This window comes from Medicago truncatula, chromosome 2 (assembly GCF_003473485.1).
Source record: "Medicago truncatula cultivar Jemalong A17 chromosome 2, MtrunA17r5.0-ANR, whole genome shotgun sequence".
NCBI lineage: Eukaryota > Viridiplantae > Streptophyta > Magnoliopsida > Fabales > Fabaceae > Medicago > Medicago truncatula.
In genome coordinates, this window is record NC_053043.1 from 40786919 (window position 1) to 40859007 (window position 72089).

General features: G+C 35.3%; 3 protein-coding genes and 1 pseudogene across 4 annotated transcripts; 1 reads left to right on the forward strand and 3 right to left on the reverse strand.

The window, feature by feature from the left end:
* Positions 1-14486: 14486 nt before the first annotated feature.
* Positions 14487-28999, forward strand: LOC112419442 (uncharacterized). Its single transcript, XM_039831108.1, has 7 exons — positions 14487-17938; positions 18226-18589; positions 18659-18998; positions 19191-19609; positions 19700-20925; positions 21022-21381; positions 28717-28999. Exons 1-7 carry the CDS (start codon positions 14487-14489, stop codon positions 28997-28999), a joined length of 6444 nt encoding a protein of 2147 aa, XP_039687042.1.
* Positions 28286-32588, reverse strand: LOC11415613 (elongation factor 1-alpha-like; annotated as a pseudogene).
* Positions 32589-38100: 5512 nt separating this feature from the next.
* On the reverse strand, positions 38101-39298 carry LOC112419443 (probable BOI-related E3 ubiquitin-protein ligase 3). The gene is made up of 2 exons (XM_024777131.2): positions 38899-39298; positions 38101-38664 (listed from the first exon to the last, which is right to left on the reverse strand). The coding sequence occupies exons 1-2, from the start codon at positions 39154-39156 to the stop codon at positions 38152-38154; spliced, it is 771 nt and encodes a 256-aa protein (XP_024632899.1). The 5' UTR covers positions 39157-39298; the 3' UTR covers positions 38101-38151.
* A 6475-nt stretch (positions 39299-45773) lies between these two features.
* Positions 45774-52414, reverse strand: LOC11407930 (autophagy-related protein 18f). Of its 2 annotated transcripts, none has more exons than XR_003009432.2 (8): positions 51462-52412; positions 49738-50202; positions 49026-49445; positions 48377-48610; positions 47442-48269; positions 47178-47344; positions 46572-46990; positions 45774-46048 (listed from the first exon to the last, which is right to left on the reverse strand). XR_003009432.2 is itself a non-coding variant. In XM_003596574.4 (8 exons), exons 1-7 carry the CDS (start codon positions 51684-51686, stop codon positions 46624-46626), a joined length of 2706 nt encoding a protein of 901 aa, XP_003596622.1. In that variant the 5' UTR covers positions 51687-52414; the 3' UTR covers positions 45850-46048; positions 46622-46623. The 2 variants fall into 2 exon arrangements, 1 of the variants encoding a protein (XP_003596622.1); XM_003596574.4 differs by having other exon boundaries at positions 45850-46048; positions 46622-46990; positions 51462-52414.
* Between the last annotated feature and the right edge of the window lie 19675 nt (positions 52415-72089).

Sequence of the window (72089 nt, forward strand, 5' to 3'; positions counted from 1 at the left end):
TCATTTTCTTAGCAACATTTTCTCTTTATTTTCTTAATCAAATTCTCAATCAAACTTAATTCAACTTCAACCATTTCTTTTCAAAAATCAATCAACCTCACTCATTTCTTTTATCTCATGCCTTGAGGCCTCTTTCTCTTCTTAAAACCCATTTTCAAAAAATCTTAAAATCAACCTAACCCACCAAAGAAATTCTTGAGTGGAACTACGTCGGTTTTGATCCCTTCCCAAAAGGGTACGTAGGCAGAGGACTCGTCCTTCCAAATCAAATAAAAATAACCAAAAACATACTTCTTCTCCCTCCATTCTTTCACTTAGATTTTAGGTAATAATTTTTCAAGTAAGCCAAGTGAATTTAGCACAAGATAATTTAGGTAAGCGGTTCCTTCGGAGTACCGAAGTCGTTTAGGGTGCTTAACACCTTCCCTATTCGAAACCAACCCCCGAATCCAAAGTCTCGAAAAGGGTTTTTACTCATTTTTTCCCTTCCCAAGAATAAAAATCGAGAGTTCAAAGATCGACGATTCAAATCAATTAATGGTTTGACATCCGAAAATCGCGAGCACAGAAATGGCGACTTCACTGGGGATAATAGATCCTACGCGGGTTAAACCCACCTTACTTTCTTTATTTTGTGCTTTATTACTTGTTTATACTTTGTAAATATTTGCTTACATGTTTACCTTATTACGTGAGGGGTGAGAAAATAAGCTCTACACCCGAGCTCGAGGGAAATATAAGATAGGAGTGGTAAACTCATAGTGACATACCGAGAGTATACTCGTGTCTTGACACATGTGAGATAACCACACTTAGCGGAGGAGCTTGATGTGATATATGTCGGCGTGTGTTTTCACGTTTAGACTTTATTACTCTTAAGTTTCCATTGAAGCTAAGGACCTTTAGTAACCCTTAACCCATCTTGGCCTTTTAGGATGTAGTGCGGTGGCTAACTGAGTGTTTTCTCGGAATTAGTCGACACGCGATACTACACTCAAATGAGACTTTCCTACGAACGTTGTTGGACCGGGTGTTTTCTCGGTATCCGATAATATTCGGAAGTGGTCAATGACTTTGGGAACCTCGGTAGAACCCTTGTTACAAGTGCAATTTAAACCATAGTCCTTACCAAATGGCGTTGTTACCCTTGACTCCAACATTGTGGAACTTACCCTCACCATGTATTCTATGTACTTGAGCATTATCATACATACATGCATTCATTCATAAACATATTTTCTCATCCATTGAAATATTGAAGGACTTATATAGGTTTTTTTATAAACATCATAGGCTATGGAGGTTGTTGGAAGGAGGACCCACGGGTATAAATTCAAGGCACCGGATACCGAGAGTTTAGAGGGTTTGAGGGGTTTGACGAAGATGTTGAAAAATCCGGGTCATTTTCAGGAGCGGTATGGTAATTTACTCGACATTCTCAAGACAAAAGTGGATGTAATGCTTCTCAATACTTTGGTCCAGTTCTATGATCCGATTTACCATGGCTTCACATTCCCAGACTTTCAGCTCTTCCCAACTCTAGAGGAGTATTCCCATTGGGTTGGTTTACCGGTGCTCGATGAAGTACCCCTTCATGCCTTTGGGCCCATTCCTAAAATCCCTACCATCGCAAAAGCCCTTCACCTTGAAGTAGCCGACATAAAAGACAAGTTCACAACCAAAGACGGTCTCCCATGCTTACCTTACAACTTCCTTCACCAAAAGGCCACCACTTGTTTCGAGAAATCCAAAACCGATGATTTTGAGTCTATCCTTGCCCTGCTTATCTATGGCATAGTCCTCTTCCCGAAAGTTGACAAGTTTGTTGACATGAATGCCATACGGATCTTCTTAACCCAAAACCCGGTTCCTTTTTTACTCGCTGACACGTATGTTGCTATTCATGATCGCACTAGTCATGGAAAGGGGACCATCGTCTGTTGTACACCTTTACTCCACCGCTGGATTACTTCACACTTACCCCGTCCTAGTATTAGACCAGAACCTATCCCTTGGTCCCAAAAGCTCATGACTTGGACCCCAAAGGACATAATCTGGTTCAACCCATCTTGTGACCCAGAGTTTATTATTGACAGTTGTGGTGACTTCAACAATGTACCTCTTCTTGGTACACAGGGAGGAATTAGCTACAGCCCAATTCTTGCGAGACGACAGTTTGGGTACTATATGGAGATGAAGCCTGTGTACCTCATCCTAGATAGGGATTTCTTCCTCTACAAAAAAGATGATGCAAATCAAAGAGTGCAGTTCGAGAAAGCTTGGTATTCCATTGTCAAGAAAGATAAGAATCAGTTAGGAAAGAGATCGGTTATCGCCCATGAAGTTTATGTCCAATGGGTTATTGATCGAGCCAATAAATTGAAGATGCCATACCCACGACAAAGGATTGCAACATCAACCGTCCCAGCTATACCTTTACCTTTACCTCCCGAATCCTTAGAAGGGTATCAAAAGCAGTTGGATATCGAAAGGCGTGAGAAGTCCATATGGGAAATGAAGTACCGCAAGAAGGATCAGGAGTATGAGGCTGTGATGGCCCTACTAGAGCAAGAAGCCTATGATAGCCACAAGAAAGATGTGATAATCGCCCAGCTGAAAAAGAGTATCAAGGAGAAAGATGCCGCGCTTGATCAAATTCCCGGGCGGAAGAAGAAACGTATGGATCTCTTTGATGGGCCGCATTCTGATTTTGAGGAGTAGCTCGGTTCAGAGGCTTGAGAGTCTTTCAGTTTGTTTTTGATGTTTTTGTGTAGTTACGGAGTCTATCCCTTGGTTCACTTTGTTGAAAGGGAATTATCTGTTGGAACAAAATGTGTTTCACAATGAACCTTATTAAGTTTTGATGATAACAAGGTATTAAAAATTGTCAATTGGTTATTACTAATAATTGTTCAAGTGTACAGGACCAAAGGCTACTCAAGTTATTTCAATAGGTCTTGGAAGAACAATGGAAAGAAAAAGAAATTCTGAGCATCTGAAGAAAACTGCTCCTGAAGCTAAACTGCTCCTGAAGAGATGACGTCATCAGAAGCAGAAAGTCATCAGAAGCAATATTTTCATCAGAAGCAAAAGTTTTCATCAGAAGCAATATTTTCACCAGAAGCTACATTTGATCCTTTAATCAAACTGAAGATTCAAAGTTGCTGATTCTCAATTCAGTCTTATCAAAGAAGAACGAAGAACTGAAAGGGAGGTATCAACGGATATATGGATAACACTGAGCACTTGTCTCTCATTAATAGAGTTGACAAAGTACAAGTGTACAACCACTACCTCCACTACTCTGTTTTCTGTCTACGCTACAAGACAAAACAACAGCCATGCCTGCAGAATTTGTACAACTCAAGATGGGAATGAATTTGAAGTTTATTCTTCAAAGGACTACACCCAAATCAGGCAAAGGATCACTGGTGGATAATCAAAGGATTTCAAACGACTCTTTAGACGTGCTGATTATCTCAACGTCTCTTTCACGCCTCTATATAAAGGAGTGAAGACTTGAAGATTAAGTAGAGATATACATAAGTTCAAAAGCGCCAAAACTCTGTCAATTTGATTCTACAAAGCACACTGAATTTCTGCACTGATTTGATACATCTTAGAAATTCAAAGTCTAGAGTCTTTTCTGTATTGTATTGTGAACACCACTGATTGTATATCAAGTGTTCAATTCAAACTCAATTCTCTGTATTTTTGTTTGATTAGAAGTCTCTCGCCTGCGTGCTTGAGCATTAGAAGTCTCTTGCTTAGTGCTTGAGCATTGGAAGACTCTTGCTTGTGTGCTTGAGCATAGTTTTGTGAAGTCTCATACTTAGAAAGTATTGAGCAGTTGTAATCTTTGTGATTATAGTGAAATCTCCTTGGAAGTGCAAGGGGGACTGGACTACTTCCGTGTTGTGGAAGGAACCAGGATAACTGCTTGTGTCTTTATCTTTCTTTTCTCTGCTCTGTTCTTTTCCGCTGCAATCTGACTCTGATCATTTCATCAGAAGCAATCAAACTGCTTCTGAAGTTTTATCAGAAGAAGTATTTTTTAAGAGAAAAAGAAAACACAATTCAACCCCCCCCCTTCTTGTGTTTTTCACCTTCATTATCTTGTTTTATTTTGAAAGTTTATCCCTTGGCTTTGTTGTTAGAAAGGGAATTATCTTGTTTTACTTTGAAAGTTTATCTCTTGGCTTTGTTGTTAGAAAGGGAATTATCTTGTAATCAACTTTGTCTAAATGAGCATGAAACCTCTAAGAAGAGTAAATCCATTGCTTTACCATCTAAAGGAAAGACCTCAAAATCTTCCAAAGCCTACAAAGCCAGTGAATCTGAAGAAGAATCACCTGATGGAGATTCTGATGAAGATCAATCTGTAAAGATGGCTATGCTGTCCAACAAGCTTGAGTATCTGGCAAGGAAGCATAAGAAATTTTTGAGCAAGAAAGGTAGCTACAAGAACTTCAAGAAAGAAGATCAGAAGGGATGCTTCAATTGTAAGAAGCCTGGTCATTTCATTGCTGATTGCCCTGATCTTCAGAAGGAGAAGTTTAAAGGCAAATCCAAGAAATCAAGCTTCAACTCCAGTAAATTCAGAAAGCAAATCAAAAAGAGTTTGATGGCAACCTGGGAAGATTTGGATAGTGAATCTGGTTCTGATAAAGAAGAAGCTGATGATGATGCTAAGGCAGCCGTTGGGTTGGTAGCAACAGTATCATCAGAAGCAGTATCAGAAGCTGAATCAGATTCAGAAGATGAAAATGAGGTATATTCCAAAATCCCTAGACAAGAACTTGTTGATTCTCTAAAAGAACTTTTATCACTGTTTGAACACAGAACCAATGAGTTGACAGATTTAAAAGAAAAATATGTTGATTTGATGAAACAACAAAAGTCAACTCTATTGGAACTGAAAGCTTCTGAAGAAGAACTCAAAGGGTTTAACCTCATATCAGCAACATATGAAGATAGACTCAAGAGTCTTTGTCAGAAGCTACAAGAAAAATGTGATAAAGGTTCAGGCAATAAACATGAGATTGCCTTGGATGATTTTATTATGGCTGGAATAGACAGAAGCAAAGTTGCTTCTATGATCTACAGCACATACAAGAACAAAGGCAAAGGGATTGGATATTCTGAGGAGAAATCCAAAGAATACAGTCTCAAGAGCTACTGTGATTGTATCAAGGATGGATTGAAATCCACCTTTGTGCCTGAAGGTACAAATGCTAAAACTGCTGTTCAGTCAAAACCTGAAGCTTCAGGTTCACAGGCTGAGATCACATCAAAGCCAGAGAATCTTAAGATCAAGGTAATGACAAAATCTGATCCTAAGAGTCAAAAGATTAAAATTCTGAAAAGATCAGAACCTGTTCATCAGAATCTGATTAAACCAGAATCTAAAATTCCAAAACAAAAGGATCAGAAGAACAAAGCAGCTACTGCTTCTGAGAAAACAATACCAAAAGGTGTCAAACCTAAAGTATTGAATGATCAGAAGCCACTCAGCATTCACCCTAAGGTACAAGGGAGGAAAAGTAAAACCTCCAAAGCTAACCCAAAAGGACCCATGAAGATATGGGTACCTAAATCTGAATTGGCCAAAAATGCAGGTGTGCTTAAGGGCAAGAGAGAAACAAAGGTCATGGTACCTAGACAGCGGATGTTCAAGGCACATGACTGGAGAGAAAGCTTTGTTCCTTACCCTTACAATGAAAGATGGAGGAGAAGTGAAGTTTGGTGGCAACCAAACTGGAAAGATCATTGGTACAGGTACTATTGGTAATTCCTCCATCTCAATTAATAATGTGTGGCTAGTAGATGGTCTGAAGCATAACCTATTGAGCATAAGTCAATTTTGTGACAATGGGTATGATGTAACATTCAGTAAGACCAACTGCACACTAGTTAACAAGGATGACAAATCCATTACATTCAAGGGAAAGAGAGTTGAGAATGTCTATAAAATAAATTTCTCTGATCTGGCTGATCAGAAGGTAGTTTGCCTTCTGTCAATGAATGATAAAAAATGGGTATGGCATAAAAGGTTGGGACATGCTAATTGGAGATTAATTTCTAAAATTAGCAAGTTACAACTGGTCAAAGGATTGCCTAACATTGATTATCATTCAGATGCACTTTGTGGTGCATGTCAGAAAGGGAAAATTGTGAAAAGTTCGTTCAAATCTAAAGACATTATATCAACCTCCAGACCCTTAGAATTACTCCATATTGATCTTTTTGGTCCAGTTAACACTGCATCCTTATATGGAAGTAAATATGGATTAGTCATTGTTGATGATTACAGCAGATGGACTTGGGTAAAATTCATTAAAAGTAAAGACTATGCATGTGAAGTGTTTAGCAGCTTCTGCACTCAAATACAATCTGAAAAAGAATTGAAAATTTTGAAAGTCAGAAGTGATCATGGTGGAGAATTTGAAAATGAGCCATTTGAACTTTTTTGTGAAAAACATGGGATTCTCCATGAGTTTTCTTCTCCTAGAACTCCACAACAAAATGGGGTTGTAGAGAGAAAGAACAGAACCTTACAAGAAATGGCCAGAACCATGATCCATGAAAACAACTTAGCTAAACATTTTTGGGCAGAAGCAGTCAATACTTCATGTTATATTCAAAATAGGATCTATATCAGACCTATGTTGGAGAAAACAGCATATGAACTCTTTAAAGGAAGAAGACCCAATATCTCTTACTTTCATCAGTTTGGATGTACTTGTTACATCTTAAACACTAAAGACTATCTGAAGAAATTTGATGCCAAGGCTCAAAGAGGAATCTTTTTAGGTTACTCTGAAAGGTCAAAGGCATACAGAGTGTATAATTCAGAAACACAATGTGTTGAAGAATCTATGCATGTAAAATTTGATGATAGAGAGCCTGGAAGTAAAACTTCAGAGCAAAGTGAAAGTAATGCAGGTACAACTGATTCTGAAGATGCATCAGAATCTGATCAACCTTCTGATTCTGAAAAGTATACAGAAGTTGAATCTAGTCCAGAAGCTGAAATCACTCCAGAAGCTGAGTCTAATTCAGAAGCAGAACCTAGCCCAAAAGCACAGAATGAAATTGCTTCTGAGGACTTTCAAGATAACACTCAGCAGGTTATTCAACCTAAATTCAAGCACAAATCTTCACATCCTGAGGAGCTAATCATTGGAAGCAAAGAAAGTCCTAGAAGAACAAGATCACATTTTAGACAAGAAGAGTCATTGATAGGACTGCTTTCAATAATTGAGCCTAAAACTGTTGAAGAAGCTCTCTCAGATGATGGATGGATATTAGCTATGCAAGAAGAGCTAAATCAATTCCAAAGGAATGACGTGTGGGATCTGGTACCCAAACCTTTTCAGAAGAACATTATTGGAACAAAATGGGTATTCAGAAACAAGCTGAATGAACAAGGAGAAGTAACCAGAAACAAAGCCAGACTTGTTGCTCAAGGCTACAGTCAACAAGAAGGCATTGATTACACTGAAACATTTGCTCCAGTTGCAAGATTGGAAGCAATCAGGTTACTTCTATCCTACGCAATTAATCATGGCATAATATTATATCAAATGGATGTCAAAAGTGCCTTTCTTAATGGAGTCATTGAAGAAGAAGTGTATGTTAAACAACCTCCTGGGTTTGAGGATCTTAAGCATCCTGACCATGTTTATAAACTTAAGAAATCACTATATGGCTTGAAACAAGCTCCCAGAGCTTGGTATGATAGACTAAGTAATTTCTTAATTAAAAATGATTTTGAAAGAGGACAAGTTGACACAACACTCTTCAGAAAGACTCTTAAGAAAGATATTTTGATTGTGCAAATATATGTTGATGATATAATATTTGGTTCTACTAATGCATCTCTTTGCAAAGAATTTTCTAAGTTAATGCAGGATGAATTTGAAATGAGTATGATGGGAGAATTGAAATTCTTTCTGGGAATTCAAATCAACCAAAGTAAAGAAGGAGTATATGTTCATCAAACAAAATATACAAAGGAGCTTCTGAAGAAGTTCAAGCTAGAAGACTGTAAAATGATGAACACTCCAATGCATCCAACCTGCACCTTAAGCAAAGAAGATACTGGAACAGTAGTAGACCAGAAGCTTTACAGAGGTATGATTGGTTCTCTGTTATACCTCACTGCATCTAGACCTGATATTTTATTCAGTGTATGCTTGTGTGCAAGATTTCAATCAGATCCTAGAGAATCTCATTTAACTGCAGTTAAGAGAATCTTCAGGTATCTGAAAGGAACAACTAATCTTGGACTCCTGTATAGGAAATCCCTAGATTATAAGTTGATTGGATTCTGTGATGCTGATTATGCTGGTGATAGGATTGAAAGAAAATCAACCAGTGGAAATTGTCAATTCCTGGGAGAGAATCTGATATCCTGGGCAAGCAAAAGACAAGCAACTATTGCTATGTCTACAGCAGAAGCAGAGTACATTTCAGCTGCAAGTTGTTGCACACAACTACTTTGGATGAAACATCAGTTGGAAGACTATCAGATCAATGCTAACAGTATTCCCATTTATTGTGATAATACTGCTGCTATTTGTTTGTCAAAGAATCCAATTCTACATTCAAGAGCCAAGCATATTGAAATCAAACACCATTTTATCAGAGACTATGTTCAAAAAGGAATTTTAGATATACAATTCATTGATACTGAACATCAATGGGCTGACATATTTACAAAACCTTTGTCTGTTGAAAGATTTGATTTTATTAAGAAAAATTTGAACATGCATTTTGTGTCTGATTGAAAAATTGCTTGCCTCTGAATAAGAAGTTTGGTTCTGAAGTTTATTCAGAAGCATTTTGGTTCATCAGAAGCTCTTAACTGAGGTTCTGAGGAAAATGTGCTTCTGAAGATGACGTCAGCACTAAAACTTCAGAAGTGTTATTCTTTGCTTCTGAATAGCTTGGCTAGTGGGAACGTTGGCAGTTACTTTATGTAACAGCTGTCCCATTACCCAAAAGGTAGTTTTCTGAAGAGTCTCTGACGTGGTCTATTTGTATTGGAGTATAACAAAAAGGGCAATGATGTTTTTATTCGCTTTTTGACGTACTTACACGCGCCCCCAATTTGTCATTAATGCTGTGTTTGTTTGTCCCCTCTGAATTACAAACGTTTTAATAAAAACACTAAGTCATTTCACACACTTCTCACTTCACAACAAACACTTTCTATTTTTCTTCTCAACCCTCTGCGAACGTAAGCGCATTCTCTCATCCTCTCAAAAACTCTTTAGAACCCTAAAACCACTTCATATCAATGGCTTCTTCAAGTTCTGCAACTGGTTCATCATCAAACAAACAACAAGGAGAAGCTCCTGCATATGAGATAAAGGGAAGAACCATGTCAATCGAAGAATGGGAATTAATTATTCAAGCGGAAAATCCAGTGGATTTCGCTTCTCTAACTCACCATGGATGCGACTTGGTAAGATTCTACAAAAAGCAGAAGCTGATGAGTTACTTCAGTCTTCTCAACGGTCCTACTTATGAAGTGCTTGTCAGACAATTCTGGGTAAGAGCTTCAGTGTTTGACAAAGTTGCTGCTAAACAGGAAGAAGCTCAGATGATTCTGGTTGATCCTACTTTGGAGGGAAAAACCAGAGAAGAAATGGGTCTACTCGCCTTCACTGGGACTGAGATTAGATCAAACGTCATGGGGATTCCTGTAACAATCAATGAGCATGTGATTGCTCAAGCCATGAGAAGGGATGCTTCTGGGACATACGATGGAGAAGAAATTCCTAACCCCAGAACCAGCCCATGGAAGGAGATAGTAAACAACACTATCTATGGATCAAAGGATGCTAAGCCTTACAGCACCTTAAGCATGGAAAAGAAAATGCTGCTGAAGATCCAAAATGAAAACATTTTTTCCCAAAGGTGGAGGAAATGATCAACCTTCACTTGGTCACAAAGTCTTTCTGCATCACACCATCTCTCAGGAAACAACAATGAACGTTCCCAAGTATATGTTTAAATACATGATCAAGGAACTCAAGAAGAGCCAGATGGAGAACAGGAAGTTTGTTCCCTATGGAAGGCTGCTCTCCATCATCTTTCAAGAAGGAGGACTCCTAAGTGCCCTGAAAGATGTGGGTATTTATGATAATCAGAAGCTGGGAGCAGTCACAGGGAAAATAATCAATGGGGCAACCTTAGTCAAGATGAGGCTGATTTCAACATGCAGCAAACTAGATACAGATATGCATGAATCTGATGTCATATCTGATCTAGTCACTCATCACATCCCTATCTGCAAGAAAGATCCCCTGGATGTGCAGAGGGCCTACATCTTGGACTACTACAAGAGCTACAACAAGAAAATTAGCCTGAAAGATATTCCAGAAGAAATGTATGGTGGTGATCTGCCTGTGGCCAAAGGCAGAAAATCTAAAAAGAAGCAGATCACCAAGGAAGAATACCTTGCTGAAGATGCTACTGAGGTGGGTGCTCAGAAGCATAAGAAAGCTAAGAAGGAAAAATCTGCTATGTCCACCATTCTTGAGGAAGTGGAGGATTTGGATGATGTCCCTCTTATCAGAAAAAGGACAAGGAGTACTTAAGAAACAGCAGAACAGCCTGCTTCTGAACAAACTGGTTCTGAACAAGCTGCTTCTGATCAAGCTGCTTCTGAAAAGCCTCCAAGTCCCAAAAATAAAAGAGAAGCTGCTCTTCAGACCATCAAAAGGAAGAGGTCTAATTTTACAAGAAATCTGAAGACAGCTGAAGGAAGAAGGGAACAAATGATGGAAGAACTGGAAGAGAACTGGGATGAAGACTCAAGCCCTAAGAAAGCAAAAAGGACTGCAACTTCTGAGCCCATAGTCATGCCCAGCTTCGAAATGACTGAAGAAATGAAGCAGTATACTAGGGAGGTTGCTGCATCCAAGATAGCAGAGAAGAAAAGGATGAAGATTTTGTATGAAGAAGAAAGGGATGAACGTCTCAAGGCTGCAGGGTATGTGCCTACTCCTGACATTGCTGCTTTATCATCAGAGTTAGAAACTGTTAAGTATGGAGCAACTCTGCTTTCTCAAGCCTTGAAGAATAAGCAAGCTTCAGGAGCAACTTCATCAGAACAAGCTTCAGAAGCTCCAGAAGCAGTTCATCCAGAAGCTCAGTCTTCAGGTAATCCATCTAATGCTCCAACTAATACTCAGATTCCATCTCTACCCTCTTCACCCTCTTCATCATCAACAGAATCAGATGACCAACCCCTTAGCCAACACATAGACAAGCTTCTAAAAACCAAACCTACCAAACTAACAGATTTAGGAACACTTGACTGGGAGCAAACTCAAATAGAATTTTCTAAGAATAGAATTAAACTTTGTGAGAAATTCAATTTGCCTCCTACTCATCCTCTCTATCCAGATAATCCTGAACCTGTTAGTGTACAACAACCTCAACCAAACCCAGAACCTACAACAAACTCACCACATAACTCAACCACACAAAAAGCCTCTGAAGTAGCTTCAGATGCAACTACTTCAGAAACCCCCAACACCAAGAATCCTCAACCCTTCACAACTTAGAAAAACATCTAGGTGGTGAAATGCAACCAACACCCACTAAGGCCTCTAAGACAGTTCCTGAAAAGACTGTTTTGGAAACCCAAACAGAAACCCAAACCATCCCTGAGCAAACTGTTCAGGAGCAAACTGCCTCTGAACAAGTTGCTTCTGACCAAACAGCTCCTGACCATCAAACAACAGAACAACAACAACCAGACTCACCCACTATAATAGACTTAACCTCTGACCAACCAACCACATCAAATACAACTCAAACTGAACCTTCACCCATCCCTGACCATATCCTAGAGTCTGAGTATATAGAGGAACAGCTGATCAGACTTAGTGATGAGATTCAGGCACTGATTCTTCGCAGAACAGTTCCTGCACCTCCTATTCACTATTATGATCAGTGGATAGATCTTCAGAAGAGCTTTGATGAGTTGCTGGATCAACTCAGAACCAAATGTGTGTCATCTCACTCTGCAATGCTGAAGAAGCTTTTGGATGATATGCATGAAGCAGCTAAGGACAAAGAGCTGAATTATGTACCTCTTCTGGACATCACTCCTTTCTATCCTGAAGAAGAGTATATCACAAGAGCTGCAAGGATTCATGCTGGGCATGTAAGAAGAATGAGGGAAAAGGATGAGCTACTTAAAAAGAAAGATGAACAGATCAAGTATCTCTTAGAACAGCTGTATAAGCAAGCCCAACCTTAGTTGCACACCCAACTCTAGCTTGTTTTTACTTTTGTTCTGTGTAGTCTTATCTTTGTACCTTAACCTTCATTTATAAATATTATCATTGTTTCTGAAATATTATGTTCTATTTTTTTTAACTCTAATGATATTTATTGTTTTTAATGTCATATGCTCTGATACTTCTTGCTCTAATACTTATTATGTTTTTATTTGGTTATATGCTCTGCTACTCTGTCTTTTGTTCTTATTCTTTTTTGTTGATGACAAAAGGGGGAGTAAATGTATAGTATTTTTAAGGCACTGAGCCCTGCTATAACCACTTCTAAATTTCTTTTAAATACTTCTGATTTGATTTTATAAGTATTTTATTGAAATTTAATTAATAAGAATAGAACTTAGGGGGAGCTTACAAACCTCACCTTAAAGAACTATTAGACTCAGGGGGAGCTTACAAACCTCTGTCCCAGAAGTCAACTTATTAATTAGATCAACGACAATTGAACATTTTAAATACTATTGTTTGTCATCATCAAAAAGGGGGAGATTGTTGGAACAAAATGTGTTTCACAATGAACCTTATTAAGTTTTGATGATAACAAGGTATTAAAAATTGTCAATTGGTTATTACTAATAATTGTTCAAGTGTACAGGACCAAAGGCTACTCAAGTTATTTCAATAGGTCTTGGAAGAACAATGGAAAGAAAAAGAAATTCTGAGCATCTGAAGAAAACTGCTCCTGAAGCTAAACTGCTCCTGAAGAGATGACGTCATCAGAAGCAGAAAGTCATCAGAAGCAATATTTTCATCAGAAGCAAAAGTTTTCATCAGAAGCAATATTTTCACCAGAAGCTACATTTGATCCTTTAATCAAACTGAAGATTCAAAGTTGCTGATTCTCAATTCAGTCTTATCAAAGAAGAACGAAGAACTGAAAGGGAGGTATCAACGGATATATGGATAACACTGAGCACTTGTCTCTCATTAATAGAGTTGACAAAGTACAAGTGTACAACCACTACCTCCACTACTCTGTTTTCTGTCTACGCTACAAGACAAAACAACAGCCATGCCTGCAGAATTTGTACAACTCAAGATGGGAATGAATTTGAAGTTTATTCTTCAAAGGACTACACCCAAATCAGGCAAAGGATCACTGGTGGATAATCAAAGGATTTCAAACGACTCTTTAGACGTGCTGATTATCTCAACGTCTCTTTCACGCCTCTATATAAAGGAGTGAAGACTTGAAGATTAAGTAGAGATATACATAAGTTCAAAAGCGCCAAAACTCTGTCAATTTGATTCTACAAAGCACACTGAATTTCTGCACTGATTTGATACATCTTAGAAATTCAAAGTCTAGAGTCTTTTCTGTATTGTATTGTGAACACCACTGATTGTATATCAAGTGTTCAATTCAAACTCAATTCTCTGTATTTTTGTTTGATTAGAAGTCTCTCGCCTGCGTGCTTGAGCATTAGAAGTCTCTTGCTTAGTGCTTGAGCATTGGAAGACTCTTGCTTGTGTGCTTGAGCATAGTTTTGTGAAGTCTCATACTTAGAAAGTATTGAGCAGTTGTAATCTTTGTGATTATAGTGAAATCTCCTTGGAAGTGCAAGGGGGACTGGACTACTTCCGTGTTGTGGAAGGAACCAGGATAACTGCTTGTGTCTTTATCTTTCTTTTCTCTGCTCTGTTCTTTTCCGCTGCAATCTGACTCTGATCATTTCATCAGAAGCAATCAAACTGCTTCTGAAGTTTTATCAGAAGAAGTATTTTTTAAGAGAAAAAGAAAACACAATTCAACCCCCCCCTTCTTGTGTTTTTCACCTTCATTATCTTGTTTTATTTTGAAAGTTTATCCCTTGGCTTTGTTGTTAGAAAGGGAATTATCTTGTTTTACTTTGAAAGTTTATCTCTTGGCTTTGTTGTTAGAAAGGGAATTATCTTGTAATCAACTTTGTTTTTTTTATGATTTGTTTAGGTTGGTATGTTTACAAAACTGCTTCTATAGGTCCTTCAATAAAAATAAAAAAAATATATATAAAAATTGCATATTTTGGCATATAGCATATCATGCATCATATTGCATTCATAAAAAAGTATCAAAATCCAAGTCTCATACTCTCCTCATTTCTGCCTCAGAAAAGCAAAGTGGCCCGGCGTATTCAGTACAAACCCACTCGCATTCACAACACTCGAGCTCATATCAAGAAAAGGATGTTAGCGGCAGAACAGGAAAACGCTCAGCTCAGAGAGGAACTGGTTAACCTCAAGGGAGAGATGGAAAGAATGGCACTTATGATGGAAACTATGATGGCTGAGAGAGAGCAAGCAGCAATCTCCAATTCAACTCCTGTTGTGGTCGTCACAGCTGCACCTGAGGGTCCCCCGCAACCATCTCCGACTACTACTACAACTATCGGTCTCACCCAGCCTCTGATGACTGATTTTTCTTCTGGTAATATGGCAACTATGGGCAACTCAGGCTTCCGTCCTCTTGGCCCCCAGGGTCCCTTTGCTACTCCTCAGTATTCCATGCCTTCAGGCTACCCTTGGGGCATGCCGATTGCAACTAACGGGGGTTTTGGTCCAGGTGCTACTGAAATGCCATTCACACAGGGTCAACAGACTTCAGCACATTTCCAGATGAGTCAACCGATTCCGCAAGCTACCATGACTCAAGCAGGTCCTACTGTGCATGTGGGGCCACAACATGAAGAGCAGATTTATCACTCCGACAGTATAATGGGGGATGATAAAGCAATCGATTGGGAAGAAAGGTTCGGTGCTCTAGAGAAGAAGATGAGTAATATGCGGGGAAAGGAAACAGTCGTCCAAAGCATATATGACCTTTGCTTGGTACCAGATGTAAACATACCTCCAAAGTTCAAGATGCCTGTATTTGAGAAGTATCAAGGGGACACATGTCCACAAAATCATCTAACTATGTATATTAGCAAGATGATAGCTTACAAGAATAATGTTCCCTTACTCATTCACTGCTTCCAGGATAGTTTGACTGGTCCGGCACATACCTGGTTCATGGGATTGAAAGGAGTCACTACTTTTGAACAGTTGGCTGAGGCCTTCATGCAACAGTACAAATATAATACCTATCTGGCGCCAAGTTGCAAAGAGTTGCAGTCCTTAACCCAGAAAGATAAAGAATCGTTCAAAGAATACGCACAACGCTTCATTCAAAAAGCTGCTCAGATTCGTCCTCCCTTGGATGAGAGGGAACTTTCAGAATTGTTCTATGAAACCCTGAGCCCTTGTTATTCAGAAAAGATGATTGTCTGTGCATCACGGAAGTTCACTGATTTGGTGGAAACAGGAATGCGTATCGAGGAGTGGGCTCGTAAGGGAGCAGCTGTTTCGGGAGGTTCTTCAGGTGGTTCTTCAGGGGTTTCGTCCAATGGTAATAAGAAATTTGGGAATGGTTACCCAAAGAGGAATGCTCAAGAGGTTAGCATGGTGGCTCATGGAGGACCTCAGCCCGTGTACCCTAATCACCCCTTTGTTGCCAACATCACCCCACAAATGACCGCGCCCCAGAACCCAAACTATCAATCACCCAGACCTCAAGGACCCGCACCATACTACCCCCCATTATACCAACCACTATACAACCTACAACAATTCCCTCAACAACCATATTTCCCCCAACAACCATACCAACAAAGACCACAGCAACAACCCCGTCCTCAGGTTCCTCACAATCAGCAGAATCAAAGGCAACAATTTGACCCCTTGCCAATGACCTATGGAGCATTGCTCCCTTCTTTACTTGCACAGAATCTAGTCCAAACAATACCACCTCCTCGCATTCCAGACCCTCTCCCACGCTGGTACCGTCCGGACCTTCATTGTATTTACCATCAAGGGGCACCAGGCCAAGATGTGGAGCGTTGCTTTGCTCTTAAGAAAGAGGTTCAGAAACTGATAAATAGTAAAGAGTTAACCTTCACCGACCCTGATGCTGTGGCTCAGAACAATCCTCTGTCTACTCATGGGCCTGCTGTTAATATGATTCAAGACGATCAGGAAGAGGCTCGCATTCTCTCTGTAGGTGATATCAAGACTCCTCTGGTACCGATACATGTGAAAATGTGTAGAGCAACTCTCTTCAACCACAATCATGAAGCTTGTGACATATGTTTGATGGATCCTCGTGGATGTGTACAAGTCCAGAATGATGTGCAGGGTCCCCTAAATAGAAGGGAACTTGTGGTTACAAGGGAACCCGAGAGCAAGGACGTCTGTGTTGTCACTCCGGTATTCAGAGCCAGGAGGCCGCTGGTGATAAACCCTAACAGTACAAAGCCCGTTGGTACTCCCTTGGTAATCTGTGTGCCTAGGCCCACGCCTACTACTGCTCAGAAAGCTGTACCCTACAAGTATGAAGGCACGATTCTAGAGCCCGGAAGTGAGACAACTTCACCTGTTGCTGTGGATAATATCGCAGAGAATAGCCGGATTTTGAGGAGTGGCCGCATCCTTCCTACGGTGGGTCCGAAGAGTGTTAGTGTTCCGGTCGATGAACCAGTAAAAGAGCGAAACGCCGGTAAAGGTAAAGCTGGGGAGCAGGCCAAAGAGTTTGACTTTGAGGATGCCGATGAAGTCTTGAAGCTGATCAAGAAGAGTGAATACAGGGTGGTGGACCAGCTGTTACAAACTCCTGCGAAGATTTCCATCATGGCCCTGTTATCAAGTTCTGGTGCTCATCGGGATGCCCTGAGGAAAGTACTAGACCAGGCATTTGTGGATTATGATGTAACTCTGGGTCAATTCGAAAGCATTGTGGGGAATGTGACCGCGTGTAACAGTCTGACTTTCAGTGATGAGGATCTCCCAGCGGAGGGGAATAAGCATAATCAAGCGTTACTCATCTCTGTACTTTGCAGAACAGACTCGTTATCCAACGTCCTGATAGATACCGGCTCTGCACTTAATGTGATGCCCAAGTCAACTCTCGACCAATTGGCGTACTTCGAGGCTCCTTTGAGACTTAGCAAGGTGACGGTAAGGGCCTTCGATGGAACTAGGAGATCGGTGTATGGTGAGGTAGATTTGCCAATTTCGGTCGGCCCACATGAATTTCAGGTTACTTTCCAAGTCATGGAAATCCAGGCTTCTTTCAACTGTTTGCTCGGCAGACCATGGATTCATGACGCTGGGGCTGTGACATCTACTCTCCATCAGAAATTGAAGTTTGTAAGTCGTGGAAAGTTGATCACTGTGAGTGGCGAATCGGCCTTTTTAATCAGCAATTTGTCTGCTTTCTCTGTCATCGGTGGTAGTGGTTCAGACGGGCCATCATTCCAAGGGTTCTCTGCCGAAGAAAGTGTCGGTAAGATTGAGACTTGTATGGCTTCGTTGAAGGATGCCCGGAGAGTAATTCAGGAAGGCAAAACCGAAGGCTGGGGTCAGCTAGTGGAGTTTCCAGAAAACAAGCGTAAGGAGGGAATTGGTTTCCTTAACAGTAAGCCTGGGATGTTCGACCCTACCAGAGGTTCTTTCCACAGTGCTGGTTTCATTCATGATTCGCCAGAAACCAATGCAATTTTAGATGATGCACCTGGAGGAGTGACACCGGTCTTTGTGACGCCTGGAGGAGCTTGCTGCAACTGGATTGCTGTTGACATTCCTTCTGTGACACCCCGCTCTAAGTAATGTGTTTGTCTTGTCTTTTGTTGTTTTTTGTTTTTAAGAAAACTCCTTTCGTTCTGCCCAAGGCGAAAGTGAAATCATGTAGGGCTTTGTTTTGCTTCTAGTACTTTTATTACAAATAAAAATCGTCGTTTCTATCACGGCTTTTATTACTTTTTATTTTTTGTTGCTTTTTCTGGAAAAAATGGTAATACAAAAATTCAAAAAAATCATTCTCTTTTTCCTTTAAATTTCAAAACCAAAGGTCTGCATTTACTCATTAAAATCAATCATGAATCATGTGCAGACTGAACATAAGTGAATCCGTTGAACACAGTGACCCCATGCTTTCTCCCAACTTTGAGGTCCCGGTTTATGAGGCTGTGGTAGAGGAGGATGAAGAGATCCCAAATGAGATCAAATGGATGTTGGAACAAAAAAGGAAGACAATTCAACCTCATCAGGAAGAGATAGAAATCATTAATCTGGGTACTGAGGAAGACAAGAAAGAAATCAAGATTGGGGCATCGTTGGATGTATCTGTCAAGAAAAGAGTAATTGAGCTTATCAGAGAATATGTTGATATATTCGCATGGTCATACAAAGACATGCCGGGTCTAGACCCTGATGTCGTTGAACACAGACTACCTTTGAAGCCTGAGTGTCCTCCGGTAAAGCAGAAATTGAGAAGATCTCATCCTGATATGGCCCTCAAGATCAAAGAGGAAGTGCGAAAGCAGATTGATGCAGGTTTCCTAGTCACATCAGAGTATCCTCAATGGTTGGTCAACATAGTGCCTGTTCCAAAGAAAGATGGCAAAGTCAGAATGTGTGTTGATTATCGGGACTTGAACAAGGCTAGTCCGAAGGATAATTTTCCTTTGCCTCACATTGATGTATTGGTTGATAACACTGCTAAGTGCAAGGTTTTCTCCTTCATGGACGGTTTCTCCGGCTACAATCAGATCAGGATGGCTCCTGAGGATAGAGAAAAGACGTCTTTCATCACGCCCTGGGGTGCTTTCTGCTATGTGGTGATGCCATTTGGTTTGATAAATGCTGGTGCCACTTACCAGAGGGGTATGACCAAAATCTTTCATGATATGATTCACAAAGAAATTGAGGTCTACGTAGATGATATGATTGTTAAGTCTGGCACAGAAGAGGAACATGTTGAGTATTTGTTGAAGATGTTTCAGCGGTTGAGAAAGTACAAGCTCCGGTTGAATCCCAACAAATGTACTTTCGGTGTTAGATCTGGTAAACTCCTAGGCTTTATCGTCAGTCAAAAGGGTATTGAAGTTGATCCCGACAAGGTCAGAGCCATCAGAGAAATGCCTGTTCCAAAGACAGAGAAGCAAGTCAGAGGTTTTCTTGGTAGACTCAATTATATCTCCAGATTTATCTCTCACATGACCGCCACATGTGGACCAATTTTCAAGTTACTCCGCAAGGATCAAGGGGTGAAGTGGAATGATGATTGTCAGAAGGCTTTTGATCAAATCAAAGAATATCTGTTAGAACCTCCAATTCTTGTTCCTCCAGTTGACGGAAGACCTTTGATCATGTATTTAACAGTACTGGAAGATTCCATGGGCTGTGTTTTGGGTCAACAAGATGAAACCGGAAAGAAAGAGCACGCTATCTACTATTTGAGTAAGAAGTTCACTGATTGTGAGTCCCGATATTCTGTACTTGAGAAAACTTGTTGTGCTTTAGCTTGGGCTGCCAAGCGTCTCCGTCATTATATGATTAATCATACAACTTGGTTGATATCCAAGATGGATCCTATCAAGTACATATTTGAGAAGCCAGCTTTAACTGGAAGGATTGCTCGCTGGCAGATGTTATTGTCCGAGTATGATATCGAGTATCGCACTCAGAAAGCAATCAAAGGTAGCATCTTGGCAGAACATTTGGCTCATCAACCAATCGAAGACTATCAACCAATCAAATTCGACTTCCCAGATGAAGAGGTTATGTATCTAAAAGCAAAAGATTGTGACGAACCAGTGTTCGGTGAAGGTCCTGATCCGGAATCCGAATGGGGTTTGATATTTGATGGAGCTGTTAATGTCTATGGAAGTGGAATTGGCGCGGTACTCATTACCCCTAAGGGTACTCACATCCCTTTTACTGCGAGGTTACGTTTTGATTGCACAAACAACATCGCAGAGTACGAAGCTTGCATCATGGGTATCGAGGAAGCCATCGATTTGAGGATCAAGAAAATTGTCATTTATGGAGATTCCGCTCTTGTGATTAACCAGATCAAAGGAGAATGGGAAACTCGTCATCCTGGATTGATTCCCTACAGAGATTATGCAAGGCGTTTGCTGACTTTCTTCAACAAAGTAGAGTTACATCATGTGCCCCGCGATGAGAATCAAATGGCAGATGCTTTAGCTACTCTATCCTCAATGATCAATGTGAATGGTCACAATACTGTGCCGGTAATCAATGTCCAATTTCTCGACCGACCTGCTTATGTGTTTGTAGCTGAAGCAATTGATGATGACAAGCCCTGGTATCATGATATCCAAGTTTTCCTTCAAACTCAAAAGTACCCACCTGGGGCATCCAACAAGGACAAGAAAACATTGAGAAAATTGTCAAGCCGTTTCTTCCTTAACGAAGACGTTTTGTATAAAAGGAACTTTGATGGGGTCCTACTTAGATGTGTGGATAAGCATGAAGCAGAAAAATTGATGCGCGAGATTCATGAAGGCTCTTTCGGAACTCACTCATGTGGGCACGCCATGGCGAAGAAGATATTGAGGGCTGGGTATTACTGGATAACAATGCATGCTGATTGCTACAACCATGCCAAGAAATGTCACAAATGTCAAATCTATGCTGACAAGATTCATATACCACCGTCTATGCTCAATGTCATCTCTTCCCCGTGGCCATTCTCTATGTGGGGCATTGACATGATTGGTCGGATCGAACCAAAAGCTTCCAATGGACATCGCTTCATATTAGTGGCTATCGATTATTTCACCAAGTGGGTTGAAGCAGCATCTTACGCCAATGTGACCAAGCAGGTAGTGGTCAGATTTATCAAGAACAACATCATCAGCCGCTACGGTGTTCCCAACAGAATCATCACAGACAATGGCACAAATCTGAATAACAACATGATGAAAGAGTTGTGCGACGACTTCAAGATTCAACATCACAATTCTTCTCCTTACAGACCTCAGATGAATGGGGCAGTTGAAGCTGCAAACAAGAACATCAAGAAGATCATACAGAAGATGGTAGTTACTTATAAGGACTGGCATGAAATGTTACCCTACGCTTTGTATGGATACCGTACCTCAGTGCGAACCTCGACAGGGGCAACCCCTTTCTCTTTGGTATATGGTATGGAGGCTGTACTACCTGTAGAGGTTGAGATTCCTTCTTTAAGAGTCTTGATGGAAGCTGAATTGTCTGAAGCTGAATGGTGCCAGAGCAGGTACGACCAGTTGAATTTGATTGAGGAAAAACGTATGGCTGCTTTGTGTCATGGACAGTTATATCAGTCAAGGATGAAACAAGCATTCGATAAAGGAGTCCATCCCCGCGAATTCAAGGAAGGAGATCTTGTGCTCAAATGTATCAAATCCTTTCAACCAGATCCTAGGGGCAAATGGACGCCAAACTATGAAGGTCCTTACGTGGTGAAGAGAGCTTTCTCTGGTGGTGCTTTAATTCTTACAAATATGGATGGAGAGGAGTTACCTCGTCCTGTGAATTTTGATGCAGTCAAGAAATACTTTGTCTAAATATATAAAAGAACAGCTCGGTAGGTCGAAAACCTGAAAGGGCGGCTTAAACCAAAAATGAGCGTCTCGGTGGATCGAAAACCCGAAAGGGCGGTCCAGGCAAAAATTAGAGACAAAAAAAAAAAAAAAAAAGGAAATTATCCTGATAGATCGAAAACCCGCAAGGGCGATCTATGCAAAAATTAAGGATCGAGACAAGTAACTGCATCAGATGAAACATCACTCGCCCGAGACACCTTGACTGTCAGAAATTCTCTAATATTGAAGCATCCAAACTATGGAATTCAAAGTGGTTAAGAAGTATAGCGGTTATTGTGTTCAATGTACCTATCCCTTATAATTACCATATTCCAACTCTTTGTAATCTATGGTGCCATGCCTTTAGCCGGTCACCATTTCTATTAAATCAGTTTGAGCATGTGCCCCTTTGTTGGAATTCTTGTTTATTCTATGTGCAAAAAATCTTTCTTTCGTTTTTAGTATTAGTATTTGAAGCAAAAATTTTGAAAACTTTTCTAAAGATTTTATGTTTTCTTTCCAAAAAAAAACAAAAATGACAAACATATTATCTTTAAAAACATGTATCACATAAGTATGTGTCAACAGTTGGTCCGAAACAAGCAGGTTTAACAAAGAAGAAATAGTCATTGCAAAAAAAAAAAAAAAAGGGAAGAAAAGAAAAAAAGAAAAAAAATGTCTCCCCGGTGGATTGAAAATCCGAAAGGACGATCCAGGTAAAAGTTAGGGATTTCAAAAAAAAGAATATATACAAAAAGCAATGACTATTCAGACAAGACAGTACGGTGTTGCATTGATGAAATGGCGACTTCTACCACAGTTTGTGAAGACTTACCTCAGCAGTATGTTTAAGGGCTGTACCCTAACAATGGTTGATTCATCCCCCGTGACTTTATCCCCATTGAAGGCTTTGAGTGTTCGTACAGTGATGCCGGGCCATTCTCCTCGTAGACCTGCCCAGTCCTGTCTCAACAATCTTACCATTACACCATCATATGAGTCTCATACATACTCATTCATTCATGCATACATAGCACGCATATAAATATCATTCATACATAGTTGCATTTTTACCCAATGACTTATTTCAATATCCTTAGATATCACCCCCAGTGTGTCTAACTCCAAAATGTCATCAAATCAAACATGTGGCAGGTCTCATCAGTAATCAGTCTATACAATTCCCCTTTGTCTTCAGACAAATTCCTTGTTCCCCTCAACTTTATCTTTATCAAGTCATTCCCTTGATACCAAGCTTTACAATGTCTTCACTTTTACCGTGTGTTTGCTATCCCACAATGTTAGCAAACCCTATCGGTCCGTCTTGTCTTTACTTTCGCCACTCGTCGGCAATCAATCATGTCTTACTTTCGCCACTCGTCGGCCAATCATGTCTTTACTTTCGCCACTCGTCGGCCAATCATGTCTTTACTTTCGCCACTCGTCGGCAATCCATCATGTCTTTACATTCGCCACTCGTCGGCAATCAATCATGTCTTTACATTCGCCACTCGTCGGCAATCAATCATGTCTTTACTTTCGCCTTGAAACATTGTCATTTATACTTACCTATCATTTCTTTCCCCAGTGATACCTATCCATTTGGCTCCCAGTCAGCCTCTGCATCATCTTTACCTTCATACTTACATCATATTCAGTCGTATTATCACATTCATCAGCATTACATCTCTGGCGTTTCAAATGGTCCAAAATTGGCGTTTTTATATATTTAAGTCTCTCCGACCCTTTGGTTTAAAAAGTTCTCTTTTAAAACCTTTGTGACGAAGAAACTTAAATAGGGGCATCTGTCATACCCCAATTTTGGACCGTTTAAAATCTCTTGTCCGTATTTTAAAATGGTTCACGTTCCCTTTTATTCGTTTTTTTTTCACCATTTAAAATTCGGGTTTCTTGTCTTTAGTCATTCAAAAAGTTTTTATTTTTACATTTAAATCAACGTTCGCATTTCACAACAATTAAAACCGTCTCACTTTCATTTTTATGACGCATTTTTGTTATATAGTCTTTTTAGTCGTAACGATCATGTCTAAAAAAAAAAAAAAGAAGGCCCAATCGCATTTTAAAAGGCGTTTTTTAAAAATCATTTCAACCGAAATTCCGGCAGGGAGGATACTTTGAAGTACCTCATGTCAGATTCCGAGGGGACTTTTTATTTTTTTTAATTTTTTTTTATTTGTCTTTTTTTAGTTTGTTTATTATTATTTTATTTTATTATTATTATTTTTTTTATAAAAAAAAAAACAAAGAAAGAAAGAAGACTCACGTCTTCCTCTCTTCTTTTCTTTTTTCTTTTCTTTTTCTTTTCTTTTTATTTATTTTATTTATTTATTTATTTATTTGTTAAGCCTTTGTCCCCAAGTCTCAGCTGCAGGGGCATTTTGGTCATTGTTTTGTACCAGAGCCAACCCTAGTTTGTCACTATAAAAACCCTGTCCAATCATTGGGAAAGGGGTCCGAAATTACTGTTCACGTCAGAAAAAAATCAGCATCAATTCACAAACCCTATTTTTCCATTTTTCCAACCAGTTTTCAGATCAAACACTAAAATTACAAAGAAATAACATGAACTCATGAAGAACATTCATAGATTCATCAAAATCCAGCAACACAAAACTTAAACAAAAACATCAAATCAGCCCATACAACCACACAAATCATCATCATCCAAACTGTACAAACAGATCCAAACCGAACCGGAAAAAGGAGAGGAGCAAACCGAACCGGAAAAAGGGGAGGAGAACCGGACCGGATTCAAACAAAGAGAGAGAGATCGGAAAAAGAGGTAATGGTTTTCTTTCAACTTTATGTTGTGTTTTGTATGAAGTTTTTTTGAAACTAAATTTGTAGATCTAGCTCAAATTTCTCTACCCTTTTTAAAACTAATACCGAATTCGAGTAGAGGAAGGGAAGAGGAGTGGTTTGATGTAAAAAAATTTTCGAAAAAAAGCAAAAAAAAAGCTCCGGCGCGGCGGCGCTCCGGCCGACCACCGCGCCGGAGCAGCTCTGGCGAGATTCCTAGAGAGAAGTGGGAGCTTCTCTCTCTAGGTTTTTAGAAAGAGGTTTTTTTGAATTGTGTTATGTTTTTTTTGTTAAAACTCTTTTATAATGCTTTCTTTTTTGTTGGATCTTGTGCACATGCGCATACTGCAATTCAGTGCTCCATCGCGTTACAGCCCTTGGATCTGGATCATTCCTTGATCTGAGGGCTCCTGTGTATCTTGATTTTGGATCAGGTGGATTTTTTTTTTTCTGCGTGAGTATGGTGTGGTTTCTGTTTGGACTATCAGATCGTTGATCTGACGGTCACTGTGTTTTCAGTATAATCCCTTTGTTTCTATGTTGTTCTTGTGACCCTTGGATCGTTGGATCCAATGGCTGTGATGAATCCAGTGAATGAATCTGGACTATTGATTTAATCCAATGGTCCAGAATTAATCCTGCTGAGCCAATGTTTTATTATTTTTTATTTTTAATTATCTTTATTTTTTAAATACTGTTTTTACACTTTGTTGACATTTTTGTGGTTAGAAAAATTCCAAAAAAATATTTTTTTTTCTCACTATTTTAATTTTCCCTAATTTTAAAAATCCTTTCTATTTGTTTTCTTTTGTGTTCTTTGTTTATCTCTTATATGATGACCTTAATTTTTATTTGTCTTAATTCTTGCTTATTATTTCTTATGTCTCATTCATCATAATATTTCTTGTAATTACTAACTATTTAATTTTTGTCTTGAATCATAGCATGCACATTTAATTTTCTCATTATATTATTTTGTCATTGACTTAGTATGTATAAATAGGGAATTGATGTAATTTTATTTCTTGCATTTTATTTTGGCATAAAGGCCTTAGGGTTGTATCTAGGAATTGATGTAATAATGTAGGTAACACAAGCACCGACACATGCACCGACACTACCACATTTTATTTACCGCTTTCCGTTAGTTTTTACGATGTTACGTTAGTTATCACCGTTAGTTTAGAAAAAAACCTTTTTATCAAAAAAATCAAATATGTCAAATTCAAAAAAAAAAATCATTTTCTTAGCAACATTTTCTCTTTATTTTCTTAATCAAATTCTCAATCAAACTTAATTCAACTTCAACCATTTCTTTTCAAAAATCAATCAACCTCACTCATTTCTTTTATCTCATGCCTTGAGGCCTCTTTCTCTTCTTAAAACCCATTTTCAAAAAATCTTAAAATCAACCTAACCCACCAAAGAAATTCTTGAGTGGAACTACGTCGGTTTTGATCCCTTCCCAAAAGGGTACGTAGGCAGAGGACTCGTCCTTCCAAATCAAATAAAAATAACCAAAAACATACTTCTTCTCCCTCCATTCTTTCACTTAGATTTTAGGTAATAATTTTTCAAGTAAGCCAAGTGAATTTAGCACAAGATAATTTAGGTAAGCGGTTCCTTCGGAGTACCGAAGTCGTTTAGGGTGCTTAACACCTTCCCTATTCGAAACCAACCCCCGAATCCAAAGTCTCGAAAAGGGTTTTTACTCATTTTTTCCCTTCCCAAGAATAAAAATCGAGAGTTCAAAGATCGACGATTCAAATCAATTAATGGTTTGACATCCGAAAATCGCGAGCACAGCCGGTGTTCGAACCCCGGACCTTACATACATTATGCATTGTCCAAACCAACTGAGCTAAGCTCACGAAGACATGTAAATGGTGAATATAATAAAATTTGAAGTAACTAAACGTGAAATAATAATAATAATATAATAATAATAAGATAAATTTTTCATCCACCTTATAAAGAGTAAATTTCAGTCACTGAGCTACTTAACCACCATAACTTAAAAACTTTTTGAGCAATTAAGTAAATGATGAATATAATAAAATTTGAAGTAACTAAACGTGAAATAATAATAATAATAATAATATAATGATAATAAGATGAATTCTCTGTCACTAAACTACTTGACCACATGAACTTAAACTTTTTAAGCAATTACGTAAATGGTGAATATAATAAAATTTAAAGTAACTAAAGGTGAAATAATAATAATAATAATAATAATAATAATAATAATAATAAGATAAATTTAAACAAGAATCATCTAAAAAAAAGTTAGAGGACTGACACAATATTGAATATAATAAATAACACCAAAGAAATAAATAAAAGAGTGAGTAAATCTTAGATTTCATGCATTAATGTGGTAGTGAACTTCTTTAGAACCACCTAAATAATAAATTCCACCTAAATAAAATAGTGAACTTTTATTCTTTCTTCCCTTCCTCTCATTCCGTATATTATTTTTTGTTTATTTTCTCTCTAGTGTCTCCTTTTGTGTTCATAGGTTATGACTTATGAGGTAGATTTTCTTGCATAGAAGACATAGGGATCAATGATCAGGAAGAGACATAGATTTTCTCATCAAATTTCTTCTTCTTTAAGTAATCTTAAGTGGTACTAATGTGCGCTCTGCAGTTGTGTGATATGGCATAAACGAAATCTTATGATCCTTTCACAGAAATCTCGAAGCTATATGCTGTGTTGCGCATTGACGATTAGGTACACGTGTAAGTAGTTGTACTTGTGCGGGAGTGTGACCAAGTGGTAATCTGGCGAGATACTTTTGCGATTAACATAACAGACACATACATAACGGGACAAGACATTAACACGTCACACCGGTAATAATTTGAGAAAATGATATTAATTGAAAGTAATCATATGTGTGCCAAATGTATCTTGTGTGTGGCCAAGAGTCCCTAACTAGAGTATCATAAGTTTACTTCTTCTACTCTATGCATACGATCTCTACAAGTAACAAACAATCAAGTTATATTTTAATTTAAATATTTCTTAATAAAATACTATTAGAAGTATATTTTGACAGAATTTATAAAAATATTTGTAAGAAAAAGCATGAGATTTTCATTGTAACATCCCAATGTTACAAGTTTTACATCCACTGCTAAACCCTCAAAATTATTCAAAACTGAAATAACATCTTTAATTCACTTTACTCAACAAGTGAAACCTAAAATATATCATCATCTCTTTCTCTTCTACAAGGAAATATCATCTATAAACCCCATCTTTTGATTTCAATAATCTAAATCGATTGCTACATGTTGGTACGTGCGAAAACCAACTTGCCGGCTACCTGTTTGGCTTCTCCCAGTGCACCCAAAATTTCTCTCTGTTTGGCTTCTCACAAGAGATTTTTCAGACCTTGCAATTTCAGTCTTCAAATATGATCAAATGACTTCTTTTAACAAGACCAATAAAACCACATGAGACAGAAATTTTGAAGTATAAACTGGTAGAGATTAGGCTGAAAAATGATGATAGAAAGAAAATATTCCCAAATGTCTGGCTAGTGAAATTCACATACTGAGATTGCCAAAGAAACGACATTGGAAACAACATTTAAGTTTTAGTTCCAATTAAAATACTAAAACCATTGTTTAGTAGCATAGTTATCCACATACAGATACCATATGAGATTAAAGTTTTAAAACATGTAAAAAAAAGCAGGTTCCAGGAAGCACTAGATAGTAGATACTGCATATAACACGATGAAGCTTGAAATCGAAGGTTAATCATAGAAAGTCAAGTCCATCCACAGAAACAGATATCAGGATGAATATGACATACATGCTTCCTTAATCATCACATATGTGATATATGCAACATTAATTACATCAAACGATATTCTTTTGTAAACCAGATAAGTCATTCCGTAGGAAAAATTAAATAAGAGAGCAAAGAAACATCTGAGATCTTGAACCAATGCACGGATTACCTCCACGCAAGTCATCCACAATCTCCGTATAGCGCTGAAATACAAGATTTCCACCATATCCACATCACAGCATACTCCACCAGGCTCCTGAAGAAAATTGCTCCTGGTTTGAAATCCAGGATGCAATATCTTGACATGGATTAATTCCTACTGAGGGAGAGGATATGCAAGGCATAACTGAATTTGACCACGACACTTGATTAAATTCCAGTATGCATACTCTAACCAAAGATGCTATTCCTACTTATGGAAAAGATATACGAAACACAACCGAATCCTGGACAAATGCCAAAAAGAAAGTCAATGAGCTAATAACAGATGATCAAGGGAAGCTAACGAAGTCCTCAATTACAAAAGTTACTGAGAAAAAGAACCACGCAATTTATGATTTTACTTCTGAGACTAAAATGATTCCCTCGAAAGGCTTAGAAGCTGGTCAAATATCAGATGAGAAAGACTCCATAATCTATGGCCTGATAGACAACAGAAACTAGGTGGACATCGACAGTATGCCTACTCTCAGGAAGGAACTTATTATTATTATTGATGATGATGAAATTGACATACGAGGCAGAACTGGATTCAACCAACAGGAGGGGATAAATGCTAAACAGGAACTTGTTGAGCCAAAAGATGATCAAGAGAAGCAAATCGAGTCCTCAAATACCACAATTAGTGAGATGAACAATAATGTGGAGGTTGATACATTTGGACAGACTTTCAGGATTGAAACAGTTCCCTGTAAATCATTTTGAATATAAAGACTCACATGAATTTCAGTCAATAGTAAAGAATTTAAAGTAACGATTGTTAATAGCACTAGTCATTCCACGGCCACTGTTCGCGGCCGCCACACCTCTTTACTTTAAAGAATATATGTTAGCATTCCAGGACTATTGACTAGTCATTCCTCTGAAGCAGCTCTTTACTTTAAATTCTTTACTATTGACTGAAGCAGTTCCCTCTGAACCGCATTTATAAGCTCAACAACCAGTACTGTATTTTCTAAGGATACATAAACCATAAACTAACACCAGAATTGCATGCTCTGTCAATATTGTGTGTGGCCATTAGAGTCCCTAACTAGTAGCATAACTTTACTACTTCTACTCTATGCATGCAATCTCTGCAAGTAACAAACAATAGAGTTACATTTTAACTAAAATATTTCTTAAAATTTACTATCAGAAATTATTCAGAACTGAAATATCTTTCTTTAATCAAAACTTTACTAAACAAGGGAAACCTGAAATATATCATAAAAATGCAGCATGGCATGGGAATTATAAATTCTAGTCATCCTTCCTAAAAACAACTAAAAGAAAAGGAAAAAATTATGTCTTTTGGAGTCATTATGTACAACCTATACGACAAAACTAATCAAGAACTTTTCAGTTTTATTGAAAATTAAACATTTAATTCCAAGTGTTCTCTCTACATGTCCTCATCATTTGCTGCACTTGTTGTTGTTGTTGTTGTGGGATTGATGTTCCTATCTGCAGGCTCGTGGAGTTCAATTGAATGTAGCCTAGCTGCAATACTCTGATTAACCAAGAGATAAATATTGTTAATTCAAAGTTCCTCACTTTAATAAAACAGATGATTTTAACACTATTACTGATTGAAATTTATGCAAGTTTCAATCATTTTAATTTCAGTCAATAGTAAAAAGTCTAAAGTTAAGATTGTTAATAGCACTAGTCCATAGTAAATCAAATGTGACTTTCTTACATCAACGGGGTCGGCTGCTATGAGCTGATTCACTGGGGTATTTCCAGAAGTCTTTCCCTTATCATTGGTTGACATAACGGAACACATTATGTTTTTGCGATGGAGACGACCGTCATTACCAATAACGAGACCTGATCCAGATAAAGGAAGTATCTCAAATTTTCTCTTCTTGGATGTTATGTTGAGAGAAGAATCAGCCTCTTTCATTGCTACATCATCTTTCTGATCAGTTATGGAACTGATCAGTTATTGGTCTCGTCATTACCAATAACGAGACCATGATGATTCCAACAGCCACAGTTTGACGCATGTCTCTGACAGCAAAACGGCCAAGGGATGGATATTCATTGATACCCTCCACGACCATGGGTTTCATAGGAATCATCTTAACAACAGCGGCATCACCATTCTTCAAAGACATGGGCTTCTTCTCCAATTCCACACCTGATTCCCTATCGAACATCGTAACAAGCTTAGCAAACTTGACAGCAGTGTGGGAGGCGTGGCAGTCAAGGACAGGAGTATATCCTTTGGTAATCTTTGAAGGGTGGTTAAAGACGATAACACGAGATGTAAATTTAGCAGCCTCCATGGCCGGTTCATACTTGGAGTCTGACGCAACATAGCCTCGCCTAAGATTCTTATCGGACAATTTCTTATTTGTAAGGTGCAATCCCACAATATCACCAGGAAGGGCCTCACTGATGTTTTCATGATGCATCTGCACAGACTTAACTCCAGATTGCAGCCCAGTTGGGGCAAAAGTCAGCACCATTCCAGGTTTCAACACACCAGTCTCAACACGTCCGACAGGTACAGTTCCAACACCTCCAATCTTGTAGACATGTTGAAGTGGTAGTCTCAAAGGCTTGCCTGAAGGCCTCTTAGGCTCGTCGATTTGGTCAAGAGCTTCAAGAAGGGTAGGACCTTCGTACCAGTCAAGGTTAGTCGAGCGCTCAATGATGTTATCTCCCTTATAACCAGAGATGGGAACAAATGGAATTTTATCTGTGTTATAACCAATCCTCATCAAAGCGGGTGAAATTCCCTTCACAATTAGTTCATACCTATCCTTGGAGTATTTGGGTGTAATGGCATCCATCTGCGAAGATAGATGTTAATAATTAATACTTATATAAATGAATTATAAAAATAATCAAATGCTGAAAAATATAAATACCTTGTTGCAGCAGCAGATCATTTGCCTCACACCAAGAGTGAAGGCAAGAAGAGCATGTTCCCAGGTCTGACCATTCTTAGACCAACCAGCTCGCAAACCTCTAGTAGTCGAATCAATGACGAGAACAGCACAGTCAGCTTGGGAGGTCCCGGTGATCATGTTCTTAATGAAATCCCTGTGTCCGGGAGCATCAATGAGAGTGAAGCAGTACTTGGTTGTCTCAAACTTGCATAGAAATGTCAATTGTGATACCTCTTTCACGCTCAGCGTTGAGCTTGTCAAGCACCCAAGCATACTTGAATGAACGCTTCTTCATCTCAGCAGCTTCTTTCCCAAGTGCCTCAATGGCACTCTTTTCAATACCTCCAAGCTTGTAAATCAAATGACCAGCCGTAGTTGACTTCCCAGAGTTGACATGACCAATAAACACAATGTTGATATGAACCTTTGTGTCAACCATCACTACTTAAACTTGAAATCTCAAACAGATCTGTCAATTCAACACAGAAAACAAGACAAGTAAAATAAATCTCCATATTCATTCAACAATAAAGTAAAATACTATATAGAAACAACACATTCTGACAAGTCAAAAATATGCAAATCAACGACAAAAATACAACTTAAATCGGGTATGTAATTGAATGTTTGAGCAGGAAAAACATAGTGGAAAAACAAACATTTGTACAAAGTAAATAAATAAAAAACTAAATATCATAATCACACATTATGAAACACGGACACTCCTCGGATTAGGCGTGTCCGACACCGACACATATAATTACACTGAATTATATGATTTTATCAAATTATTAGCGGTATGGGCATTTTGTGTTTACACAATAAAGATTGTATACTATAATAAACCACATAAATTTACAAATGTTAACGAGCAAAGCAAAACAAAAAAAGAAGGTGATCGGTTGAAGAGTTTAGGAGCACACAAAAAAATGAGTCAACGTAGAATTGAATCGTTCTCTTATTTGTTCTTAGTTTTTACCAATCGTACACCTTAGATTGAAGAGAAAAAGCAGAAAAGAAACAAAAACGGAAATTAACGGCTCCATCGTTTGTTGATAGCAGATGGGTGTGTTTTTATGAAGGAAACGGAAAGTTTTTATGAATGAAAAGGAGCTTTGCACACAATAGACCAATTCTGTAACCTAAGAATCGGTGATATGTATGCATAAATAAAAAAGGAAATATGAGAAATGTACCTTCTACGTTGAAACCCTAAAAAGAGAAAGGTAGTAAACAAGGTTACGGTATTCGAATATATATAGTGCATACAACTTTTTTTTTTTTGACGAAATTGCTTGTTTTCCTAATCTATTATTATTCATTTCTCTTTGGGTGTTGTGTGCATTATTATTGCTAAATACAAAATAAGACAGAAATTAACTTTCATTTTTCTCATAACCAATAAATTGATGACTTTAATTGTGGTCCACGTCTGTGTAAAGTCAGTTTACACAGTCATTCAATGGTATTGTGCCACATCATTTCCTTTTAAAATGTGTTATTTAAATTATTAAAAATAAATAAATAAATAAATAAATTCAGTTGTTACATTCTTGTAGCATTTTCATCACGTTCCAGCAACTTCCAACTCTGTAACAAGATTGCTTCTCTCCCTCAATCCAACAAAACTCAATCAATTCTTTCTCTTTTTTCAATTGAAGGTATCAAATATCTCTAATATCCTACATTCTTTTGTTCGTGTGAACGAGGCGAACGCGACTCTCAATAAAAAACCACCGTTACGACCTGAGAACTGTCTTTGAAAAAGATTATGGAAGTTTTGATCTGAGACATTATAAACAGGTGAATTAACCACATCTTCAATTACTTGGTTTCTTTAGTTCTACAGTTTTTTATTTTTTGAGAAACTCAATTACGCATTTTGCAGTCTCCAAAGATTTTTGTTTGGCAATGTTGTTCATATTTAAACATGTTTGTGGATTTATTAAGTTCAAAAAATAAATTCTATTTGCATATTCTTATCATTCGATTAACTTGCTTTCTAAATATGGTCAATTCATTGAATTTTTATTCAGCATAACAGGATTGTGAGTGCTTAAACATCCTTATAGTATATGGTAGCACAGGGGCGTCCCTGAGGGGGTGCAAACAGCTCAAACGAGTTGGGCCTCCCTCAAGGATGGGCCTCATAATTTTTTTTATACCCAGTATAATATATACCTCCAATAAAAAAAAATTATTTCATTCCCTCACAAAAGTTGAAACGCGTTTCCTCGCTCTCATCACCGATTTTCTTCCATTCCATCACCGATTCACAACCACCATAACTGATCAATCATCAACTGATTCACATCATCAGGTTTTCCTTCTTCTTCTTCACCAAATCATCACTGATTCTCAACTCTCAAGGTTTAAATCAGTTTTTCCCTTTCCAAAACAACATTGTTTGGTAAGTAAATAAACTTTCTTTCATTAATTTGAATGTTGAAATTGCTAAAATAGAGATTGATAGAGATTTGTTGAATGTTGAAAACAACACTGTTTCAAATTTCAATCGGTTTTCCCCTTTCCAAAACAACACTGTTTGTTGAATGTTGAAATTGCTAAAATAGAGATTGATAAAGATTGATAGAGATTTGGTTGATTATTAACAGAATTGGTAATAATTGATTTCTGCATATTTACTGTTTTGGGAGTTTTTGTTAAAATTATTCAAATTTTAGTGTATAATTGAATTTATATATCATATATGTTGCTAATTACTAATTATGTTATAATTTTATTTTATGGTTCAATCTCAACATTGTATGTCTAATGATGTGGTTCAACTTCAACATTGCGGAATTGCTCAAGAACAGTGAAGAATTTCAGGTTCTTTATTTTTTTTTTAATTTTCCTCTATGCCTCCTAAATTGGCTCCTCCTAGATTGCCACCTAAGATTCGAAAGTTTGAGTCTGGCACCTCTGGGTAGTCATTTTGACCTCTGGGTGTACCACATATATACGGCACCTTGTATTTATCTTTTAAAAAATATAAATAGAACATTGCTCTTTTAAAAAAAATACGTTTTGATTTTATCACGGGCCTCTTTTCATTTCCAGATCCGAACCTCCGAATTCTCAGGGACGGCCTGGGTAGCATATATGGGCAAAGGATGTTTAACATTTAACAAACATTAACAGGCTTCTTGAATCAAAACTATAGTATCATTGCTCAATGCTTGAAACTTAAAAATTCTATCCTACCATTTAAACCAGAGCTGATGTCTCGGAAACTTGTGGCACAGCAGTATCATCTCGAGGACAAATCAGGAGTTGATATTGGAATTAAATATTCAGTTGGCCTCCAAAAGTCTTCATGAACACTGCTGCATACAGATGCATGCAGTACTAGGAGGTACCTCAGTGTAGTTCTCCTAAAGAGCATAAAGCAGAAAATCAAATGATTTTTTTCTTACAACTCTGAATGAAATATGAAGGTCATCATGGTCAACAGTTAAATTAAAAATATATACTTCGTCCATTCCTTTTTCTTGTCATTTTAAGATTATTTACGCAGTCCATATTTATGAGTTTGCTTTCCCTTTTTATTTTCATTCAGAGTCGCAGTTCCATATAGTATATGCTAGCATTTGATTTCATTAAATTTGATGATGTTCAATCATTTGGTTATAATTCTATTTGGAAGTATATAATTCAACTGCAATAAACCAATAATTTGACAATGTTGAAAGACATTGCAAAGAGGGTGGAAGATGTCGTCAAGCTACTGCTCTAGTGCCACCATCTCAGGTTCACAACTGTATTTTTTTAATAGGATGATATGTGTAGGTTACAGTTTCAGCTCCAACACATGAGCTCTCAAGAATGCCCATTGTTGGACCCTCAAGCCTATATAACACATGTTACTTGGATTGTAGATGTGCCTTTTTCAGCAGAGAGGATGAATTTCAGCTGTAGATGGCTATTGTTGTGTTAATTATTATAAAGAAATGAAAATCAGTGAGTACAATAGGTATTTATAGATTGCTGATGTTGTACAATAAGAAAGTGTAAGGTAGCAAGCAACAGATCAATGTAAACTTGATTAAACTAAACTAAAGTGAAGTTACTTGTACTGTAAGCTAACTCAGTCAACTGTATTGTTGACTTCATTCAACTTATCATGTAATACTCTCCCACAAGTTGGAGATTGGTAAAGGTCTAGGAATCCCAACTTGGATAACAAAATGTTGAATGGCTAGAGAAGCAATGACTTAGTGAAACAATCAGCAACTTGATCCTGAGATGATATAGGGAGAAGCTTTAAAATGCCTGCTTGAAGCTTTTCCTGACTATATGATGAATAATTATAAGATGTGAATGTTTCATGCAAAATCTTGATGAAAACTACAATGAAACCTTTAATTTAGTCATAATACTTAAATGTGTTTAATTATACATGACATTGTTGTATGTTGCTGCTATAAGTTTGACTGGACTGACCTCACATATGTATTTGGCACATATAGGGTTTCGTTAATAAAAAAGATGCTAGGAAATTATATAAGCTACAAAATTCATTTAAAAACTAGAAGAAACTTTCTGGAGTTGAATTGTTTGTTCTTATAGATAAAGTTTTATGAAAAATTGGAATAATAAAGGAGAAATATAAATACTTTTTTACACAAGGAGATTAATGGGAATATTTATATTTTTTTTGACCAAAGCAAAGTTAACTATTATCATTAATCAACCAATGTTCAATACAAGAAGGATAAGAATAAAAAATGCGGTGACAAGCCCAAGAACAAGCCGCCCTAGCTAAAGTATGAGCAACCATGTTCGCTTGTCTCCTAACAAACTTCACCTCGAAGTTGGAATGTAAAGATAACTGGTAAATTATACTAGAAACAATAGCATAAAATTCTGAATCACCATGACCCGGAGACGATAACGCTTGCACTAGAGTAGCGGAGTCGGACTCGAAGACAACCCGTTCCCATCTATTGACATCAGCAAAGTGAATGGCCTTGAGTAAGGCTACTGCCTCCCCCTCCAAAACTGTCATATTTGCCCGCTGCCATCGATTGAGCCCGAATAAATTGCCCACGGGAGTCTCTAACGCAACACGCAAAAGATGTAATATGCTTATGGTCATGGAATGTGGCATCCACGTTGTACTTCAACCACGACTCGCGCAGTTTCTCCCAAACTGAGTTGTTACCTTGCATTCTATTATGTTCGTGATGCACCGGCAATGGTGATGGTTGTGTATGAACCTCTTGCCATTGTTGCCATGCATCTAGTGTTGTCCTTCCAATGCTTGTTGAAGTATGATGAACGTCATTCCAAATGACATCATTACTTGCAGCCCAAATTTGCCAAAGAAGTAAAGCCACCCGACTAGCAATGTCTCGGCTTTCTGAACAACATATATCAAAAGCAAAATCTGCCAAACTGCTCTCAGTTCCAACTCGCGTTTTCAGCACAGTTGAAAGCCCTGCCCAATACCAACTCTCACGCGCCACCGTACAACCCACAAAAGCATGCCAATCATCCTAAATACTCGTATCGCACCAGGGACAGAATACCTCACATTGTACATGCCGCAATTGTAGTTAGAGACGCGTAGGAGCACACCTCCTACAAATCCTCCATAACAAGTTACGTGCTTTATGAGGGGAATTCACCTTTCAGATTCTAATGAAAGACTTTGGCGAGATTTCCTTAAAAGTTAGGAATCAAGATCTAAAGAGATAGATTATTGATGGAACTCGACCTTATCCTAGCTAAATATATTGGAGAAGTGTTCTAACAACTAATATGCTTAAGTTCATACTAAAATTATTGCATACGTCACATGATGTGTTTTGTTCGAGCGACAATGTTTTGTCTCATTGGATGCATGAGAAGGGGATACATGAAATGTATATCCATATGATTTGGTGATTGGGTCGATCGTGTACACCATGATATGTACTAGACCAAAATCACCATATGGTCGTTACTAAATCAATACCAATAATATTTGTGGTTGCCTTAAAAGTGTTGAGGATTGTTTTTTGAACTCTTTCTTGTGTCAGTAGTTTGGTCCATTGGATATCGTTTGATATTTTAATTAAATTTTCAAATTTAAGGTACAACCATTGAAAAAATTGGATTTTGGGACTTCTTGGGTAAAAAACTCTTCCCAATTGTGTTAATTGTTTGTCTCCTAGAATTTGCTTAGGATTAACTTCAATTTCACGACTTGAATGATTATTGTGACATGATAAGTAAATTATATGATTGATCATTAACTACTACATTGTTGGTTAATGTAAAGTATTGTGATTATGATAAGTGTGCGATTTTGCCTTGATTGGAATAAATTAAGTGTATATAAAAGACTATTAAAATTTTGTGAGAGAAATACTTCATAACGGGTATAAATTCCACCCGGTGGACGAAGACTTTTGAGAATACTTGCAATCAAGGGAATCCGGAGTTTAGAATTTCCTTTGATGACAGTTAATTTCTCCTGGTCTTATTGAGTCAAAAAAGTATTAATTACCTTTTTAAATATAAATGGCATCTAAATAAATAGAGATTGAAACAAAATAACATTATTGTATTGATACAAAGTAACAACTTTGACAAAAACCAAAGTAACAACATTAAACAAAATAAAATATGAAACTAAAGTAATTTTAGAAATATCATTTAGATCACCATTACTCTCCTCATACTTTTTCTTAGGATAGATAAGCTAAAATATTGATTTTCGCCAAATCAATATGAAATTGAACTCTGGATCTCAATAACATCCTTCTTTGCCATTCCACATATTGGACAAGTTTGGAGTAAAGCTTCACATTGTTTGCATAAAGATAGATGCCTACATGGAAGAAATAAGACACCAACAAAGTTTGTCTTACACTTTGAACAAAACTTCAAATTGTCGTCGCTTCTCATGCGCTTTTCAGCTCTTGCTTCTTCACTTTCACCGCAACATGATTCCGCGTCATTTAGCACAACCATCCTTGCTCTCTTCTTCTCTTCTTCCAACTTGTTATGCAGAGCTATTGTTGTGGCTCCCCTTTCCTCAGCTATTCTCTTCAAAAATCTTTTCTCTGTCTCTAGGCTTCTTAAGAGATTTTCCATCTCTTGATTTTTCTTTACAACTTTTGCAATTTCTTCATTTGCTTTTGTCATAATTTGCCTTGAATAAATTTCCATATTTTTTAGTGTAGCCACTTGTAACTCCCTAATGTGATGTTGTAACATGAGTTTTATTTGACCATTCTGTGATGACAAAAATACATTAAAAAGAATAAAGTAAACAACATTTTCAAAATAAATAAATATAGTTAGAAAATTATACATAAATTGGGATCCTCCTAAAGGGTCCACCTTGGAGTGAGTAATACTCGTCAAATAAAAATATATTATTTTAAAATAATATTATTTTATTTTATGAGTATTTCTCTCTTTCGAAATGGACCTTGATCGTAACTCTTGTTACATATCAATTTTTACCTGTATATTGATGAGTTGGTCTGTTTCCTGCCCTTGTTTCTCAAATAGACCAACAAAGGTTGGAGAACTTAGGATGCTTGAAGCATGAATATGAGGATTGGGAACAGGGACAAAATTTCTTTGCGACTGTTGTTGTTGTAGTTGTTGTTGTTGATTATGTTGTGGATGTTGATGTTGTTGTAACTCGGGGAGTCCAACTGAGAAAAAGTTGTTGGTGGAGAAAGGAAGGCCATGATTATCATGAGAGTATGGATTCATGACTATTATTTTCAAGCTAATCTTTCTGAACCACTCTTCCTAAAATATATCTTAAAACCTTGATGGAATGAATGCTGAAATCGCATTCCATTAAAGGTCAATTTTTGAAGAATAGATTTTGACACATGATGAAAGGAAGAGGTTTTTCTGATAGTGTGTGGGTGGTGTGAAGTATATATATGCATATATATACTTAAAAAAAATTCCTAAATAATAAATTCAACTTTTCAATTTTATATTTAAAATAAAAAAATTAATGAGAAAAAATTAATATCTAAATTAAATAATACTATATTTGTTCCTTTAGTAAAAAATAAACCGATTTGCTCCTTTTTAGTTGTTATTTTAAGGTTACTGATATACCAGGTAAATTGCGGAGAGAGAAATATATGAAATAATATATTAAATGACTAAGGTTATTATAGTAAAAGTATAAATTATTGTATAAAAAAAGTAACATTTATTGTCAAAAAACGACAGTTAAAAAGGAACGGAGGTAGTATATTACTTTTCATAAATTTACTTTTTCCCCCTAAAATACTCATAACTACTTATTATCATCGTATACCACCTATTTTGTTTTTTTACAATAAATATTTAAGGATATTATGGATAAAATAATAATTAATTTTGTATTAAGATTTAAAAACGAAAACTAAAAAGAAACAAAAAACTTCCACAAAAATGACAAATAAAAAGGAACGGACATAGTGTATTTTTTCAATTAGTCAAAAATAAAAAAAGTTATTTAAAATTTGAAAAGGAAAAGAAGATAAGCCTAAATATTGATGTTAGGAATTATGAGTATATCTTCAAAAAAAAAAATTATATATTCTTCTTTAATCTTTTTAACCTTATATAATATTATATCTTACCTTCATCTTTAAATATTGGACCCTCTTGGCCATATCACGTACGAGAATTAAAGTTGATAGTAATATTAAATTTGTTAGTATCAATATTGTTTTTATAATTTATATTTGACGAAAAAACAGTTAGTTTAGATTTTTAACACGTATATATTGTTAATTGAAGATGAAGATGTAAAATAAATAGGGATATGTTGGTAAAGAAATAATAAATGTAGTTAAAAATTCAAAGAATATCTTATTAGAAAGGACGAAGAATTTTCTCAACAGGATCCTATATTTAGGGACATAGGTAATATTATTTTTAGTATTTCAGTCTACATACATATCCTATAAGCATTAAAATGGGTGCGTAATATGGTAAACAACAACGCACCGCATATATATTCTATGACTAAATTATCAGGTCAAAGATTTTAAAGGAGCTTTTATGATTTTGAATGAAAAAAGTGATTGAATTTAATAGTGAATATCACATAAACTCAAAGTTTGCGAGTCAAATTTCATTGATTATCAAAGAAGATACATTGACTAAAATTTGCTTGGGCTCCAGTGACAACGAGCTCATTTGTTTGGGCTCCAGTGACAAGGAGCTCCTTCCAAGGACGTACCAAATGAATATGGGTTCGATTCTCAGGGAGAACAACGCTTGGTCAGTGCACATGTCTCTACGCACGAGCCGGATTAGTCGCCCACCTTTGATGGATCAGAAACCGGTGCGAAAGCCACAAAAAAATTGTCGGTTTCTTTTTAATGGGATGATTTAATTCAATGCGTTATTATTTGGTCAAAAAAGTATTGTCCTAGAATTCATTGAACTAGTATGGACAGCCGTGTCATGCACGAGTTAAAATTTCATCATATTTAAGGGAAATAATATTACGATGTATCATGTGTTAGTTAAAGTCAAATATTGGATAAAATAGTGGAGGTTTGACAACAAATAAGTGAAAGAAAAAAAACTCATATACTTAAGTCTTACAATTTTGAATGATGATGTGGTATCATTTTCACTTGTATGGTTGTTCTTTCTCTAATGTTCGATCCACATTAGTGTTGGCTCCCCTATAAGGTCCAACGATGGTATCATATCCCGGTTCAACATTATGGGAAGTAATTTGTGTGTGTGTGTGTGTGGTGGGGGGGGATTGGGTTGAAGTTTGGTTAAACTTTTGTCTCTTTTGAATACATAATGACAAATTTGATAAGTTCACCAAACTGTAACAAGTCATAAAGTAATAAATTATAGTCTCCACAAGGATTGTCGTCAACTCAACAATTTACTAAACTTATTAAATTATAAAAATAAGTAAAAGGGTTTAAGGGTTGCAAGTTTTAATTGATTGCACAATAAGAGTAGTAGTTTGATTATAGGAAAGTAAATGTTCGACATTGATTAGAATTCTTCAAATTCCCTCTATCTTCTATGTTGGATTAATGCAAGGTTCAATATTGAGTATGATTAAGTGCTTGATAAAGAATGTTTTGTATTATGAAACCGTGATATATCTATATAATTGCTTATGGAAACTATGCCTAGACAAGGGCGATACGAAGAAAGTTCTCAAAGGATGAACCATAATCTAACAATCATACTAAAAAACCTAATTTGATTATTATGATTGAGCAATTTTCAATATGTTCTTGTTCGGGCTAAAGCAATGTATGTCATCCTTATACCAAAACCTAGGGATCATACATAGACATCTAGGGCTAATAGATTCATTTAGGCATTATCTGTGTCTAGAGTCTAAAATCATTATGTTTGGAAATAAATAGAGCACATCTTAAAACCCTAATCCAAAAAATAAATAGAGGATTATCTTAAAACACTAATCATAGAATATTTAGTTGCCCATGGCAACAAAATACATAAACAAGAAAGAAAATACAAACATACTCGAGAAACAAAGGGATGTTGGAAGCCCTTTAATGCTCCTTTATGCTTGCCTATAACTTGCACCGCTAAGTTTTTGAATGAATAAAAGTGTGTGCAAATAGGCAAATTTCTTGTAGTGTGGTTTACTAGGATTTTTTTTCATTAATCTAGCTTGAAAACAAGCAACTAGGCAATTTTTCCCGAAACCATGCGTCTTGGGCTCACGGGGTAGGAAAGTTTTTCCCTCTGGCACTACCATGCGCCTGGGGAACATTGGGGCGCATCCTGAGGCGCATGGTCGAGTCAAATGTGAGGACAATGTCGTTTTCTTCGTTCTTTGATTGATCTTCTTCAATACTTTCATCTTGGAACTTGGGATACTATTTTCTCTCATTGTATTGTCTTTACAAACCTTCTTGAACTCCATGGATCTTTATTTTCCTGCCTCCAGAACTCCATGCGATGTTGTGATTTGCCGAATTACATGATTTTTCACTAAAATGATTCAAAACACCTGTGTACTTGCTGGTTTTGGGAAGGAATGGACTTACAAGGACTCAAATGAAAACAATACAAAATGTCTCTTCAATCATAAGCTGCTCCTCTAAAACATATCTAAAATGACCTCAGACTCTATTGACTCAAAAATATAGCTAAAATATAGCTAAAATATCATCAAATATCTTGTCATCGCATAATTTATTTATCAAAACATTTAAATTCAGTTGACACACTTAAATAATATGTGAAGTTAAACCTTGAAGAACTTGTGCTAAGTAAATAAAGAGAGGAAGAGAATATAGAATGACATTGTGTGTTTATACTGGTTCACAACCTATATCTAGTCCAATCCACCCCTAACAAAATGATTTGGCTTCCCTTGAGAAGGAATTAATACACTAACCAAGTATTCATTTCTCTTCGTCCCAAGGCACTATGTGAATTGGTACTTGGCCTCTTCAAGCTGAGTATTCTTCAATGATAAGGAAGCAGGACATCAAGATTTTATATTGGTTCACCCCCACGTTCTGGTAGTTATTTCCAAACCAATTACAAGCACTAAGGTATATCCTTTTCTACTTAACAATACCTTAGATTTCCCACTACAAGACTTCTGACCTATTCTTTTTTCTTTTCTTTCTTTCAAACGATTTTGACTACAATTTAACCCTTTGAGGAGTTACAACAATGATATGAACTCTCACATAGAGGCTAACCATTTTATAGCTTAAACAAGTATTTGATCTTTTAATGTAAATGTATATCACATGTGTATTTCTTTCTAACTTAGAAAAATGTGGTTCTCTAAAAATATATGTGATCCTTTCTGAGCATTTATTGTGCACTTCTTGAGTATGAATATTTCTTTTGTTCAGTTTGGTTCTTTGCTAAGTGTTGGAAAGCTCCTTATACTCCAAGGATGATTGGACCACTTTTTAAAATTGATTTGAACATTGCAGAGTATATCCCTTGGAATAAGAGCCATTGCATTGACTTGTACTATTGTTTAAGATCAACTGTTTAAATATGTGTCTTGTTGCTAGAAAATTATCTTCACAATCTTCAGAGTATATCCTTCACAATCATTTTTACTAGAGGTAGAGCCTTAATGATCGTTTGTTGGTAGTACGAGTAGACACTTGTTCTTCCATACGCTCCTAGAGGATAAAAATTCTTAGAATGATTCAATCGACTTTCAAGGCATGAAACAAATGTTAAAGGATAAAATTGTTCTCTTGAACTTTGTTATCATCAAGACCAAAATTAGAGCTGTGGTTCAATAATCATAAGTATTCTTTGCTTTTTAGGGCTACGGTTTGCTGAATCTGGGTTTGGTTGGTTGCTAATGTACCTAATTGGTTGGTGTTGACTTGAAATTGTTGATTAGTAGTAGTAGCCAATTGATTTTTGTAGAGTCCACATGTGTAAAATGGATTTGTGCAAGTATTGTATACTAGGGAAACAATGTCATATTTAGTTTAAGCCCGAGAAACACAAAATCAATGACTATTGCAGTTAGGGTTGGGAATAGACCAGGCCGGCCTCCAGGGGCCTATGGCCTGGCCAGTTTATTAAAAAGGCTAGGCTTAGGCTTTTTAAAAAGCCTATTTAAGTAAATAGGCCAGGCTTAGGTTATAAAAAAAGCCTATGAATCCTAATAGGCCGGCCTGTTTATGCATGTTAGGCTTCATAGTGGACTTTTTAAATAGGCTTTAAAGCTTTATAGTGAAATATGTTTTTAAGGCCTTATAGTGATAGACAAATCTTACACTGGAATAAGCTTTGAAGCCTATTTAAAAGTAGATAAAATGGAATGTTTAGTGACTTTAATAGTAAGTAGGCCTGTAAATAGGCTTTCAGGTCAGGCCAGGCTTTTAAATAGGTCAGGCCAGGCCAAAATAATAGGCCTATGAAAGGCCATAGGCCAGGCTCAGGCCTGTAAAATTTTTCGTAGGCCAGGCTCAGGCCTATCAAAGCCTGGCCTGGCCTGGCCTATTCCCAACCCTAATTGCAGTGTTTGTTTTGGCATTAGCTACTACATTCTCGCATCCCCAAACCATTTCAACGTGGATTTTAAGAAGCTATAAAATCCAGCTCCTAGTAAACGTGTGGGGGGGGGGCGGTTATGGTGCATAAGGATTTACATGTGGTGGGAGGGGGCGCGGTTATGGTGCATAAGGAAATCCTTATGCACCCTGCATAAATCCATAAATGGTTTCTATGAGTTGTACTTCAAAACCATTAGATGTACTTAATGGTTTCGAGCACCCTGCATAAGGATTTCCAGCACCCTGCATAAAATTACATTTTGCTGTGGAAATGGTTTCTGTGAGTTGTACTCCAAAATCATTTCTGGATTTATGCAGGGTGCATAAGAATTTCCTTATGCACCATAACCGCACCCATGGGAGGGATGTCCACCGCAATTCCAAACACATACATATATGTGCAATTGCATTGTGATAGTTATAGTGTCATTTATTTGAAAAATAATCAAGTGTATCATGCCAAAACCAAGCATATTGATGTGAGTTTTTACAAGATCAAGAGAGTTACTTGCACATGAACATATATTACTTGAAAAGGCTCGTAATTTAGAGAATGTGTCTGATATGTTGACCAAACCAATCATCGGTGACAAGTTCATCAATGTTAACAAGGAGTTGTACCCCTATTTAAAATACACAACAAAATCAAACATTGTATTTAACTTCAAAAAATTTGATGTCCAAAATAATCATTTTTTCCTTTGTTATCTAAGTACATATTTTGAATCATATACAAAGGAAGCTCGGTTGTCCTATATATTAGGAGTTACACCATATAAGAGGCTCAAAGCTTTTTCTTCGTACACTTAAAAGCTGAGAGTACCAATAAAATTTGGGTTTGGAAAATTGTTAACTCTCAATCTCTCATTATTAGAGTAAATGTATTAGTCATAAACATAAACATTTCTGTTAGATAATTAGAAAGTAGTTAGAAAGTTTTTTAGCCTAATTGCTAAAAATTCACTTATTAGGTGAATAAATGGAGAATACGGGATTCAAACCCCCTACATACTGCAATGTGTCCGCCAACTGAACTATGCTCACAATGACTAATTAGAAAGTAGTTTGAAAGTTAACTCAAGCTGTTGGGAGTTAACTAGACTTCCAAATACACTAGTTGACCAACTAGGATGGAACCAAGCCTATGTATATATTACACAATGTATCACTTTACTCACAAGTAAATATATACAAAGTACTTTGACTTTGAACATTTAAGATAAGTTTGTTATTGAGTTTTTACAAATCACAAGACTATTCTTTTAAAATACCTTTTTTTTCTTCCCTATAAACTACAATATCTAATCAACCCAATGATAATGATAGGGAAATCAATTTAATTAATAGAATAAAAAGAAAAAAAATACAAAGAAGAGATGATTCTATTATTTACAAATTGAAAACTAATTAATTATTGATATACATCATTTGTCTGTCATTTACAATGTCAAGCAGAAAAGGAAACTCAAAGCAGTATCCACAACTTTGCATAGTAGTCATCAAGCTACTACTCCTCAAGCTTCTCTACCTCTTCAACCATCATATAAACAGTGTTAATTAAGCCTCTAGTGCCAAATGAAAGAATATTTCCATGCCTGAATCAAAAGGAACCAAAAAAACATCAAATACAGTATAATAGTATGTTTACTATACTTATATTTTAAGTAACATACTATACATATAAATAAAAGTGGTACTGTTAATTATTAAATAGTTTTTTAATTGTATGAAATTTTGTTCCCTTGATCTACTTAATGAAAATTTTGAGGTCAACAATTTTGGAACTGTATGAGTTGACTTATTTTAGCTTATCTACTGGCATAAGCATTTGTGGAACTGGTTGGAATAGCTTATAAAACAACTTATGACGTGTCCATAAACTGTTTACAATTTATTCTCATAAGGTCACCAGAATAGCTTACGAAAACTATATAACATGTATGAAACAGTTTGACTTTATTTATAAAGTAGCTTATGGATAAGCACTTATACAAGTGCTTTCTTAAATTCTTGATCAAAACAAAGGCCTAACTAGGTTAACTTCGTACTTAATGATTCTACTAGATGTCAATAGATCTTAACTCATGACGATTTATAGATCAGAAATGGATAAATTACCTTCAATCAAATTCATCTTAATTTTCTTCAAGATGTTCCTGAGAGATTACCTTCAATCAAATTCATCTTCATTTTCTTCAAGATGTTCCTCATTTTCAGGCCTTTTGTCGCTATTTACAAGCATGAGCTGAGCCCCCATGTTTAAGTGCTCTTTTCTATTATTTACAATCTCATGCTGAGTATTTGGTTTAAGATTGTCATTGTTATTTACAAAACCAGTAGTTTCTGATGGCATAACATGATTACCCCACTCAGTTCCTTCTATGTGATTTTCATGTTCAGTAATAACTTCACCACCATAATTATTCATGTACTCGGGAGTTTCCGAAACACTCCTTGGTGAGATCCTGCCATTTCCATACGACTCAGAACGGTGATGTAACACTTGTTCATTAATCTTTCTGTCCATAGCAGGAGCCCTGTAAAACAGTCATAATTTTTAATTACATAAATAAGCAAAAATTTACAGAGACTAAAACTAAATATCATTGTATACGCATGGACTAAATGAATAATTAAAGCTTAAATAAAATATTTAGCAGAATGGCCAAGATCGAAATCTTTTGATCTAATTAATCTAATTACTTAATCAATCTGTCATCACACCTTGTTTGTTGTAATTTTGGGGCCTGCATATAGTTGAAAATTGGAACCAAGTCTTTTGGTCTAGCTTCAATCATGCAAGTTGGAATCCTTTCAATCTCAAATTCTCCTCCGGAAGCATCTTCTTCATCCATTATAGTAGACTCTTTCAACATTGGATTGAAATATATCTGTTTGGAAACAGAATTGTGTAGTTCAATATCACAAACTAAAGGGTGTAATAATAAGCACTAAATGCACAATTTCCAATTATGAAATAATATATACCTCTGGCTTCACCCACAACGGAATCTGAGTTTGATGCATTTGTAGTTCAGCTTCTGAAATATACAAATGATGCTCTTCCTTGAGACATGGATTCACTTTTGTGACACCGTTTCTCATTTTCGGGATAATGATGTCCTCATCTACAACTTCAGGATATATCTTGTTGCTGTCTGCGATTCCATTTTCGCCATATATATCAACATTATCTTCTCGCTCTCTACGACTATGACTGTGACATATATTCCATTTATGCATGGCCTCAACTACTAATCTTGCTTCGGCCTGTGGAGTGGATTCATGAGCAGGGGATAATCCAGAAACAACAGCTGAATCTTGACCAGTTATTGTCCGAAGAGCATATTGTATCATCGATCCACTAGGTGAAAAGACCAACAAGTGATGATTTGCCTTAGAATTGTTCCCATCACCATAGACAGCTCCACTTCCTTTACAGTTACGGAAAGACGAAGCAATAGCACCATAAAGGGGACTCTTCCTACCAGTTGCAGCTGCAGCAGCACCACTGACAGTACCTCTCCAACCATTGTTTCCATTCCTAATTCTGCTTACTACAGAAAGTGTGATCGGAGGGCCACCTACATACAGGCTCTGCTGTTTAGGCATTTGTACAGCCAATATAGAAGCCCGGCGGACTGATTGATTAGTCGCAGTGCTTAATCCATTAGTTTTTGTATTAAAATTATCATCATTAGACTGAATATTTACATATCCTCCTTGAGGATTTATGGCAAAGAGATGGTTAGTGCCTCTAGAAGAACTAATCATAATCCACTTGCTGTCGTCACTGAAACTGATATCTTGTATAACCTGAGAACAATGATTGATAAAGGTCTCAGCTTCTCGTAAACGAATTGCAAAAAGAAAATGATAATATAGCAAAATCAAAGGATAAGTGAGAATGAATATGCACTCACCGCATTTGTAAAACCACGTTGCAACCTGTATAAATGAACGTGGGAAGGACCGGCATCAGATGCTGACGAATTCTCTCGCAGAGGCATTATCTTAAAAACATTTATGTTATGACCCTGAACAGAAGCGGTCACTAATATGGTACCACTAGGATCAAAGCATAAGGCTGAAATTGGACTTTTGTGGGCCCGGAATTGGGCAACTACGTTTTTGGTGACAATATCTTTAACAATGACCTGAAATATAACAATAGCGAAGTTAACTTCACATAAAATATTAGTATGAAATGCAAAAATACCAGTTGACTTATTAAAGAAATATAGTATCATTATCATGGACCAAAATTAAAAAATTGACGATCCTCAAAATTAAAAAATTGACGATCCTCACAACCTATGATAAAACAAAATGCAAGTGTTAAATTGTGACAAACTATCATGTCCAGATAGACATTGCCACGTTCAAAACAAGGCTTGAACCAAAATTATAGTAACGATATAGATATAATTTTATGCACTATCCCAATTCTTAAACTAGCCAATCATGACTACATTATCATATGTACTTCTCAAGTCAAAATAATATTCAAGTGCGATATATACAATTCGATTTATAAATTATCACAATAAAAAAAAAAAAAACAGTATTTACCATTCCAACGTTATCTAAATCTGCTGAATGGCCATTAATGCTTCCGTTGACCTTTGATCCAGAATTTACAGATTGTACTGAACCAATGTTATCAGAGCAATATCTGGAAAGTTTTTTATATCCCATATCCCCAAGAGTCACAATCCCGGTAGCAAGATGCTTGCTTGATTCTTTAGCATAGTGTGCAATCAAGCTACTATTTGAAGAAAAACCAGGAAAGCTTGCAGAAGGCGTCAAATGCTGCGGACTAACATGGCTGGAAGTGGAGACCGCAACTGGACTTCCACTATAAGCCAGCCATCTTGGACCCACCGCAAGTGGTCCATAGCCTATGCCTCCAGAACCAGGACAACTCAAGGCTATTGGATTGGTAAGTAAAGTATATTCCCTTTCTAATGTGGTAGCATTAAAACAATGTATCTGCAAAATAACAACTCCATTCAACATTTCAAAAACGAATATAGTAAAAATGAGGTTTAATTACTCCGTAGACCCCAGAACTAAAAATATTGTAAATGGTCCCCGGATAATATTTAAATAATTTCAATCAGGGCCATAAACTTTTAAAAATCAGGGACCTATTTAAAAACAATCAGGGATCCAAATAGAGATTTTTTTAGTTCAGGGACCTATTTAAAAATCTTCAAATAGTTTAGGGACCTACAGAGTAATTAAACCTAAAAATGACAGGCAAAGATATTAGACAGCATACCTGAGTGGATTGAGAAACAGCAATTATTCGAGAACTGCACCGTACAGAATAAACAACAGATCTAAACTTCATTACATGAACATATGAATGAGATTTCATAGAATAAAACTGAACAGTAGTTGGCATGTAGTTGCCATTCATTTGATCATGGGAGTTTGAAGCGGTTCCATTGGGGGAACCAGTCAACCCATCCTTAATATTGCTTCCTCCTCCGAAGAATCCATCGGCACAAACTACCAACAAAGGGCGGCTGCTTGCAAACTTGTCTTCTGATTTTTTTGATGCAATTGGATTTGGAACCATTTGCATAAAAGAAACAGGGCCGTCGTGTTTGGAAACCACGTCGCGGACATTATTTGATTCATCAACATGCCAAACCTGGAAGCCAGACCGATAACCTAGAAGAAGTACTTGTTGAACGATATCGCCCTCACCCTCCAACTTATCAAAACCAGCCCAAATTACCTATACAAGTTGACCATTAAAATGAGTCGTCACTCCAAACAACAAATCGGAAAATATCAAAGAAAAGGAAGAAAATCATTGTCACATACAAAAGTCTTATTAACTCCATTAACATGAAAAATAAACATAAAAGCACCTCATTCTTGCAAATGATTGTGACATTCAACATTTAGCTTCACATCAATAAAATGCATAACATCAAAATTACACATGCAATTTCCTTAATGCCTCATTATTCATATGATTTCCTAAAAGATTCATGATCAAAAGATGTTTGTGACTAAAACATAGAAAAGCATTTGTTTCAAATACTTAACACAGTTAACATGCATGCTAAGAAATAATATAGAGCTCAGCACATCAATATACCCATTCAAATGGCTCAAAAGACAAAAAAATAAAAAATCCAAATATTTATTACATAACATTAGGCCGTGTGATGTGCCCCTACTTGCATCGAACAAACATTTACTTTTCCTCAATAGAAAGATGCTCAAACACAAATATGCTGATGTAACTATCCAACATAAACAGAATCTTAATTGACAGCTGAAAACTAATGTAACATCAAACAATCACACAGAGCTTGACAAGCGGCGCATACAGTAGCAAAATCATAAATATAAAACCAAAAATGTACCACAAACAACCACCAAATTTCCTGATTTTAAAGGCCATCGAGACACCTGAATATCCATATTGCCAGAATGCATACTTTCTTAAATACAACCTACATTGAAAAATTAGCAACTAGGCGTGCTCAAGAAATTCACAAAATGGCAGCTATAAACTCCACCAGAAAGTGCACTCCGCAAGCGTACCCTTCCCCGAAAGAAATTGCACATAATATAGCTCAAACTTCACTAAAAATAAATGCACCACACCTTCTCAATCAAAACTTACATGGAACATATTCAAGCAAAGAAATTAGAATAAGATTACCAATTACTAAAAGAACTGAAAACCAAAAACACTCATCATGTGTAAAATACTGAACATGAAATGAACTAAGTAACAATAACTACACAGAATTTGCCTTCTACCACCTATCCTCTACAATTAGAAGAAACCTAATCCGAACATCCAGATAAGTAATCAGATTTTATCTCTTCCATAAATGCAATCATGAAATTATATCTAACCAAAAATAAAAAAATCATTAAAATCTAAACCAATACACACCACAAGTTTACAATGATAACCAAGAAAATTATTATCTTAATATCTTCTAAAATCATATAAAATCTACTCTCACACACCTGATCATGATCAGCAACATCATCCCTATCCACAATCGATGAAGCAACCGATGCAGCAGAGCGCGCAACAGTAGAAGCACCGGATGAAACAATCCTCAAGTAACTCGAGATAGCACGAAACGAGGTAGGTAAGAAACCATTGGTTCTTCCACCACCAACAACTCCAATACCAACACCACCTTGTTGAAGAAGCTGTTGTTTTTGTCCATCATTTCTCATCCCCATCACCCAAGCAAACCAAAATATCACCAAACCACAACACAAATTTCAATGATTCTTCAAATTCACCTTCAAATTCAATCATAACCCCCCAAAATTCTCTTCCCTTTCAATCCACCACCACAATTTCACCCTCTTCCACCATCAACAACAACCACAAAAAGTTTCCAAATTTCAATCACAAATTCTTTCCCTTCACCCTAAAGCTTCCAAATTTCAATCACCACCACAAAAATCACAACAAACCCAGATCAAATTTCTTCCCTTTTTTTCACAGTTTTTGTTTGGAACCACAAACAAACAACAAAAAAAACCACCAAACGACAAAAAAGGGGGATTTTTTTTTTCTTTCAATTTTCTTCAATCAATCACCAACCAATATTTTTTTTCCTTCACGTTTTTCTCTAAAATATAAACAATAATTTGATACTAATAATCACAAATTAAAATTAAACAACAATGATTAAACTAATCACAAAAACAATAAAAATGAAAACTTTATGAAATGAAAACGTATATACGAATCAGAAATGAAACAATCGAGAAGATTGAGGAAATGGGTCGAAACCAAAAATCACCAGAGAAAGAAACAGGTAGAAGAAGATCTGAGGAGAGAGAATAAGTTAGAGAGAGAAAGAAAGAGATTAGAATTGGTAAATGGATAACGAAGGAAAATAATAAGAGTCTTCGTTTACGTCTCAAAAACTTTTTTTTTTTTTTTGAAAAAATTAATGTTATGATGTTTTTTTTTTTGTTAATGTTGTTGTTGTGTTGTGTTGGGTTGGTGTTTTAATGTTGTTGTTTCTTCCAGTTCAACTTTCTCTCTCTGACACGTTTTGTCCTTTATCATTTTCTTCTGTCAAAACAGTTTTTCTTCTTTTTCATTTTTACCATTTTTATTGGTTTAATAAATAATTAACCATAAATAATTTCTTTTTAAGGAGTTAATTGATGGTCAATGAGAAATTATAAAATAATTAATGTGATTAAATTAAATGAATGTTATTTGAGTTTATTGGTCTCTGTTACCATCGTGGTTCACAATTGGCAAAGTAGCTAATTACTACTATGGAACAACAATGATGACATATGAGTATCACTTTAACCTTTTTTTATGGATTCATAAAAATTGTTTGGTTTTTTCATGTTGGAGTTCATTGAGCATATTGTTATGGATTCATATGAGCTTCAAAGTTGAAAGAAAATTTTCTCAAAAAAAAGTTTTAAAGAAAATTATTTTTTGTAGATTTTATAAATTAAATTAAATAAGTTTATTTATTAATTATTTAAAAATGTCAATTCGATTGAGCATAATCACTTTTAGAGCTTAGAGCAATGAATGGTATGTTTGAATGGGAGAGTTTTGGAAGGTTAAGTCCATGTTTTAAGACATGTGATATTTTAAAAAATGTCTTTTTAACAAATGCCTTAAGACATTGTTTAAGGAACTCATAAAAAGAAAAATAAAATAAAAAAATATGATAAGTGATAGTATTATACTTGAATCATACTTAATCTATTTAAAAAAAAAAAAATACTTCATATTGTTCTTTATTTAATAGAGAAAAGTAAATATCCCCCTCCCCATTCAAAATCCTTCATCCAAATTGTTCTACGGATTGTTAAGGCTTAATAATCTTTTTGGTCCTCTAACTATTTAGTTGGTATCGAATTGATCCTCTAACTAAAAATTGATTTATTTCGGTCCTCTAAGTTTCTCACCGTTACTACATTTAGTCCTTTCTATTAGTTTTATTCAAATAAACGTTAGGGTTTGTGTTATGTGGGTACCTAGCCTCCTGTTTCACACATACATATGAACCATAACAGTTATCAATTATATCAGTCACTATTTAATCCTAATACCTTAACAAGGAATAGGACCAAAATGATACTAATAAATAAAGTTAGAGGACCCACATAACACAAACTCTAACGTTTATTTGAATAAAACTAACAGAAAGGACTAAATATAGTAACAGTGAGAAACTTAAAGGACCGAAATAAATCAATTTTTAGTTAGAGGACTAATCCGATACCAATTAAATAGTTAGAGGACCAAAAATGTAATTTAGCCAATTGTTAAACTTTGATCAATTGTTTCTTACATTTTCAAAATTAAAGTGTTCTTCTGTGGGAGTCATGATTGCTTAATTTCAAGGACAATTACTTATATAAGCAAAAGTCTAAATCCACTTGTGTTGGCTTGGTGATAGTGACATGGGATTTTGAAGTATGGTCATCCTCAAAGTCTCATGTTCGACTCTCTTAAAAAACATAAAATGTTAAAAGTGTGATCCCTCATAAAACTCACTTTATTAGAAAGCGAATTGCTCGAAATTGTAACATTGAAGACGTTCTTGCAACACAAATTAAAGAAGACATTTTTTCATTAGGAAGTGGAATTTTAAATGTGATATATAAGCTTGTTATTCTTAAGGTTGATTTTTTTTTTTGGTTGAAGATATTTGAATACTTAGCTTTTTGTTTACTTTAGATTGATCCTACAAATGAAAAACAATAAACATTTTGACCCAATGGGTGTTTACTTAAAAAAATAATAAGAACAATGGACGCAATATATATAGTTGAAATTAGGCAAACATGGGTGGTTTTGTCATTATAAAATTGAATGAAACTCGTGACTTGTGGCACGGATCAACTACTATATATGAGTTGTGTATGGCTAATTTATAAAGCAACAAATTTTTCAACTATGCTATCAACATTTTCAATACCTAGCTAGTTCTTCTCTTCTGCCCTTTTTTCTTCCTTGATTAAGCCATGAATAAGATAGGAAGTTAATGTTAACAAAAATGGTTGAGTAAAAAATCTCCACCATGTATTTTATGTTCTTATAGCAACATTGTTACAACATGTTTCCCCTAAAAAATAATGATTATCTAAACCTAGTTATTTCTTAATAAATATGTAATTCCTTGCGTACTTTAATAGCTTAAAGTATCATTTCCTTCTACACAAGAAAAGTGGGGGACCAAAAAATTTAGGCCACCCAATTAGAGGAATAGGACATAACGTGTAAATTATTGAAGAAAACTTACTAATATCAAACAAACTCATCTGTTTCACAGCTTGTGTGTATGATACAAATGCCAAGTCTGAACAAAAATGGACCTCTCAAAATTTGGAATCCAAACGTTTTCGACTTTCATATGATATATACGTAGATATATATATTTTCATCACGAGCCAAAATTAAAGAATAATCACATACAAACAAACAAAAAAATACAATCATATATACATACCTACACGTTACTTTTCGTTATAAAAATGCTTTGTGATACAAATTCATTTCAAACTAAAAATAATAATATATAAGAGTTCTTTTTTAAGAGTTTTTTTTTCTTTAAAAAAAAAAAGAGTTCTTTTTTAAGGAATAAAATATATTAAGAGTTTTTTTTTTTTTTTTTAATAAAATGGATGAGTAATTTGGTGAGCATGGATAATTTAATTTGAAATTGGTTTATAGTATATAATTTTGTATTTTTCTATTAATACCAAATAACATTGTAATATTTTTTGAATGGGAGTTGTATATGCATAGTAAAAAACTAACATTAAATTGGTCCAATTAGCATCATCAGTTCAGTTTAGAAAAGAAAAAACTCAATCTTATGTTTAAGAGATTTTTCTGACCATTTGGTCTAAAAAAAAAAAAAAAAAGATTTTCTGACCAAGATTGGTCCCTATTAGGAGTGAAAATAAATTAGACCGAGTTAGGTCTTGCAAGATTTAAGTTTGGCTTAGTTAAAATTCGATGTATGACATTTTTAAAAGTCTCATATAACTTGTTAGTCAACTCAAAAGTTTATTCATATTAATGTTTTTAAATAAACTATTAGCGTTAAGATTAACACTAACATATCTCTTTTTCTGTTGTAGGAATAAAATGGGTAAAAAGGAAGAAGTAGACTATCAAGTCGTACCAAACTTATTATATTTTGAAAGTCCGGTATAACTTGTTGGTCTACTCAAAAGTAATTCATATCAATTTTTTTTGTCAAATAGTCTAATAACTGAATATAGAGAAATAAAGTGTTTGAAGTTTGAACTTTGACCTGCATATCTATTTTATTCGTATTTAGTCTAGGATTAAATATAATCTTAAAATATTTATGTTAAGGTTATGTTGTTATGATATTTGCTGGATACACGGTTTAAAGGGTTCAAACATCTTTAAGGTATATCCCATCCATCCTTGAGTCCCAAGTTTCGGCAACAGTTTGCTTCCCGAAGACCGTGCTACCTGTACGCTAATAAAGAGCAACCAAATCTCCTATCACACAAAAGAAAGAAAGGAAGAAAAATCAATTTTATCTCTCATAAATTGTTTGAGATCCAAGATATTTGTATATGATGGATAAATTAGTCCTACACTAAATTTTGACTTATGCTTAACTATTTTGTTGGGTTAAAATGATGAAATGTTTGTTCTTAATAGGTATCTCATTATCGTGTATGTTTGGTTCTACTGTTATAATAATTGTTTTTTGGAGAATTGACTATCTAAAGTTGATTTCAACTAAAAGTAAGTTGAAGTAAAATATTTGTATTTTATAATTAACTAAAACATTTATAGTAGATATTTTTGCTTTTGCACCGGTTTCCGACCTACCATTGGTGGACGACTAATCCGACTCGTGCGTAGAGGCATCCAAGCGTTGTTCTCCATGGGAATCGAATCCAGTATTCCTCGGATACGTCCTTGGAAGGAACTCCTCGCCACTGGAGCTCAAGTAACTTGGTTGATATTTTTGCATTTTAAAAAAAGAAAAAACTAATTTGACCCCAAAAAAAAAATGTGTAACCAATTTTTCTATAGTGACACTAGTATTTTACCTTCAATTACTTTTAGTTGTAATCAATTTTACAATTAAAACTCAGTCTCACAACCAAAATATACACAAGGAAACATATGGGATGAAGAGAGAAAATGCTGGCTTGGTGTACAAGGAAGGAATATATAGTAGCCAACTTTAATTTTGCCTTTTGTTATTGTTTTTTAATTTCCCCAAGTTTGAGAAGAGTTATGAGTAAGACGCAAACAGACATGTTGACGGTATTACACTTCTCTGCCACCAAGTCATTCCACAAAAACTTTCAAGATATGCATTTTTTTCTTAACATCTCCAAACTTCAATCTATACACTTCTTATTTTTCTTCAAAAATAAAATAGAAAAGGATTGTGCTTTATTGACTTTCAGTTGGTGCTTTTGAATAATTTAATTTAATCTATCAAGGACTTTGCTAGAACCAAATTAATTAAAACAAAACTCATAATCAATAATGTTAATATTCTTCTCTTTCAAAAAAAAATGTTAATATTCTTCAAAAAAAATATCAATCAATAATGTTAATAATTAGAAAGAAAAAAATGCTAGTAATAGGAAATGTACATGAATTCATGATGACCAATTAATAACACAATTTCACTTAGTTTTTTGTTTCTATCACTTTGTGATAATTGTACGTCAACAAAGAAACTACGAAGTACTACCAAAAAAAAAAGACAACTACGAAGTACATGTGGTCTAGAAACCATAACTCATTATTTATAGAACACTAATCAGGGTTATTTATTGATATTTTTATTAAGCACATCATCAAAATCTTTAAAATTTCATTTATAAGTTTATAAATATTATAAATTCCGTTTATAAACTTTAAAAATTATAGATAAATTTATTTAGCCATATGACTGAATGCATTACTATATGATCCAGCGAGCACTCACTTTAAAGGTTTGTCTATAAGTGTCTCTCTTAATCAGTGATTCTTACATATCTACCGTAATACAAAACATGACCTTATAATGACTTCGGAACAAATGGGGGTCTTTCTTTTCTAGGTAGCTTTTCCTAGGTCCTTTTCTCCCATCCTAGACCAAGGAACTCATAAGTCTTTTATTGCATGTTATGGGTTTCCTTTGCCATTGGAAATTGGCTTCCCCTGTTGGAAAGGTTTGCGAGAGATATGCATCCCAAGTAATTAGGATTTTTGACAATCTATTGGTTTCATAAAATATTTTCCACAAACTTCAGTTCTTTCATCAACTATGGAACTAATCTTCACTCACTCGGATGTTTAGGTCGCAACTTTGTGTTTTTTTACAAGAGGTCGCAACTTAAATGTCATTTGTGATGAGGACATATAATCTAGTTTACGCCAATTGTAAGATCTTAATTAAATTGGTTTATTCACAAAATAATTTTAGTCCAAGATTTTCAAAAAGCTTATTAGATTAAAAAAAAGATACAAAATTAGGTCATTAAAGTCTTTGTATACCTTCTAGAAAAAATATAAGCATGCCTAGTAAATTAATTTATGTAAATCTAAATAATATAATAATATTTGCACCGTTAGGAAGAGATTTTCCAACATACTTTCTAACACACTCTTTTTTATTATTCATAGTTCATATAAGTTTCACAAAATTATTTGGGTTTTATATAAATTTAGTGTGATTCATATGAATTATAACAAATAAATAGTGTGTTAAAAATATATGATAAAGTGTGTTTTTCTAGCATTATTCCTAATATTTTGGTCGTCCCTACAACTAATATTATTATTATATTAGACAGACAGAAAAGTTCTACTTAGGGATAGACAATGGACTAATACAATTTAAATAATATATAGCAAATAAGTCTTCTAAATAAGTTTTTAGACTATACAAGGCTTTTGAGAAAGTTATGTGTTAATTTGTTTGACTGAAAGATAAGTATTAATTCATTTTGTTTAATATATAAGCATTTTGTCAACTCTTTCAAAAAAGTTTTTTTTTTTTTGAAGAGACTAAAATGCAATATATTACCACAATAAAAATGGCCTTCCTAGCACAAGATGTGTCAAAGAAGTAACACCAAACTCTTTCAAAAAAGTTACTGCAGATCTAAAGTTTTAAATAATTTATCCCCTCTTCTCTACATTTTCCTTCAAATTTAATAGACACTAAGAGGTTTACTATGGAAAAGTACTAACTACTAACAGGTCAAGGAACTTGGAGTCTATCAGGTAACTTCTCAAGAATTAAGTTTTTTTCTTTTTTTTTTTTAATATGCAAGTGTTAGTAAGAATAATGCTAACAATAAATTTGATAGGACGTACATGAATTTCAACCAACAAAATGAGCGAGTTGTAATGTGTTATGTAGCACTCCTCGTGTTAGTAATTAGTTGTTAGGTTAATTAATATTTTTCTCTTTTGTTTAGGTTTGAAATCAGGCTTTCAAACTCCTTCAATATTTAGTGCAAACTAGTTGAGATACATTGCGCCAAAATTAAGACTTATTTGATACATAAGATTAAGTCTCGTTTGATGTATATATGCGAGTCACTAAAAAATGTCACGAGCAGGAATTAAATGGGATTTGTGCAAAATTAGAGATTAATAAAACTCTTGTAGATTAAGACTCGTTAATGATGATATTGTTGTGTGAGATTTGTGGCAACAACATAGTAAAGATCAGAATGTTGATGTTGTTCGTTGTTGGTTTTACTGAGGAGGATGCTGAAGCGGTTCCAAATATTCATATTCTTTCTATTAGCGCAGCAATGCTTGTTTCTTGCAATTCAAGCAATCATAACAATGGATGAAATTGAGAGTAGGAAGAAGAGAGAATGCGAAAGGTGGTTATGGATGGAGAAAGAGTTATTGGAAGTTTGTTACCAACTAGCTAACAAACTTTTAAAAGTAAAACCAACTAATGTAACTAACTTTTCTTATGATTATGGATTAATCATCTAATACTTTCATCTATTACAAAGGAGGCACTAACATGGTGGCCGGATCCACGAGGTAATTTTACAATTAAATCTGCTTATAAGTTATATGTAAAGAATCTCATTGATGCATCTTACTTACATTTCTGTAGAGATTGACAGTTCCTCCAGTTGTTAAGAATTGAATGAAGATTGTTGTGTGACTGCATACCTATGTGGTCTAGGATATAAACTGAAGATATTATGTGTGATCAAAATTGTGTCAAGTGTAATAAGTTCTGAAAAACTCTTGGTGTTACTATATTACTTGTCCTCTCACTATCAATATATTTGGAAATGAGACCGGGCATCATATTTTGTATGCAAAATTTGGCAATACGTAATCCATGCTCATGACCAACAAATTTTTCAAACTTGAGCACTTTGAGAGTAGATAGCAAACAATGAGGCACAATTGCAGAATTCAGCAGCATTCCATCATAATCTATAACCTGGAGATCAGAAAAAGAAAAGTTTCTTATTGTTTGGCAACAACCAAATAAGACTTAATGGAAATGCTCAAATTATTAAGGTTAATTACTAAAGTCTACACAAAACTTTGAAGATTATGCTTTTCTTTTTGTGCAATACTTTTACAATAAATAAAATTTTCAACTTATTTCTGTTTCTATCATTTTTATAGAAAAAACCAAAGAACACAATTACACTCAACCAATGTTTGAAGAAAAAAATGATAGTGAAATGATACTTTTATAACCAAAATGAAAATGAAATACAAACAACGACAAACCTTTAAAACTAGAGTCTCCAGACAGGGTGACAAAATGGTATCCGATGTAAAACCAGAATAACAAAATTTTGTAATGCGCGAAACTTGATTTCAACATGAGACTCAGGAGAGCTAAGTGTGTACTTTATTGAAACCACTTAAAGTAGAGGCACTCTTAAAGTAACACTATTCACACCTGACCAAGTGCAATCCAATGTCTCATACTTTCTAATTGCTGGGAAATTAAGTGCCAAAGTTTTGGACTTATTAGAAGAGTCACAAGTAATTGTGATTCTAGACAACTTCAGGATTGTAAGGGATGAAAAACAAACTAAGCTAGGAAGTGAGACGGCACATCCATTCAGCATCAATTCCTCTAAAGACTTGCATTTAAAAAGGGCATAAGAGGAAACTGTGAGTTCTTTCTGCAAATCGACATAAAGCTTTTTGATTCTATAACTTAATACAACAGATATCAGATTGTTAATATAAGAAGAATCATATGTTCGTGCCAATGCAAGAGAAAAACTTTGGATGTCTTCACTACTCAGAAGATGAAGCAGTACTCTATCTATAAAGTCTACAAAGCATTTTTTTCTTATCTTGTTGGAAGTAAAGTGGTCCATGTCGTCAAAATTTAGTCGGGTGATAATTTTCCAGAGGGATATCCACCTCTTTGATAAAACGCTGGTACAAATTGCTTCCTTAATATGAAGAAAAGAAAGAATGCAACCAATAATGTGGTCAGGTAGGTTGCTTATCAAGTCTTAACCTTTGCTGGATTTTTGCATCTTAGAAAGCTTACGCTTACGTCTACCCAACTCATCAACAGAACTATTGTCCATTTTTGCAGCAAGTTCCTATGAAAATAATTAGATACATTGTAAAGCTCTATATATTTGCAAACATATCATTGTTTAGGAATTAATGAAGTTTTCAAAATGCACAATGCCATGACTTCGAGGCTTTCACTATCTGATATATATTACATGTTCACTGGTTCAATCCATCCAAAGATAGAATATTAGTTTATATTGAAATGCAAAACAAAGTAACTGAGTTTTGATTCTACCTTGAATATAGGACACTTTCCTAAAAGCACATGTACTCAGCAAATATCAATTGGTGTTTTGAGGAGCAGGGCTGTCCAATCTTTATGGTTGAATCACAGGCTGTCAACAATAGTAGCTTGAGTGATGGAAGACTACAGCCACAAACTGATGGCGCGGAACTTGAAGCTTGCACCAGCGAGGGTCAAGCAGTAGCCATCAGACTGAACCCTACCGATTAAATGGAGTTAGAGAAATTAAAATGCTAGGGATTTTAACTGCTTTAATTGGCTTCCCTTCATGTTTTAAATTTCTTATTTGGATAGAGTAATTAAATTATTATTATTTTAAACTTAGGGACCAATGCACAAATTTTCAAAATTTCCAGGGGCAAATTTTTAATTTTATGACAATTTAGGGTCCAAATTGCAGACCATTTATAATGCTTTTAAATTAATTTGGACAAATTGCATAATTAGAAAAATTTAGGGATCAGTTTGTAAAATTCAAAAAAATAAATAGGAACTAATACTAACATGAAATTCTTTTTTTTTTCCTCACTTGAGTTGACCTAGTGGTATTGGCCTGAGACATCTTATATTTGATTCTTCTCGATATCAATTTAAGTGGACTATAATTTAGCTTCTTAAAAAAAAAACATGATTTTTTTTTTTAAAAACATAGAAAGATCAATTTGAGATTTACACTGTATAAAGTAGAGAAGGAAAATAAAATTCCAACCTTTTAGTCACAAATTAAACTTCGAAACATACTTTATAAAATTTCTTCATTTTGAAAATTCTTTAAATTCATCATCAAACAAATAGAATTTACATAGAAGAGTTTGAACTACTGATAAGTGCTAGAAAGTAGTAAATTCATGTTATATATTAAGCACTTTTGGTTACTTGTTTTACAAGTTATCCAGGGAAAAACCAAGAAGATATGACCAAATGCCCTATTATGCTTTTTACATCTTATTTTATTCCATTGTGCAGAAAAATGATGAAAAAGACAAGAATCAAGCAAAGAAACTTGAAGATTTGCAAAGGTTAGCTTGCCACAGCGAGCCAAGGGCGAACTAAGGCAGAAAGTCCATAATTTCACAAGTCCAAGCCTTGCCACGTCAAGGAAGGAGCGAGCTCACTCGCCATGGCGAGGTAAAAGCCCAAAAAGTCCAGTTTTCAGAAGTCTTAAGCATGCCACAGCGAGGCCATGGGGTACCAACTCGCCATGACGAGCCAAGAAGCGAGTGGAAGGCGAGCAGTTCCAGAAAGTTAGGAAATCATGGAAACAGGAACTCACCATGGTGAGCAACAGCCTCACCATGGCGAGATAAGGCGGTATAAACTCCTCAAATGACGTGGCAGAAACCCAATGGTGAAGCAAGCTCACCTCGCCATGGCGAGCAGCATCTCACCTGACAAGTTGTTATTTTGCTGCAGAAGTATAAAAAGCAACTCTCTTACTTTTGAGACATATCTTATTTACATTTTCAGAGAGAGATAGGGCGCATTTCAGAGACAAACACAGAGCAAGAGTGTAGGAAGTGGATTTTCACAAGATTGTAAGAGAAGTCAAAGATCTTGTCATGAATCTTCATCTTTTCTTCCATTTTTGTAAAACTACCATGACAATGAGTAGCTAAATCTCCTTTGTTGGGATTAGATGTACTTGATCAAGCATAGTATGTATTTCTTTTGATCCTTAAATATATGATTCTAGTCTTTTACTTGATATTGATATTATCCTTGCATTTCATGTTTATGTTTGATTTGAAATGATATTGAAAAATACTTTTTGAATCTAGGTTTATAATAATCATCTATCAAAACTTGAATTCTAGACATAGGGTTTAGGTTTATGTCCACGACATAGGGTTTAGGTTTAGGTTATCTATCTTATTAATTGATTTTTGAGGTAATTAAAAAAGTCATTTTTTTTGTGGTGTCCGGGTTTGAACCCCAACCTTGCATATATTATGCATTATCCAAACCAACTGAGCTAAGCTTACAAGGACGTTCAAGTAGACTCTCATACCATGGAGTAGATTATCACTGAAATCAATTGCCTGATAAGATAGATAACCATTTCCCCGTAATTAGGGTATTTGACAATTCATCGGCTTCACAAAATATTTTCAGAAACTTCTGTCCTTGTATCTCCTCCATGGCCATACTATCAACTATCCAGGATAATAGATATCTTTAAAAAAAAAGTCCATATTCTGTTGTTAGAACTTAGAACACCACTGCAAAAAGTCTCTTCTGTTGCTAAAAATGTAGAATAGTATGAAATAATTGGAATATATGCAAAATTAGATTGATAAAACTACTTGTAGCAATTACATATATTCTCTATATAAAATATGAACCAGCATTGTATTCCTCTTATTTTAAAAAAAAAATGGTATTCCTACTTTTTAAAATCTTACTAAGATAAAAATTCTATGATTGCTGAGCTAGAACTTTTCCTAAATGAAAGTATATCTTTTTGAAATCTGGTGTCACAACGAATACTAATTCTCTCCAATACCTGACCATTTTCTATAAAAAAACTTGGCGACACTTAATCCACGCTTGGAGCGACCAAAAATTTCAAACTTCAACACTTTAAGAGTAGATACCAAACAAAGAGGCACATTCGCTAGGCTCAGCAGCATTCCTTTGTAATACTCCTGGAGTCCAGAAAAATAAAAGATTTTTATCGTTTGGTAACCTCCAAATAAAACTCGATGAATCGTTTAGCAACGTCCAAATAAAACTCGATGAAAATACACAAAACTATTACGGTTAATCACTAAAGTCTACACAAAACTTTATAGATATAGCTTAAGACAGTATTATCATGTAGTTATTTCCTGTTTTATTTAAAATCACAAAATTATCAACACAGTTTTTCTTTTTCTGTAATGCTTTTACACTAAATAGTATTTTCCATTTGCCTTTTGTTTCTATCTAATCTTTTTTACACTCAAACAATATGTGGAAAACATGTGGAAAAACCATAGTAGATTTTTTGAAACAAAAATACCTGATATACTAACATATTTTTTAAATAGAGAAATTGTCAGCGACAAACCTCTAAAATTAGAGTCTCCAGGCAGGGTGACTTTAGGAGTATGCCTAACAAATTATTGCAGCCAACAAAGCTTAGTTCCAAATGTCTTAACATTTTAAATGGACGAATATCTGCAAAAGAATGTTTCACAAACTACAAAAAATTGTAGTATAATTGTTGCTGTTAGGGCAATATATCTAGACTATGTCCATAAGATTATAAAGTAAATTTGATGAAAAATTACACAATTCTGACTGCAAATATAGGAGGTAGAACTCTAGTCAATATATGCATTGAAAATATGCTTGCGAAATGCACAAACATAGTGAAGCAAGAAAAGTAAAAAAAACATACCTGCGAAATGCAACCATGTACAGACAGCTTTAGACATTCTGGATTAATACTGAGAAGTTTACAAACAAAAATCCCAATTTCTTGCGGACTCTTCTTGTTCTTATTATATAAAGTAATATCAGCAGATGCTACACTATGTCCCTCAAACAAAATTGTATCTGACATATGACCATAATAACAAAATGTTGCAATGCGCGAAGCATAAAACTTAATTTCAGCATGCGACGTGCGATAGAAGGGATGATAGCTTATTGAAACTACTTCAAGCAGAGGTACTTGTAAAATGACACTCTTCACACCTGACAAAATGCAACCAAATGTCACAAACTTTCTAAGAACTGGGAAATTAAGTGTCAACGTTTTGGAGTCATTAGAAGAGCTGCAACTAATTATGATGCAATACAAGTTCAGGACTGCAAGGGATGAAAGACAAACAAAGGTAGAAAGTGTGATGGCACACCGACTCAGCACCAATTCCTCTAAAGACTGGCATTTTAAAAGGGGATCAGACGAAACTGCGAGGTCATTTTGCAAATAGACGCGAAGCTTTCTGACTCTCAGATTTATAACGATGGATATCCACTTGTTAATATAGGAAGAGTCATACTTCTCGGACATTTTAAGAGAAAAACTTCGGATGTGTTCACTATTCAGTCGAAGCAGTACCCTATCTACAAAGTCTACAAAGCATGCTTTTCTTATCTCGTTGGAAGAACAATACCCTATGTCATCAAAATCTAGTTTTGTGATAAATGTCCATAGGTATATCCACCTCTTTGATAAAACACTGGTAGAAACTGCATCCTTAGTAGGAAGAAAAGAAAGAACGCAACCAATAATGTGGTCAGGTAGGTTGCTTATCAAGTCTTGTCCCTTGTTGGATTTTTGCCTCTTAGAAAGCTTATGCTTACATCTACCAATCGCATCAACGGAACTGGAGACCATTTTTACAGCAAGTTCCTGTGAAAGCAGTTAGATACATTGTAAAGCTCAATATATTTCCATTCATGTCACATAGAGCACATTGTGGTGCCACACAAAACACAGAATAAGTGTCAAACTTCTCAACAATTAGGAACAAAAACTAATATAAATCTTCCCAATTTGCTTAACTGAATAAAGAAACTCGTTAATGTGCCCGTTTAGTTCATTCTAATATATCCGTGAGTAGGATTATGGTTGCTTTTCAGTGCAATTCATAGACTGATTATTAACCCATCCATTATACTCTTTTTACTCAATTATAAGCACAAGTAGTAAAAGGTTGCAAAGATATTTGATATACTTGGTCACGGGTTGAACCTGCAATTCCCACTTCTTAGTACTTGGAGTTTGACCGATAGGCTCTTAAGAATAATAGTATTAAATAGGGTGAAGGGTATTCGATTTTGGTTCACCAAATATGAGTACTTTTTTATTACTATATTTTAGAGTAATACTAGTTTTCTAGTGAGTAAACCACCAAATCCGTCTCTAACTTTGTAGAGAGATCTCAGATAAGTCCATGTAAGCAAGTTAACCCTTGAGTTTGATAGTTTCACGTGATCAAATCAATCAACACAAAAATTATTTTGAATTAAAAATTATATCAAAAATTACAACACTAATATCAAACTATTCGAAAACTCTTGTTTTCTTCATCCGGTTTCTTAACCTTTTTTTTTTTTTTTTTTTTATCATATTGACACGAAATATTCATTGTTGTACAACAGTGACTAATCTCCGTTGGAGAACTTGTGAGTTCTTCCTTTCTCCATTAACACCAACCACACTTCATCTACCTTGACACAAGAGATTGCAACTTCAAATTAAAAGGTCACTATTCTTTCTCTCGTGTCCTCATTGCCAGAAATCTCTTAATATTTTATTTCTTCAAGGTGCTATAGAGAAATGATCTATTAGAAATGACGGGCTTGAATATTTATTTGTGTTTGTATATCCAAATCCCAGATTTTCCCAAACTGCTATAGGAACTTTTGTCAACCATTAAATTTCAAATTGGTATCTTATTCCTAATTGAAAATTGCAGCAATCATTCTCTACATCACCTCTCTCTGTTTCTTGTTTCTTTTCAATTCCCTCTTCAAGCTTGCTAATGTATGATTGACTCAAATAAATACAATGTTAGTAGCGCTTTTAACTTTTTGCTCTCTGCAAACCACAATATTACAGCCGATGATTTTGATTTTAGTTGACGTATAGAGGTTCTTTTGAAAGTTAGTATCTTCACCTTCCCCGCAATCGCATCCCTACAACTGACAATTTAATCGGGAGGGGCATGAACATGGTTATTGGTTAACATGCAGCATTGTATGGGAGGGTGTGGCAAACATGAGGATTAGGACCATCTATTTATTCATTGTGATTTTATCAGTCAAATTTAGAGTGGTGTCTTAAATTGGTTAGACTTCTTCTTCATTGTGGACCATTTAAATCAGTTTGATGCTTTTGGAAGTTTCTCAAAAAATATTTGGTCAGTAATTCTTTTGATTTGGTTATCTACCATTTGGATTATTTGGAGAGAAATGAACACTAGAATCTTTCAGCAAAAGGAGGACACTTTACAACACCTTGACAAAATTAAGCTTCAATTTTTTGGTGGTTGAAGACGCATCATGCTCATTTTGTTTTTCATTTGTGGGCTCAATCACCTTTTGTGTAAGAGGTGCTTTGTAATTTTCATTGGTCCGGTGGTGTTGGCTTGTGTCCTTAGAGTGTGATCCTCTCAAGATCTTAAATTTGATTATTCTCTCTGGTGTTAATTTCAGTGGATTAATTTAACTTAAAAAAAAAAAAGTACTGATTTTTATTGTTTCCTTCGGTATGATTTTCAACGTCTTTTTTGTTGATTTAAGATTTATTAAATTAAGTTTCATTTTCAAGAGTACAATGAAGATTTTATAATTGAAGGATGTGTGTCTTTATGGAGTAGATGATTTCTTGAGAATAGTATGCGTCTTAATAAAAGGAAGAGGAAGGGATTGTTTCTCTCCCTTGAAGAAGGATGTGAATGGAACGCATAACAATATTTCTTATTGACAAAGGCAATCACGTGTTTCAATGGAGATAGATGACTCCTCTCATCTCTCATTATAACATTTATCGAACCTTAAAAGATCTGAGTGAATATACTCAAAAGGTCTAGTAGAATGATGCATGTCACGCACCCCCAAACTTAACTTTAAGTTATTTGACCAAATATTCAATTATGACAAAATTATAGTTTCTCTAATTTATCTATTCCTAGCAAATCTTGTTAAACTAGTTCAACTAAACCCCCTTGAACATGCCCTAACCATGAATGACACAGTTTGGTTAACATGAGAATCTTGACCAACGCATATTTACACCGATAACAATTATCAATGCACCATGGAAATCAAGTACACCTTAAGAGGTTTGCTATTTAACAGAAAGGGAAAAGTACAAACAAGTTACAGAACGTGAACACCAAATAACTTCTCAAGATTCAAGAATTAAGAGACAGTTTGATATATATGATTCACCAAAAATTGGCTAGAGTATGAAATAATTGGAATGTATGCAACACTAAATTAATAAAACTGCATGTAGGCGTAGCATCTCTCTTTAATATTCACTCTCCTATTAGGTAAAACTCATGTTAAAAAGACAGTGTCCAAAGCACTCTCAAGGTAAAAACTCTATTATCGCTGAACTAGAACTTTTCTTAATTGAAAGTATCTTCTCTTTATCTATCTTTAGATAGCCATGCCGAAAACTAATCCTCTCCAAAACCTGACCATTTTCTATAAAAAATTTGGCCATAGATAATAGATGCTTGTAGTGAATAAAAATTTCAAACTTTAACACTTTAAGAGTAGACAGCAAACAATGAGGCACAGTTGCAGAGTTCAGCAGCATTCCATCAAAATATCGCTCCTGCGTTTTAGAAATATAAAAGTTTTTTATTGTTTTGCAATGTCCAAATAAGAATTGATGAAAATGCTCAAATTATTGAGGTTAACCACTAAAAACTTTAAAGATCAGCTTAAGACCATATTATTATGTTCTAATTTCCTGTTTTTATTTTAAATCACAAAACTATAGGCATAACTTTTTCTTACCAAAGTAATTTTTTTTAAACAAAAATACTGATATATAAACATATTTTTTGAAATTTAGAAAGTTTCTCTAGACAAACCTGTAAAATTAGTCTCCAGACAGGGTGACTGTAAGAGTATGGCTAACAAATATTTGCAGCCAACAGAGTTTAGTTCCAGATGACTCAACCTTCCAAATGGAGGAATATCTTCAAAAGAATGGTTCAATATTCTTACAAACATGACAGACTGCAAAAGTCGAACAATTGTTTGTGTTAGGACAATATATAGAGACCATGTCCATAAGATAAAGTAAATTTAATGAAAAATTACACAAATCTCAACAATAAAAGGATCAAACACATGTTCATAACCATATTATGTGTGAAAATGTTTCGAACGACGTAGACCTTTACCTATCACATAACCATATTTTGCTCACTCATTATGTTGAGATAAAAATTACAAACCAAAACTTAACACTTGTAAAAAATTTGTCATAATATTTATTGAAAATAAAGGGTGACACAAGAAAAATATAAAAGATACCTGCAAAGTGCGACCAAACATCTGTAACTTTAGACTTTCTGGATTAATACTAAGAAGTTTACAAACAAAAATCCCAATTTCTTGCAGACTCTTCTCATTATCATCATATAGAGCAATATCAGCAAATGCTACACTATGTGCCTCTAACAAAATTGTATCTGACATATAACCAGAATAACAGAATTTTGCAAGGCGCGTAGCATAAAACTTAATTTCACAATGTGATTTGTGATAGAAGGGATCATAGCTTATTGAAACAACTTCAAGGAGAGGCACTTGTAAAGTGACACTCTTCACATTCAGAAAAGTGCAATCTAATGTCTCATACTTTCTAAGAGCTGGGAAATTAAGCGCCAACGTTTTGGACTCATTAGAAGAGTCACAAGTAATTGTGATTCTAGACAACTTCAGGATTGTAAGGGATGAAAGACAAACAAAGCTAGGAAGTGTGAAGGCACATCCATTCAGCACCAATTCCTCTAAGGACTGGCATTTGAAAAGGGCATCAAATGAAACTAATTGGATCTCTAGTCCTTTCTTCAAATAGATACAAAGATTTCTGACTCTCAGATTTACAACCACAGATATCCACTTGTTAATATTAAAAGAGTTAATATAAAAATAGTTGTACTCCTCTGACATTTTAAGAGAAAAACTTTGGATGTGTGCACTATTCAGATGAAGCAGTACCCTATCAACAAAGTCTACAAAGCCTTTTTTTCTTATCTTGTTCAAAGAAAAATGGTTCTTGTCGTCAAAATCTAGTTTGGTGATAAATTTCCAGAGGTATATCCACTTCTTTGATAAAACGCTGGTACGAACTGCTTCCTTAGTAGAAAGAAAATAAAGAATGTAACCAATAATGTGGTCTGGTAGGTTGCTTATCAAGTCTTGACCCTTGCTGGAAAGCTTATGCTTACGTCTATCAATCGCATCAACGGAACTGGAGGCCATTTTTACAGCAAGTTCCTGTGAAAGCAATTAAATACATTGTAAGGATCTATTAATACCAATACTAGTATCACACAACAAAAAGAATAAATCTCAAACTTCTCAACAATTAGGAACAAAAATTAATGCAAATCTTCTCAATCTGCTTAACCAAAAATAGAAACCCATTAATGTGCCCAATTAGTTCATTCTAATATGTGATTGAGTACTGAGTAGGACTACGGTTGTTTTCTAGCATAAATCATATATTGATTATCAACTCATTCACTCTACTCTTTGTACTCAATTATAACCAAAAGCAACAAATTACACATAAATTAAGAATAGTGGTTCTCATGTAAGTAAAGTTCATGTGGTAAAAGGCTGCAAGGATATTTGATATCTTAGGAAACATGTTTAAATCCGCAACTAACATTAAGTGTGTGAGTTTCTTTGGTAGACTGTTTAGAATTAAAACAAAACACCCCATCAAGCAGCTGATGCAATTACACTGGGTTTCCACAAGAGGTTGTTTCCAGAACTTGAATTCGTGACCTTTCAGTCACATGATAACAAGTTTACAAACCAACAAAGTCAAATAATCCATAAAATCGTGGGATGAGAAGAAAAATACTTACAGTTGATTTAATTCTTAATTCTGATGCGGCAGATGGCTGTGAGAGAGGTAGAGAAAAAACGAACGAAGGCGCAAACAAAGAACGTGAGAACCCTACTTAATTTGTTTTTCAAAAGGAGAACCCTACTTCTTTTTTTTTTTATGAGGAAAAAAAGCAGAACCCTAACAAATCTTTTTGTAAAATATTTTAGGTCCAAATATTTTTGTTAAGAGGAAAATTCCAAATCCTTAACATTAATTTTATTTAAAGAACATTAATTTTTTTAAAGGTTTATAATTTAATTTTTTTTTTAAGGAAATTTAGAATTTAATATTTTCTCACCCTTTCTTTATCTATACTATATATAAAGAAAACAACCCCTGAGGCCTCCTGTCATTCAAAAAATAAGAATTTATATTTTTTTTTGTTATATTGTTGATTTCATTGAAATAGATAATCATGTTAGTTTGATTTGTTATAATTTAAAAGCCAAAAAACATTTATATTTATACTTTTCATCAAAATTAAATTTCACAAAAAACTACCGTTCATAATTTTCAAACATTAGCGTAATAAAAAGAGCAGAAAGACGGGCACGTGAGTGCCCGTCTTTTCGCTAGTAAAAATAATTAAATTAAATTGTTGTCGATTTTGTCAAAAATATTATTTTTAATATTTTTTATTTATATCAAAAATATTATTTTAAATATTTTTTTTAGGGAAAGCTGTAAGTGACTTGTGCCCCAATAATGGTTGAGATTAAATAAAGGTTTTTTTCTTTTAACAAAGAAATCCCTCAATATTTTATTTTTTAAGGTGATATAGAGAAATGATCTATTAGAAATGACGGGCTTGAATATTTATTTGTGTTTGTATATCTAAATTGGTATCAAATTACTAATAGAAAATTGCAGCAATCATTCTCTCTTTTAGTGAAAGCTCTTGATCTTAATCATTGAGAGGTAGTGAATCGAATGTTGTGGCGGCCACCCGTCGGCGGATAAGATCACATCTTCATAACAAAAGGTGTACACGTTTGGCCTCACTCAAGGTAATGGGCCAAACGATCATGAATAGCCTGACGATTGAACCGTGTACCGTAAGGTCACTTTACCAGATTGACATGTAACTACCCTTTCGTTGATCCGGTTGTTCTTATTCAAACCGGCCCATCCTAAGTCTTTAGTCTCAGATGTGGGTGGCGCTGAGTTTGCTAAGAAGTTTAGGTGTAAGAATTTAAGAGTGGATTTATCCCCTCTCTTCGAAACCAG

Bases quoted from the DNA above. Each gene is read 5' to 3' on its own strand.
- LOC112419442 (XM_039831108.1), top strand. From the start codon at position 14,487: ATGTTAGCGGCAGAACAGGAAAACGCTCAGCTCAGAGAGGAACTGGTT. The intron at 19,610-19,699 runs GTACTTGAGAAA...TTGATATCCAAG, and splicing joins ATTGTGAGTCCCGATATTCT to ATGGATCCTATCAAGTACAT. The intron at 21,382-28,716 runs GTACGACCAGTT...ATTAAATTCCAG, and splicing joins GCTGAATGGTGCCAGAGCAG to TATGCATACTCTAACCAAAG.
- LOC112419443 (XM_024777131.2), bottom strand. From the start codon at position 39,156: ATGAATCCATACTCTCATGATAATCATGGCCTTCCTTTCTCCACCAAC. The intron at 38,665-38,898 runs GTAAAAATTGAT...TTGTCATCACAG, and splicing joins ACCAACTCATCAATATACAG to AATGGTCAAATAAAACTCAT.
- LOC11407930 (XM_003596574.4), bottom strand. From the start codon at position 51,686: ATGGGGATGAGAAATGATGGACAAAAACAACAGCTTCTTCAACAAGGT. The intron at 48,270-48,376 runs GTGAGTGCATAT...CATTGTTCTCAG, and splicing joins AACGTGGTTTTACAAATGCG to GTTATACAAGATATCAGTTT. The intron at 47,345-47,441 runs GTATATATTATT...GTTTCCAAACAG, and splicing joins CGTTGTGGGTGAAGCCAGAG to ATATATTTCAATCCAATGTT.